Below are 72089 nucleotides of genomic sequence, written 5' to 3'. Positions count from 1 at the left end.
CAGTAACTGGGCTGGCATAGATCATATGTCCAGCACTGCACCGGTGGCTGTAGCCAAAGAGAAAGGTATATGCTGACTGAGCTAAGCCAATCCAGGCTTACCTCTTGGTGCTAATGATCTCATAAACAGGTGGATACCTGAGGGAATATCTTGGTAGTCTAAAGAAAAGGAAGAGATAAATGGATATTGAATAGACATCACACAGACTAAAATGTGCCATACTGATGCTATATAACTGTGCAGTACATACTGGGATACAGCTCATTAAGAGGGTTACAGAAAAGTGATAATGGACCTCATGGGGTGTTATGGACTCAGTTGTGTCCCCTTCCCCCAAAATTATATGTTGAAGCCTTAACCCTCCAGTAACTCAGAATGTGATTGTATTTGGAGATAGGGTCTTTAAAAAGGTAATTATGTGGGGCCATTAGGGCAGGTTCTGATCCAATATGACTGGTGTCCTTATAAGAAGAGGAGATTAGGACACAAACAACACAGACAGAGGGATAACCATGTGAGTTCACAGCAAGAAGCTGTCCGTCTGCAAACCAAGGAGAGCGATCTCAGAAGAAACAAACCCACTGACACCTTGAACTAGCCCCCAGAACTGTGAGAAAATATATTTCTGTCATTTCAGCCACCCAGTCTGTGGAATTTTGTTATAGCAGCCCTAGAAAACTAATACATAGAGATAACATAATTTCCAAATTAATTAGACAGCTATGTGGAACTTAATGGAAGTACAGTGATAACACAGGTAACACAGAACTCATTTAGGGGTATCACAGATTTACGTGGCTTTTCACTGGATTCCACTTTCCTCCATCACACACAGCTTCCTGTGATACTCTCATGCAAGTAAATTCCTGTCAGAATTTAAAAACATTCAAATTCCTGCTTTTTTATACTCTGGCTTTTATATTACTGCTCTTTTATAATCAGACTTACATCATCCTCCTAGAAGACTTAACATAAGGATCTATATGTTTCCATTTAAAAGATGTTTATAAATACTAGATATTTTGCCTCTTGAACAAAACTGAACGAGAGCATGTTCACAATACTTATGCAGCAAGAGGAAGTAAGGTCTGCCTAAGAAGGGCTCCCTAAAACATACACATGACTCAGCATCCCAGGGTTCTCGAAAGCCATTAGCCCCACAGTCTAACTCCAAGGACTGCTGTCATAAATCCTCTTCAGCAGATGTTCCCACTTCAACAACCTGACTGTTAGTAAATGTGAAGTGAATATTGACATTTTCCAACAGTTGGAGAATGACAGACAAATTCAGGGCCCTGCATCTACATAGACGCCAGGGGGGTTATTACAGAGGCCTCTAGATCAGAAGAGGAAGCAACTACAACATAAACCTACTAGCCCTTGAAAGAGTTGAAACCCAAATCCTCTGCTTTCCTTCTCTTAATTTAGGGTTCCTACCTCAGACATGAACATAGGGTCATAAACTCAGCTGTGCTAGAATTGCAGATTTGTGTATTTCTTTAGGGCTCATTTTAATTCCTGTAATGATCTTTCATTCCACTGCCATGCTGGTTATACTCCATCTGCCCCACCATACCCATTCTTACCTCTCCCCTGCTTGGTTCTGTGCCCCAGAAGGCTGACATCTACAGGCTGCCTATCCCATACTCCCTTGTTCTCGGGGCTTCCAGGTGGAATGAGAAAGCAGGCAGTAGCCAATTCCCCACCCTCACTTTTTTGCTGCTGGGCAAAGCCCTGAGCAGGATACAGGAAGCTTTTGCTTTGCCAGCTATGATTTCTGCCCTACTGGATTGTGGAGAAATCTAGGAATTTCCTAGATTCCAGGTAAGGTGATGTCAGGCAGGCTGGTGCAAGGCAGGTGGCAGAGTAGTATTTCCAAATGTTAACAATCATTTTAGCTAAATCGGTTCTTACTGGCTGAACATCAGCCCTCGTTCTTCTCTAATCCATGGCCCTCCTTGTGGGAGTGAGTGTGAGACTTCTGCTAGACTACCCTGTGGCTTAAACGAGGCACACTGACCTCACAGAATTATAACCCAATATTTTTAAAAAGAGAACTAGAACAAAATCTTGTTTCTGTAATTTCAACAAACATCTTAACTACTTTGAGCCCCAATTTCTTCAACCAAAAGTGAAGATGATACATACCTCATTGGACAACTCTAAAGGTAAATGAACTCAGCATGTGTAATATGCTCAGTAATGTGAATGACACCTAGTTTAAGGATGGTACTGGAGCAGCCAGTCTATGATCTAGATGAGGCAAAGTGACATACATACATATGTGTGTGTGGAGATATATATATATATATATATATATATATATATATATATATATATATATCACTGCTTTGAATTTGTAATAATATGAGCAAGTATATACTTTATATACCAATACAGAAATCATTACTTTTCAAAATAATTTGAAATACCTTCTCTCATTTTATTTTGTTTGAATTTACTTTTTCGATGGCAAAATCAGGATGGATTCATCCTCTCTTTGCTACAAGATAAAATTTTGTGAGGTTGTAATTTCAACCTTACCCCAACACAACCCTGCCCACTCTCAACAGTTGCACTTTTGCTGTGCTGGTTTTTCTCCTTCTAAATCAGAGAAGAAAATGCTTTCTTTTAGATTTTGAAAAGTCTTGAAATAGGCAAGAAAAATATTTTACATTGAAATCAACCATCTGGTCATTTTATCCTCTTCTACATCTAACATCCAGAGTTGCTACAATATTTATTTATTGGATTCTTTATTCATGAAAGTCATATTACAACTATAAATTGCCATGAGTAGTCAGCAACTGCTTTTAACTGTTTCTTTTCCTTTTTTAAGTAATAAAAATTATCTTTAAGAACTAAAATTAAGAAATGTCCACGAAAATTAGAGCATCAATTAAGAAATCTAGATAAAAACCTTAATTCTGCCACTAATAATTTTGTAATCACCAACAATTTACTCAGTTTCCTTACCAGCTAACGTAGGATTGGGATAGGTGATCCTTAAGGAACACTTCTAATTCAATTATTATATCATGGTATTCCTAAGACATTTTTAGCATAAAATAGCACCTAATATATATTCACCAATTCTACCTTGGGCCATATGCATTTAATAATCACAGCAACCCTATTTTGCAGATAAGAAACAAGACTGTGAGGTTAAGCCTATAACTCAAGATCTTACAGGTAGAAGAAGAGTCATAGCTTGAAATGGTCATTTTGAATTTGAATCCTATTGTTCTGTAAATATTGCCTTCTTTTTATTGTGATTTTTCTAAAATAAACTGAAAGCTTAACTGACTGAAAAAAAAAGTTTCACAAGCAATCAGTCAGCCAGTAAGTAGATAAGCAACAATTTTAGCAAATTTGAAAGACTGATAGGTATTCAAAATGTGTCAGTTAAGAAATGTGGAGATATTTTTAATCCATTTATAAATAAACTATAAATATAACTCTGCATTGCTAGAGAACAGAAAAATAACAGCTACAAGAAAGAACACCCCCCTTCTGCCTCAGTGGAACCAGGGATTGTTTTACGCTGAGCAAATGCCAAGGGTGTGGCACCTGCTGCCTATTTTACTGCTGTGCTTCTCTGGCAGGTGTTTCTTTGTTGAGTGTTTGTGGAATTCAATGGACAGTTGGCTCATCTTCTTGAACAACACAGGAGTTAGGGGTGCTGACCCCTGCAGTTCAAAATCCATGTATAACTTTACAGTCGGCCCTCTGTATCCACGGTTCTGCATCCTTGGATTCAACCAACCATGGATCGTGTAGTGCTATAGTATGCACTTAGTGAAAAAATTCCATGTATAAGTGGACCCTCACAGTTCAAACTCGTGTTGTTCAAGGGTCAACTGTAGTTCCTACCAACATTTAATAAGTTTCTCCTACAGCACTCACCTAGCCTAAGAAATATATTTTTAGAGCACTGATCTGAGGAAATGTACTTTCAAATGAAGACTGAATGACAATCACCTTCAGTCTCTACAGTAGAACCACAACACTCATGGTGATTATTTGACTGTCAGTACCACCAAAATTAATATTCAAGCTCATTTTCCATATAATTTCAGCCATCTTTAGAGAAAGAATATTTGAAGTGTGGCACATCTTTGTCTTTAAGAAAAAATATTTAAAAATTCAAATCTATATGAAGCGGCCACTACAAGTAAGGCTACTAATCTTATCCATGTTAGGTTTGCTTTTCACGTCATGACAAAAATAAGCCCCTCCTGCCTACAGGACCATTTTCCCAGGTCAGAAGACTCTACCTGCCAAATTGCCAGTAAACAAAATACTATACTTCCTGTCATTGAGCTATTTCATACTTTAGCTCTTTGGCCCCAAATTAGTGTACCAGTTTCTTGGAAGAAATTAGTGCAATTCAGGGTTCATTTCTTTTATTACAACCATAGGGATAAAATAAACTTCAGAAGCTTTTTTGCTGTTGTTAAAATAAATGCCTCTTAGCAACATTTTACGCAATGAAGAATTTTCTCTTGTTTTAAAAATATTGCTTATAAATGTGCATCTAACCTTTTATCCGTGGTAGAAATGTTGGAGTCATCCTCTTCCTTAGAAAAAATCACCATGATTTGCTCATTTCACCAAATAACATAAACAAATCTATTCTTTTTTACCAACAGCAAGTGTTGAGCTTGTTAAGAGTGTAGACTCTGGAACAACATATCCTGGGTTTACATCCAAGCTCATCCACCTCTTAACTCTGATCTTCAATAAAGTACTCAAACTTTCTCCACTACAGTTTCCTAAAAACACATATAATAATAATTTCTATTGATATGGTTGTTGTATTAAATAACTCATTATGTTAAAATTATGTATTTGGCACATACTGACTGCTAAATAATATTAGCTTTTATCAGTATTGTCTCTATTATCATTGTCATAGTTTCGAGTCCTGTGGTCTCATCACTGGAGAACTATAACAATCACTGAATTGGTCCACTTCAATTCCATTCTCCAAATACCCTCTAGAGTGACCAATCTAGAGTACAAAGCTGACCACATCACTCCTACACTTATAATCCATCCACAGCTTTCTGCCACTGACAAGACCAAAAGACAAAAGGTCCTCATATGGCAAAGAAGAGCCTCCATGATTGGATGCCATATTATCTCTTCAGTACTATCTCATGCCATGCAGCCTCTCACATTATACTTCCTATGATATGTCATGTTGTCTTGTGCCTTCATACAAGTGAAACCACGCTGTGTGCACCTGCATTTCTTTGAGAGCTTTCTCTGGCCATCAAGGCCCATTTTCTCACTTGTATATCAGGCAAAAATTGCTGGGGAATCAACACCTCCCAGGAGAAACCTATAATCAATGGCTAACAGAAGCTGGTGCATAAAAACTCACACTCCCATCATCCCTTAGTAATCACTTAGGAATAACTCTGAAGTGTATAGTCTATACTGTCCTTCAGAATTCCCCAGCAGGATGAAGCTCAAGTTACCCATAGCAACTGCTTGAAAACAAGTGTTTTATTCACCATCATCTCTTCACCATTTTACTTCCTCACTGGTGTGTCCTGGTGTCACCTCCCAAATAAACCACTCATTCTCAAATGCCAGTATTGGGGTCTGTTTTGGGTGGATCCCAAACTAAGACCTTACTGTATTAATCTAGGTAATTAACATTACCTGCAGCTATAGCCAGACATCTCATAACTAAACACAATTAATATTTTTTCTCACTTTTGTGAAGTCTAATGAAGACTGGTTAGTTCTTCTCCATATTGTTGCCATACCATCTGGAACACACAGGTCATGTCAGCAGGCAAAGCAGGATGAAAGAGGTACCCCCGCTCTTAACTGCCTTAGCTAAGAAGTGACTTATGCTACTTTCATGCATTGTCCATTGACCAGAACCTGTCATATAGCCTAACTTAACTGCAAAGCAGATTGTAAATTATACGTGGGATAATTGGTGAGCACCAACTGTTTCTTCCCTACTCATTTCTCCAATTGTTCTACATTGTGCATCATGGTTCAACATCTCATCCCTCTGATATTAGATCAGAGAGCTTTCCTATGTGATATCTTAATGCTTTTTATAAATCTCTATTCATTATACCAATATAACATGTTTTTGTTGGTTAGGCTGAACTAGCACACAGTGATTTCCTTGAATATAGAGATAATATCTCACTTTTCCTTTAATCCAAACTCTTAATAGAAAATAAGCTTCTCTTGTCAAGGAGCTTATAGTCAGTATTTTAAAAGATTCTGATTTTGATAATCAAATTCCAAAAGCTTTTAAGTATATATTCCATAGTTGTCAAAATGGAAATTAATGACTAGGGAGAAATCAGAAAGAAGTTCAGGATAGTGTTTTATCCATCTCTCTGTCACATCACTTGTCAATTTCCTAGTATTTTTGGAGATAGTGAGAAGAAACATAACATTAAAATAGAGGTTAAATTGACTGGTTTTTACCTCTAGTTTTCAGACTACCAATTTGGAAAATGGTTGTCCACACTTTATACTAATAACTATGGTTTACATTTTGCTGATTTCTAGTAGACATAGGTGATAGTATAATTGGATATTTTCCTGTGACATACTAAATTATTGTTCATCTCCAATTTTTACCAACAATTATCAAATTATCAGGTTTAGCTTATCATCACAGTTACCTCTTTCTTCACAGTATATAATCTTTTGGGAGAGGGTCAAAATGAAACAATATATTTCATATTTACATATGAAATACATAAAAGAGAAAAATAATATATATACATGTAAGGAAGGAGAGCATGTGTGAAGTGGCTTTTATTTGAAGCAGTATGGCAGACTTGAGACCTTGAACATCCCTTCTAAGGAAAATAAGAAAAATTTGCATAGAATATAAACATCTTTTTTTAATGTTACTACTGATGTGGCAAGAAATAAAGAACAGGTGAATAACAAAAAATAAAATGAAAATAGAAATCCCAAGATATAAGAGAAATAAAGGTAGGCTTTATCCTCAGGGCATCTGCTTGGTGACCTTGAACAGAGCATTGGTGACCTTGAACAGAGCATTCTCTGCTGCTTTGAAAGTCACAGGGACAGGAGCAGAGCCTAAGGCTTGCCCAAGGCTGGAGTCTAATACAACTCTCAGGTTAAAGCTAGAATCCAGAAGGGATAGACCTTCCATGTAATGGTAATGAGAAATAAACCTGGCCCACCATGGGGACAGCAAGTGAAATTGCCTGTTTTGACATTCACCTTGTATGGAAGGGGAGTACAATCTGCCCTGAGAATATTTAAACAAAAGCAGTTCTCACGTATGTCTGTAGCCCAAATTTACATAACCAGAAACTTCAAGAGAAGCATTTAAGATAAGTGCTCTGGACCCCTAGATGACTGGCAGAATCAAACAAACCCTTCTGGGGGAAACAGTTGCAACCCAGCCCTCAAATAATTCCCACAGATAACAATCTAAGGGACATGAGATCACAGAAAAAAAATACAAAAGCCACAGAAACCAGTTACCACAACTAAGAGGAAGACCCCAATGTGCAAAGAATTCCAATGTTGCAATCCTCAGAACCAGAACGTAAAATAACTATGGTTATATATTTCAAAACATGAAATAGAGGTTTAAATATTTAAACAAGAAATAACGAACAATAAAAAATAAGAATGCAGATCTAAAATAGAATCAAAAGAATTTGTAGAAACTAAAACCAAAATAATTAAAATGAAAATTTTGATGGTGGGTTAAACAGCAAATTAGACAGCTGAAGAGAGAAGAATAAATGAAAGATGGATCCATAAGAACTCTCCTGAAAGCAGCTCAGAGAGACAAAGATTTGGAAAATGTGACAGAGACTAAATAAAGTATGCATGTATGAATAGCTAGAATAAATACCAGAAGAAATAGAGTATAATATCTAAAATAACTTAATGGAAAATATAATAAAAAAGAAGAAAAACTAGCAATGGCAATGAAAGGGATAAACAGTACAAAATGAATGTCTGGAGATAGCAGAAATTAATTCTAATATATCCATAATCCTATAACAATGTAAATGGACTAAACTCTAGATTTGAAAGATAATGATTTTCCAGACTGTAAACAAAATAAAGAAAAATCTAGCCATATATTGTTTACATGAGACCTACCTAAATTATCAAAATTCAGAAAGATTGAAAGTCAAATGATGGAAAGATAAACCAGGCACACACTAATCAAAACAAAGGTGGTCTCAATGTATTTGAAAGCAAACCAAGTAGATTTTAAGACCAATGCATTACTGAAGATAAAGAGAGGCCTACATAGTGATCAAAAGTTTCAATTTGCCAGAAGATAATAATGATTTTTTTTTTGATGTGGACCATTTTTAAAGTTTTGATTGAATTTGTTACAATACTGCTTCTGTTTTGTTTTAGTTTTTTGGCCATGAGGCACGTGGGATCTTAGCTCCCCGACCAGGGATCCAACCTGCACCCCCTGTATTGGAAGACGAAGTGTTAACCACTGGACCGCCAGGGAAGTCCCAATAATAATGATTTTTAACTCACATGGGCTTAATAATATAGCCTCAAACTATATAAAGCACAAATTGACAGAATTAAATGGAAAATTACAAAACCTCTATCACATTGGGAGACTTTGACACATCTGTAGTAACTAATGGATTAAAGAGATAACAACTTAGCAAGAATACAGAAGATTTGCATATCACAATAAATAAGTTTGATCTAAAGAATGTATATGTAACATTGTATACAATGACTGAAAAATACATGTTTTCTGCAAGAACTTGAGGAACATTATGAAAATTGACCACATTCTAATATACGAAGTGAATGGCAATACATTTTTTTGTCTTCTTGCTTCCTTTTTGTTCCTATCCAATCTATTCTCAACTCTACCCCAATGATCCTTGTGAAAACCTAACCTGGATGAGTCATACCTCTGTTCAAATTTCTCCAGTGGCTTCACATCATGCTACAAGTGAAAGCTGAAATCCATAGTCATTACAGTAGTCCACAAGGCCTACACACCTACCCTTCCAAGCTGGCTTTGTTTCTCCAATCTCATCTCCTCCCCTCTCCCTCAGTGTGCTCCAGGTACACTGGCTGTTCCATTAATACAGTAAGCCTGATTCAACCTCTGAACTGTACACTGGTTGTTTCTTCTGTCAGGATCCTTCCTGAAGATCTCTGAACACTCACTCCTTCATCTCCTTTAGGTTATTTTACAGATATTACTTTTTTACTGAGGCCTCCAACACCCTATCCATAACTCATTCTTTTTCCCTCTTCCCTACTTTATTTTTCTCTAAATCATTTCATGCCATCTAAAACATTACTTATTTTTTTACCTGCCTCCCTTGACTAGAATGTAAATTCCTAGGGTGCATAGTTTTTATTCTGCTTTATTTATCGCTATATGACTAATGACTAGAGCAGTTCCTGGTATTTTTGTGACAAATACTGGTAGGATGAATAAAGAATGAAGGAATTTGGAGATTTAAAAGCACTTTTTTATGTAACCTTTGAGTCAGAAAAAAAATCATAATAAAATTATAAAATATTTCAACATAAATGACCAAAATCACACATATCAAAACTGTAGAATACAGCCAAAGTGGTACTTAGAGGAACTTTATAGCCTTCAGTATGTATATTCAAAAAGAAGAATCATTTAAAAATAATTAACCAGGCATCCAACCTAAGAATAAAAAAAGAACAACATAATAAACCTCCCCAAAATAGCAGGGAATAAAGATCATAAATAAATAAAATAGGAACAAAAGAGGCCAACAAAGCCCCACAAAACAATTATTTGAAAAGACTAATAACTTGCACAAATCTCTGATCATATTAACAAATAAAACAAAATAGAGAAGGCAAAATGGACAATATTAGGAGTGAAAGAGATGACACAACTACAGATACTACAGTGATTAAAAAGATAAAATCATGTTCTGAATAATTTTGTTAATAAATTTAAAATATTAGATGAAATGGGAAACAATTTTTAGAAATATGCAACCTACCTAAACTGGTACAACTAGACAAATAGAAAGCCATTAAAATACAAAATCAATAGTTTAAGTTATCCTACCAGAAAACACACTAGAATCAGATGGCTTTGCAGGGAAGTTCCAGAAAATGTGAAATAACAAAGAATTCCAACAATAAATCAAATTTTCCAGTAGAGAAAAAGAAGGAATATTTCCTCCAACTCATTTGGTGATGACATAATAACCTTTATAGCAATTTTTAAAATAGTGTATTAAAAACTTACAGAACTGGGATCCTTGGAGAAATGGCTGATTCTAGGACTGGGGCTTAAAATGTACACAATAAGCCTGGAGCAATTTTTAGTGCCAGAAAGAAAGCATTTAAAAAAACAAAATGAAACAAAACAAAATAGTTCAATGGTTTGGGTATGTCAAAGAAACATAGGAGGCAACATTTGAGTAACAAAATAAATAACATAGCATTGAGTTGTAACCCAAAATATAAAATAAGTATCCATGAGTCCATAGTGATATTAATAAATAAATAAATAAATAAATGAACAAATAATTAGGGAATTCCCTGGTGGTCCATTAGTTAGGACTCGGCACTTTCAATGCCATGGGCCCGGGTTCAGTCCCTGGTCGGGGAACTAATATCCTGCAAGCCTTGTGGTGTGGCCAAAAAAAAAAGTAAAGGGAGAAGAAACAAGTCTCTTGTGCAGAAGAATTCCAAATAATTTATGTAAATCCTCCTCCCTTAAGGAGAGAGAGCATAAGTCTCCACTCCTTAATTGTGAACTGTGCATAATAACTTTCTTCCAAAGAGTATACTATGAAAAGTTACAGGAACAAATCATGAATACAGATGCACTACTCATGAACAAACAACAACCTGAATATAGTCTTGTTGAAAAAAACCCCATCATTACCAAATTGGTATTATCCAGGAATTATTTTAATATTACTAAAAATACTAGTAAAATTTACTACATTAAGAGACTATAGGAGAGAAAAAACACATGATCATATTAATAGATCAATAAAACACATTTGATAGAATTCAACATCCTCTCCTAATAAGAATTTTTAGAGAACTAGAAATAATAGGAAATCATTAACCTCTATCATTAACTATGGAAGGCAGATCAGCAGTTGCCAAGGCCTAGGTGACAGGGGTTGGGGTGGGGTTGGGGTGAGGAGGGATTGACTGCAAAGGAACATGAAGGGACATACTGGGGTGATGGAAGTATTTTATATCATGATGATGGTGGAGGTTACACAACTATATGCATTAGTCAAAAATAAAATTAGTGTTTTCATGTTCTTTGGATAAATACTCAGAAGTGGGATAGTTGGAGATATATGCATGCCTATGTTCATGACAGCATTATTTACAATTGCCAAGGTATGGAAACAACCTAAGTGTCCATCAACAGGTGAATGGATAAAGAAGATGTAGTATATATACACAATGGAATACTTCTCAAGGATAAAAAAAGATGAAATCTTGCCATTTGCAACAACATGGATGGACCTTGAGGGTATTATACTATGTGAAATGTCAGACGGAGAAAGACAAATAGTGTATGATTTCACTCATATGTGAAATATAAAAACAAACAAACCAAAAAAATAAAATAAATGAACAAAGCAAACACATAGATACAGAGAACAGAGTAGTAGTTATCAGAGGGGAAGAGAGAGAGTATGAAATGGATAAAGGGGGTCATCTGTATGGTGAAGGATGGAAACTAAATTTTTGGTGGTGAGCACGCTGTAGTATATACAGAAGTAGAAATATAATGTTGTACACATGAAACATGTAATGTTATAAACCAATGTTACTTCAATAAAAAATGAATTTAAAAAATCATTAAGTTGCACACTTAAAATTGGTGAACTTACTTTATGTATATTTTACTTCAAAAAGCTGACAAAACTAGAAAAGGAACTATTAACTTGATACAGGACATCTACAAAAATGGAAACTGACAAAAATTATAAAACTTCTTGTGTGTTAACTCTTATTTTATCTCCTGCTGCAGCAACCACTACCATGCTGCCTTTAATGACTTTGTTTAACAGTTACTTTCAGGAGCTCCCTCTCCTGGGGCTGCATCCTCTACCTCTCCCTTCCTGGAACCCATGCTGTCCAGGGTTACCTGCATGAGCCCACTTGCACTTATGCATGCAAAACCTAAAAATACAGAGTAGTTAACACCCAATGTCCCATCTTGGACAACAGGGTAAAAAAAAAAAAAAGTATCAATCAGCGCTTCCCTCCTTCTTCCCACAGCTGAACAGTTTTGAGATGTTTTTCCTAGATCTCTTCAGAAATTTCAAGTGTTCATGAAGAGATGGAGCAACAGAAAATATATTTCATTTTCAGTTTGCAAACTGGCCCCTGTACACGAAGGGCAAGGAGAGACCAAAGGGGTTGACCACTCCATATTGTTAGGTGGCTTGTCTTGGGGGGATGCAAGATGAGCAGATCTCTGCACCCAACCACCAGAATCTTCAAAGTCTATATAGAAGCCTTAACAGGGTTTAGTCACATATACCATCCAGATGGTCTCAACAATACATTACTCTCTCAAGGCTGCGTCCTTGGAACAGCTCCTAGCGTGGGAATGGTGGGTGTAATTCCAAGGACAGGGGGGTGGGTGAGGAGCCTTTCATTAACCGGGTCCAGCTTGCAGGTCAACTGGTGATCATGTCCAGTTTTTAATGCAGACATTAACGCACTGCTGGTGGAAGTATAAATCCAATAACGGTAAACAAGTGCATACTTGATGACCCACAATTCCACTCCTTAGCACGTAACACTTGCACATAGGCCTTAAGCAATGCTTGCAGAATATTCTGAGCAGCACTGTTCTTAAAGGCATATGAATCAGTCCAAATGGTCTTCCACAGAAGAACAAACAAATATTCATTCATTGTATAAATATGCAGTGGAACATTATGCAAGAGAAAAAAATGAAAGTATAGTAGCTGCATGCATTGGCATTTATGAAGTTCAAAAAAGAGTCACAGAAAAAGACATGCTATAGGATTTTATTCATATAGCACTAAATGTGATAAAGCTAAATACTAAATTGCTTATGTGGTAAAAGTATAAAGTAAAAGCAAGAGAATAAATAAGAGAAATTTTTAGACCATGTGCACATCTAGGTTGAAGAAAGGAAGGGGAGATCAGTGAGGAGCATACACGGGGCTCTGAGCTGCTAATGTTCTATTCTAATATGGTTAACAATCACTCATTAATTTGTTATTGGTTAAATTGATATACCTCCCTTTTGTAAATACGCTGTATTTCATAATAAAAAATGTGATTGTGAAGAAAAACAGCTTTAGGGTTGGCGGTTTGCTCAGAGGTAGACTCTGTCAGATGTAGACTTGCTTCTCTAGAGTAGAGGAAATCATTAACAGTATTTATGGTCATTTGGACATAACCCCTTCTAGGGACCTAACTACACTGTGCTCCAATACCCATCACCGCCTCACCCATGCTCAGTAGTGTCTCCACAAAGTTAGAACAGTATACACCAGCCCAGTGGAAACTGAAAAATATGTTTTTAGCTGAGAAATAACCCACGGCCTTCAGGCCATGGGAGAGCCTGTGAAAGCTCCCTCCTAAACAGTGAGAGGCCTTGGATGCCTTGTACCTCTCCCCTCTCCATCGTGAACCTCCTAAATATCATCTTATTCCCTCCGTTCCACTGGCTGCCACATCCCTGGATTTTACTTCTTGGTCTGGCACTTTTAGGGTTGAAAATCTGTTTATGTGGTCTACCTGGCTTCTCCCCAGGATGCAGGTTCACATATTAATCCTTTATCTGCATTCCTTGCACGGCCCATGAACAAGTAATGCTCCAGCCCAGGGCCAGAACCTGCCCTGCTCTTTCATGAGGGAGAAAGGGGCATATGTATCGGCTTTAGCTTAGCTCTTTTAACTGCATATTCACATCATTTTTGTGATGCAAAAAACAACTAACCTGGATGGAGCTGAGTGCAAATATTGGTCCAACTGCAATATCAAAACTATAAAGTTAATATTAAAGCTATAAAGAATTTTTCTAGGATATGTACCTCTAAGTGAAATTATTGGATGAACCAAAAGCAAGAAAATAACTTTAAATTAAATGCGGAAATTATAATGCTTTTTTGTACAAATCAGAATTTCTCTAAATCTGTAGCTTTTTACATTTGGAAATAAATGGATATTAAATAAATGTATTTCTTGTCTTGAAAAGATAGCTAGATCATTTTATAGTCAATCTAACAATTTTTCCTAAAATGGGGTTTAATGTTTATGACCTTTTTCAATAGGTTGGGATGTAAACAAGGTCATATCTCTTTTATTTTTCAAATTGATTGCTTAAAACCTCACATGTTCTTACTAGCAGTATGTCCAATTTTTCCTTTTTGAGGGCTTTAGCTTGCATTAACCAAGGAAAAGAGAATTTACTTGGTCAATTCTTCTTCCGGAATCTATGCACACAGAGGGCTAGAGAGTCTGGTTCTAATACCATGGTGTTGTCATATGGAGTCACAGCTGGACCTTGGTTCTCTGAGGTCTGATGGTTCCTTGTCCACTGCTGAGGTGAGGCCTTTGGTGGCTTGGATCCTTTGTGGGACAAAGGAGTACCCTGGTCTAGGGTTCTAACTTTATCATTCTGTGTGTATGTATGTGTGTACACATGTGTATGTATCTTTAATGTTGCACTCACATTCTCAGCCCTTGTTCTTCCAAGTAAAATGGTACCTCCTCATAAAGGAGCACCTGTTTATGAATCTAGTGATATAGGTCAAAGACATTTCCTTTGAATAAGACTCCTTATTAGAAGTCTCCTAACATCTTTCATAAATAAATGCTTATCTGGGTTTTGTTTTTGCTTTTATTTTAAGTACAAAGAGAACTTAGACACTTAGGACTTATTCCAGAGTTGGACTGCAGCTAGATTTTTGTCTAATTATTTCAAACTTTTCACCATTGCTTCTCCCACAGTTAATTTGACAATTACTAAAACATGGGCAAGCACCATAAACAGATATCATAACAAACAAATAATTCCTAGTAAACACTCATCTCCACAGTGAGTGGGGCTACAATAGATTAGCCTAGTAGCCCTGAGTCTTGAGTATGCCCTGGGCATCAGTTGGCCTGCTTTACCCAGACAGTGGAGAGTGTTAGTTAATTTGGTTAGTTAGTTGGTTGTATAGAAATAGGTTTCTTACATGAGATCATGATACATTAAAATGACATACAGGGAATTCCCTGGTGGTCCAGTGGTTAGGACTCAGTGCTTTCACTGCCGAGGGCCAGGGTTTGATCCCTGGTCAGAGAACAAGATCCCACAAGCTGTGCAGGGTATGACCAAGAAAAAAAAGACATATAAAGTGTGACAGTACAAAAGATATCTGAACTAGGAGATACTGTGTCCCTATATAATATCTTTCACTTAAGATGACATCACTCATCCCTGGTTAACACAATAGTCTTACAAATTTTTGGTCTGTATTAGTATTCAGATCATGCTTTGCACAAAGTGACCTTGGTGTGTGTTTTTTACAAATACTGCTTAGTCTGAAAGACTAAATTTCAAGGTGGAGAAAAAGGTGACTAGCAATGCCAGAGGAAGAAAAAGGGTGGGGTGGGGGGATGTCAGTCCTGAGTCGAAGTCTTCTAGCAGGAATAGAACAAAAGGCAATTAGCAGTGCTTGTCAACTCTTGTTCCTTCAGTATACCATAGCTTTAGGCCTCCTTGTAAAAAAATCATTAGTTGGGAATAATGCAGCGATCTTGATGTTCTATCAATTTCATATGACAGAAGAGAAAAATTTCAGCTTTACTACTTAACTGCATGGCCTTAGGTAAGTAACTCAAACCTTACGCAACTCAGTTACCTCACCTGAAAAGCAGCACTGGCACCTTCCTCTTTGTGTGGCTGTATTCATTTAAGAAATTTAAAAAGCATGGGTAAAACACCTAGAAAATGCTAGAAGTTGATAGGTGCTCAAAAATTATAATTAATAATAATATTAATAAAATGATGTGCAATGAAATCTGATTTGGAGCTACTTACATTTCTCACACACCAGGTTATTAATACTCATGTGTCACAACTTTCAAGTCTCTGACAGTACTTGACCAGTCATCTGAGTGATGCCCACAGTATTTTCTCTCTTTCCCAACCTTCTAGCCAAACTTGACAGCACATCATAACAGGGTCTTATAATGGAACTCTCCTTCCCTCAAATTTAGATGAGATACCAAATAGAAAAGATATTGACATGCCAGAGTGAAGGTGACAGAGACTCCCTCTTCCCATTACTGAATTTACAAAGAAAAGAGTAGGGTCAGTTCCATCTCTTGAACCCCTCAGCCTGATCAGCAGCATAAAAATAGACCTAGAATAGAAGCAGCACCCCTTTATAGAAGAGTGGCTTTATATGTCCAACCTACAAAGAATTAATGCTAAATGAAGTTTGGAGCTTTGATTAATATATTGCAGCTGGACTTTCTTTTTTTTAGGCCACACTGTGCTGCATGTGGGATCTTAGTTCCCCAACCAGGGATCAAACCCATAGCCCCTGCACTGGGAGTCTTAACCACTGGATCGCCAGGGAAGTCCCACAGCTGGACATTCTAATCGCTGAATCAAGATTATATTTGCCACCTAAATTGACATGGGACTCCCTATTACATGAAAGTGAACAGACACCTATGAGCTCTATAAGAGTTTTCAACAAAGAGTGGAGGAAGATTACTTTGCACTAAAAATGTTTAAAGGGACGTTGGAGGAAAGAAAAAAAATGTTGCCTTTTATTCCTTCCAATGTTTTTATAGTGGTAAAATACACATAACATAAAATTTACCATTTTAACCATTTATGAGTGTATGGTTCAGTGGAATTAAATTCATTCATAATGATGTGCTACCATCACCACTATCAATCTCCAGAACTCTTGTAAAACTGAAACTCTAAATCCATTAAACAGTAACTCCCCATGCCTCCCTTCCTCCCAGCCCCTGGCAACCACTATTCTACTTTCTGTAAGTTGCCTTTTGAATCATATTTTTTTCAAACAGACTTAAATTGTGGAATCATTTTCAACTCTTCACTCTTTAGTATCACATACCTTGGTTGTTTCCAAACAGGCTTTGCATGTTTTTCTATATAATGCTTTTCCAAACTTTTTCTTCTTATGGAGTCGTTGTCAAATACATTATTGAAAGTATAGTCAACTCTAACTAAATCTAGAGAAATTTCTCTATTTCTGATCTCTTTCCATTTAAAGCACCATTAATGATTACCACCAACACTAACCTCGTTTATGTACACAATTTACTATCTTAACATTTGTTCTGATACTACCCAGAAGGGATGATGGGAAGGCAAGAAACCCCTTACAAGACCAAACATTGCAGCATTAGCGGATATGATGAGAAACTTGGACATAGTTGGAAAACCATTTGAAAGAGTGAAGGGAAAATGGAGTGGTGAAAAAGCCGCTTCAATAGTAAAGAAGTCTGGCTGAGAGCAGGGATCAAAGACAGAGTGAACATTTTGCACTACAGATTCAGCAATCCTATGTCTGGATTTTGCAGGGCACTCTTGATTTTTAATATTTTGCCTTGTTGTTCCTTTAGAACACTTAGTTGGTTAGACCTTGTGTCATAAATTTGGGTTTGATGACATGTTGATTGGCATGGATCTGGCTTGGTAATGGCAAAACCAGCCCCATATTCAGTAAAACAGCAGTAGGAATATTATCCCAAAATATGCAGACAGTTTTCAGTTTGGGGAAATTGCTCACACCCAAGTGAAATTTGACTGTACTTCAGCGAAAGAAGGTTCTACATATTTCCTGGGGAGAGACAAGGATATTCACCAGTATTTGATGTCATACAAATAATTCAGTATGGGCTGTGTGTGCTGTGTTGTGCTGTGTGTGTGTGTGTGTGTGTTTCAATTTGATTTACTGCTTGCTTATTAAAAAAAAAAAATAAAGCCAGAATGTGGATCATGTGATAGACTAAATATGACAACAGCAGAAAAAGAAATAAAAAGAGATAAGATTTTTAAAATGGGAAAAGGTAAATCATGTACACATACTTTAGAAATGCCTTTTGATTGTTTTAACCACTTTCTCTATTTTTCTCACTGGACTTAGGGAAAGGGAGTAAACACCAAAAAACATCGGGAAAACACCATGAGTTTAAAAGAATATGAAAAATGAAAGTAGAATTAAGAAGCATGGCATAACTGAAGGGATTTTGCAGCAAGTCTATCAATATTTAAAATCACACCCTTTAAAATAATTTCTATTTTAGTTTTGCTGACTCCAAAGAACAACTTTAATGTATTTACTTTTTCTTACATTATTTGATCCTGTACTCAGAAACTTGCACAAAGAATGAAAACCAGATTTGGGTTTTCTCCTAAAAAGAAGCCTGTTTCTAAGAGAGAAATGTACTCCAGGAAAGGCCTGAGAAACAGCAGCACACACTAATTCAGTCAATGAAAAAATGTGTTAAAAACGATTTAAAAACCCGAAGCACAGAAAACACACACAAAATATGTGCTCTCCCTCCTGACACACACAAAGCATTAAAATGTATGACCAAAGAAATGTCCAGAGATTGATATGAGAGTGACAGTGAATTGGTAAAAAGGTTCAAAACATGTTGAGAAGAATTGCAAAAGATATTGAATAGAATATATTAGAAAAATGTACTTCTCTGAATGTGTTTAAGAATCTGCTTTATCTGTCTGGCTTTATCAAAATTGGAGATATCTTGTCAAGAAATAATAAAGGGTTATCAGAAATCACAGCTTCACTTAGTTCACTGTAGGGTGATGGTGTCATAACATAGAATGGTGGCGTCAATCACCCCAATTCTATGCCAGCTATGAAAAATTGGTCCCTACAAGGGTTACTAGCCTGTCCTTTCCATCTTAATTGTCAACTCTAATAATCAATAACTTTTATTTATCTTCTATTTTTTCTCCTGACCTGCCAACTATTCATATATAATTGAGCTTTTATAATTTTTAAAGTAAATTTCATTTGTCTTTCACTTTAGTTTTCTCTTCATCATACTGAAAAATCCTGTATCCATTCACTCCACACATCATGTCTCCTGGATAAACTTTCCCAAATGACATCTTTAGCTTACTCTCGCCTCCACAGGCAGTTTATGTTCTCAACACTGTTCACTGGCACACCACTTTTTGTTTGTCAATTCAGCAATTAAGAATAGTATATGTGAGTTTCCCAAATCTAATAACTGGGTTGGCTAAAGATAAGGAATTTAAAAAGAGTCTGGAGATCAAATGTCAAAGTGGCCTGAGTTTGAAACCACAACAATGCAGCTTCATCCTCTTACTTTACCTACACATATCATTTCCAGGCCTGTGACTCTGTATTTGATGGTCTTTATCAGTGTCCTGCTGTATTTTGTTCTACGATGCTCTTTCAGATGACTAGGATAATTGAACTTTTGCCTTTTACTTCTTGATCCCTAGTAGTTTATTTATGTACTGTGAAGTTGCAATAAATGTCTCAAAGTGAATTCAGAAAAAGCCAGGGGTCACTCTTAGCGTTCCTCAGTCTTAAAAGTTGCTTTTTAATGTGCACTTGAAGAAGCATCATCATCTGTCTTCATCAGTCAGTTAACACATCTTCAGACTCTTGGGACTACACTGAGAATGACAGCTCTCAGAAGCAGGTGAAAAAACAACAAAAAAAGGTGGTTTAGAACTATTGAATCAAGAAAACCCTGATGACCCTTATGGAGTAATCATTGCCAATGGGATGAAAATCAGCGACAATTAGAGCCTGCTGAGAAGCGAACATGAAAGAAACTCCATTCTCCTGGTCACCACATAATGCATTGAAGAGTAAGGAAGAAAATGGTGATTTTTAAAAATTCTCTTAGCAGCTGCTTTCATGCAGCTACCTGCAGTAGAGGTTGAGCCCCAAGAGACCTGAGAAGATGATGTAGATCAGGCGCTTCCCAAACTTTAATTTGTACACTAATCACTATGGCTCCCACTAAACTACAGATTCTGATTCAGTTAGTCCAGGGAGAGGTCAGGAATCTGCATTTCTAGCAAACTCTGAGGTGACTCCAGTACTGCTGGCATCTGTGGACCACACTTCGAGTGGCAAGGATTTAGAGCCATAGGAATGAGCAGATGGAGAGAGAAGGAAGGGATGGGACTGAGAGTGAGAGAAGAGAGGACAGATGCGGGTTCTGATGAGACAAGCAAGATGTGGAAGGCTTTCCTCTTTACAGTGTAGCGCCCTTTCCTCATGACTCCTTAAGTCATCAGAAAAGTTTCATAAATTCAAAACTATATGGTGCTACTTGATGTGTTTTTTGTTTTTCCTGGAAATTTGGTGAGGGCTGACATTTGCACCTAGGTTGGTTAGAGGTAGAATTGAGCATTTGACTAGATGCAGAACCAGATACAGAGAAGAACAGAAGCAGCAAGGATTTGGGAAAGGATTTTGGATTCTGAAGGATCATGAAATTATAGAGTCAAACAAAGTTTACCTAAATCTCCTAGGGACCAGAAGGCCTTAGCTGACATCTGGCTTATGCTAATATAATAATTACGATTAGTGCTTACCATATGCCAAACATTACACATTATATAGATTACCTCATCAATCCTCACAACAACTCGATGACATAGGTATCACCCTATTTTATAAAGAAGGGATCTGAGGTTAATGGCAAGCCCAAATCCATATACTCAGTAGGTTCCAGAGTGATTATCTTAACATTGGTCTGGCTGAATCAAAATAATTCCCATTCTTGTTTACCAAAGACCAGAAAGCTTGAAAGGAAAGAGGGGAAAATGTGAAACAGGTAAAGGAAAAGTTGAAAAAAATGATTCAGGGAATGACAAAAAGCTCTGATCTTCATATTGCTCTGATATTTCTACCAATATCTGTTTGGACCTGAATGAACTGACATTTTGAATTTTGACAGACTACTGATGAATCATGCAGTACTCACTAACTTTACCGACAAATTTTAAAAGGTGAAATCTAGAGGTGAGAGTTACACTGGAATACAATTCCTAAGAGCATCTTTTTTCCACTAGCCTCAATCCCCCAGCATTGCTGACATTTAAGACCACCTTTTGGAAATTCCAGAGAGAAATAGCTTAGCTGCCTTCTTCTACCTGGAAGTATGAATATCAGTTGCTCCAGGTACCCTCCTTTCTACTTAATCCTTTTTTAATTTCAGTCTTTCCTTCAATTAACTTTGAGCCATTGCTATACTTGAGATGTATGAATTGGGGTTAATTTTTTTCCATCGTGAGTGTGAGTGTTTCAGGCCACAAAACAGAGAAGGGATCTACACTTACTAATGAAAGAGAACTTTCTTACACTACAGAGTCCCTATCAGGAGAGCGCTTGTAAGGGCTTCCAGTTACAACAATTTTGAGATCATCTATGTTACAAAAAATAAACACATGGGAGAGGATAAAACAGTGCCAACCATCATGGATGAAACTATTTTTGAGATGAAAAACTGACACTGTTGCAGTCTAATTTGGGAGGGGAGGTTCTAAGCAGGCACTTCTTAGAATTTTTCCATCAAGTCACAGCTGTCTTCATTTAAATGTCCAAGAGTAAAAGGTCTCTATGAAAACCCAGCAAGAAGTGCACAAAGATGGCTTTAGACTGAAATCTAAAGTCACAGAGAAAGCTTAGCTAATGGGCTCCAAAGAGAGCAATGGAAAATGTGAACAACTTCCCATGATGATTCCTAATGATGATGATCCATCTCTACTCTAACTTCCCTTGACTTGTGTTTAAGTCAAACCCAAGTCATGATTCAACACTAGTCCCCTTCGAGCTTCACCAAGCAAAATCTAAACCTGGTCATCCTACCCCATTATTTTTGAGGCTTCCATTGTTCCAATTTTGATTTAGTCCTCAAGCGTGGGGCACACCAGGAGAGATGTACAAATGATGTATCCTGATGATGATGGCCAAGGATAACTGAAATGCCACCAGGATGAGAATATGTGGGTAGGCATGCATTTGCTTCAGGGTAACCGAAAGTTTCAATTTATAGTTGTAGAAACAAAGAAACCAGAAGTTTAAAAATGCAGTCATATACTCCAATAAAATGTTTTTTAAAAATGCAGTCATGAAGTACTAGAAGTGCTTATACTTGGTCATTTCTCCACAAAGCTCTAAGTGAATACAAATAAAATATAAATATGGAGGAAAACTTGTGCCATAATTGATTTTGTTAAGAAAATAGAAGCTTGAAAAAGAGACGGAAGAGGCATTTAGAATTAATCCCACTGGGAATATTCTGATTTTCCCTGTATTTCTAATTCCCGGGCATCTGACATACTTCTTTCATTACAATAAACATATTTACTTTAAAACTAATCATCCTTCAACTCCAGTGGCCTCTTGTGTTTTCCCTTTCATGATTTATTTCCTTTCTCTGTGGGCAAGTAAATTATTATGGTCATCGGTGCTATTATGAAATAAGAAGTAACTTGAAGTCAAAACTCACACATAATGTGAAACAATGAATGTGCTCTTATTGACTTAAATCTAACAGATTCAATATTATACATTTTTAAATCATAAAAGACATTAGAAAATGATTGAATATAGTTATTTGGATGTGGAATTCTTCATTTTCATCAATATTCTTTTTTTAAAAGAGCAGAAGTTGTAATTATTAGTCACAATTATTTGTGATAACTCTAAGCCAAGAATTTTGCGACAACAGAAGAAATCTCAATAATGCAATACAGAACACACCATAACCTGGAACTCTCTTGGACCTTATTAATTATCATAAATAGCAGGCAGGACTTATTATATCGTGGTTTCACTCACATCAGAATCCTTCTAGCATGGACCTTGAGAATGGAATTATAATAAAGAGAGTAAACCACTGAAGTAGTCTTTGTTTCTAATTTCTAAACTATTTTGCCAACATTATTATCTGTTACACTGGACAAACAGCTGGTGGATATTTCTAATCTTTTAACGGTTGCTTCATAATTTTCCCCTCCATTCTATTTCTTCCTCTCTATAGCAAACTAGTGCCTGCTGTAGGAAGACCTTTCCAGCAGCTGGAAAGAGAAGCATGACTTAAAATTGCAGAGCCAAATTGCCTTGTCCCTGATGGATAAAGCTTACTTTATATGGATGGTGACCTGGATTCAGAAAAACTGGATGACCCCTCCCCACTTCCTACCTAAAGAAGGGGCACAGGATTGACATTGACCAGAGGCTGCTGTGACAGTGACAAGTTTGGTGACTTGAACAGTGTATGAGATTTGCTGGGCTCATTCCTGAAAACAGTACATCATTTCTCCCTTCCTAACTGATTACATCCCTTCTGAGTTATCCCAAAGGACTGAACCTTAGTAGTTGTACCTTTCAACTGCTAAGCAAATGTAGAGATGGTGCCCTTGCTGACAGGCTGTGAGCAATGTGACATTTACTCCTCTTTATTCTCTCAAGACACATTCAAAGTCTGGAACGTGCTCCCCCCCCCACCATCTCTTCCATATCCTCTACCTCCCACCATGACACTTCCCTACTTTTCTGAATAAACTTCCCAATCTCTTCCATCTGACTTCACCTCTCACATTGCTGCCCTGTTTTTTTGGCCTGACTGATGCAAGCCTGAGGCAGATCTCTTCCTTTACTTCAGAGTCTGGGAATGACTCCTTCCTGCCTTTCCCTGGCTATACAACTCAGGCAGAGTTCCACGTCAGAGTTCTATGACTCCAATTCTCACGGAGCTCCTATACCGTGGGATAGAATTTGGGCCCTTAGCCTTTGCCCCCGTGAGGTCCAGGGATAGGGGTGACCATGGTGATATGGTGCCCAGGCTAGGTTCAGGTGAAAGAGGGGGTGTCTGGCCTTTGTGTGGCACCATAATGAAGGGCCAAAAAGTCATCACTTCTAAGAGATCTCTAGTAAATTCGCCTAAGCAAGGGACTCTTTCTTCACAGTTCAATGTAGGCCCATATCATTTCTCAGTTATGGGTCTTTTTTTTTTTTTTAATTTATTTGGCTGCGCTGGTCTTAGTTGCGGCATGCAGGATCTTCATTGCCGTGTGTGGGATCTTCGTTGAGGCATGCGGAATCTAGTTCCCTGACCGGGGAACCAACCTGGGCCCCTTGCATTCGGGTGTGGAGTCTTAACCACTGGACCACCAGGGAAGTCCCTCAGATATGGGTCTTTTTCAATTCTTGTTTCTACTCCCCTCCTACACACACACACACACACACACACACACCCCTTAGCTGTCACCTCCCATCCTACTTCTGGCCAGATACCTTTTTTGTTTTTTGGTAGGTTTTCATTCAATGTTAACTATGGTTAGAATCTCTGCTCCACCGTTTCCCTTTTTAGAGTAAATGCAGGTCCACCATCCCTTATATGAAACCTCTGGGGCCAGCTGTATTGAGGAACTTTTTCAGATTGTTGAATGATGCTATGGTTCATATGTTGTAAATTAGACAACACCCAACAGGGTTTATGGCTCCATATTTATTCACACTAAGTGGGATAAACCAAAACCATAAATAGCCTCACATCAGTTTGTAATTGTTTTTTGTTTTTTTGTTTGTTTGTTTTTACCAAATGAGTTTGCTACAAACTTATGAAAAGAAAAACAACAAAAAAAAACCTTCTGTCTTGAGAGCTTTTTGTATTTTTAAAATGAGGATTAAGGATTGGTGATCTGTATTATGCTGTGCAAATTCTAGACATATTAAAAGAGGAATGGAGTATTTTAGGAGAATTTGGCTTTTTTTTTTTGTTAACAATGCCTTATTTTTCTAATTTTTGAGACAGTACAGAGACAATTTTATAGGTGGTACAATGAAGGATGGAGTTGTTCAAGTAAGCAGTTTAGTACAAGCCGGAAAAACGAAGCAAGGGGAGGGTGGGGCCGGAGGAGGAAGGAAGCCCAAACTAGACGGAACGAAGGTAAAGAAAATACTGGCAGACTGGGACTGGAACTTATTAAAGGGCAAGTGATAGAACTTGGAGAAAAAAAAAAAAGATAACTTTGAGGGCATAGTCAAGAAATATTCTTAAATATTATTTTCAAATGTACCTTATAAATCCACGAACACATATCCAGGTAAAAGAAAGATATCCCAAGCCTGGTCCTCCCTATTAATCGTCCTGGTTTATAACTTTGCAGTGTTCCATTAGGAACTGTTTTCAAGGATAAGCACGTAAGCTTCTTTCTCCTTGGAAGGTTGGGAGGCCAAGAATCCTGTTGGAAGTTAGAGGTTCCGGAGCTCAGAGTGCTCTAGCATTCTTTGTTAGGTGCGGTAAATATCACGATGGAGAGGTAGGGGAACAAATGTAAGAAAACCATGGGTTTTTATTTCACATTGGGTTGGTTCTTATTCTCGTCATTTGACACTAACTCAACTGTTTCTTGCATTCAAAATGTTGCTTCGGTCAAAATGTAGTCAGCCCTATGGAAAGATGTGATTAGAAGAAAAGAAACTGTTATCCGCAAAAAGTATGAACTCCTGCAGCGTTGAGGATGGTGTTTCATTAAAAGAGAGAAGGCATTTCCTCCATTCTTCAGATCTTAACCACTATTTCTGGGTTTCTCCCCAACTTTTTCAGACAGTGAAAGATCTGGGAACACCCCTACCCCCAATGAACCATCAATAAGTTGTTTCTTTTATAGGAAAAAGGGAAAGTAGTCAAAGAGATACAGGAGACAGATAACCTACCAATCACAAGCTGATCTATAGTCAGTTACAAATTGCAAATTCAATTTCAATGGGAGTTTATTCCTCATGTACAGGGGGAAAAAATAGAGCGTCTCCTTAAAAACAGAGACAAGGTCGAACTGGGCTTAATCCTTAGCCCCAAGCACACAGTAAATATGCGTAGATTCATTACTTAAAGATATGCCACTTTTCCTATGCCAGGCCCTGGGCTAGGTCTTCGGGGCACAGGAAAAGGTTAATGCCATGGAGGGATTCAGATCCCACTTGGCATAATGTAAAGCCGAATGAATAAAGGTTTTAAACAACGTGCAAAGAACACAGCAGCGGGGAAGCAAGTAAGGTTTACATCACATTTTGTGGGAGCTCTCATTCCCGTTTTAGCTCCTGCGTTCTTTCGTTTCACGCCGCCCTTCCTAGGGGGCGCGAAAGGAGGCGAGCCCAGAGAATAGAAGCCGCAGTAGGCCGGCGGGGAAAGTTAGGAAATAGGGAAAACTGGCGGGAGGGGGCGGGGGGGAAGAGATCGCGTCCAAGACTGGGTCCATCCTGAGTTTGAAGAGAACAAAATGCCTTTTGTCACTTTTCTCCACCTTCTTCCAAATCCCCCCGGGATGAGAAATTGGCGGGGCGGGAGGGGGTGTGTTACATCGCTGAGAGAGAACCTCTCTTTGCTCCAATGGCCACAGCCTAAGAAACCTAGGAATCTACAGCTGACGCCTTCTAGAAAAGGACCCACCCCAGCTCGCTAAGAAAAGGAAATCCACGTGACGGGAGGAGGTGGGGGCGGGAAGCCAGGCGACCCCGGAGCGAGCGCGGCCAGGGGCGGGGCCGGGGGCCGGGGACCCGGCAGCTTCGAGGAATTGCCCCGCGCAGCGGTTCGGGGGCGGAGGGCTCGCATGGGGTTCTGTGCGCGCAGAACACTAGGGTAGAGGATTCGCTGCGCGCGCACAGCGCACGCGGGGCAGAGAGAGAGCGGACCCATTCCTCGCGCACCGGGCAGGGGCGGGGCGGGCGCAAGCCTCTCGCGCCGGGAGCTTGGAGCCAGGAGCCGGAGCCTGACGTCGGCGCGGGTGCTGACCGCTGCCCCTCCCCGCTCGGCGCCGCCTCCCGCAGCGGGGGAGGGGCCGGGGCGGAGCGAGCGAGCGGGGCAGCGCCGGGGCGGAGCGGGCGCGGGCAGAGCGCTGCGCGGGGCCGGCGGCGAAGGTCTGCGGCGGGATCGGCGTCGCTGCGGCTGCCCACGACCCGGTCCCCGGCCGGCCGCCCCGCAGATCCACCTTCGTGGTGCGGCGGAAAGCGCGTGGATCCCCGAGGGAGCGAGTCCCCGCGCGCGGCGGCTCGGCTGCTTCCCTCCGTGGGAGGTCGGGCTCCCGGCTCTCCGGACCCGCCTGGCGTCCTCGTCTCCGGCGGGGCGGGCCGGCTGCGGCGCCCGGGACATGGCTTCGGCGGGCAGCGGCATGGAGGAGGTGCGCGTGTCGGTGCTGACCCCGCTGAAGCTGGTCGGGCTGGTGTGCATCTTCCTGGCACTGTGTCTGGACCTGGGGGCCGTGCTGAGCCCGGCCTGGGTCACGGCCGACCACCAGTACTACCTGTCCCTGTGGGAGTCCTGCCGGAAACCCGCCAGCTTGGACATCTGGCACTGCGAGTCCACACTCAGCAGCGGTGAGGGCCCGGCGCGCCGCGACCCCTGCCTCCCGCCCCGGACCGCCCCGCGCCCCGCTGCCTGGACAGCTACCGCCTCTACCCGCCTCCCCTTCTCCCTTGTGTGTCCCCCACCCTAGTTCGCCCCCTCCATCCTGGCCCTTCGCGGATCCTCGGGCTCCAGCCAACTCCCTGATCTCCACCCCTCACCTCTCCCCAGTCCCGGTCGCCAAACCCAGTGCAATGTCCCACGCCCTCTCTTCCCGTGGCCATTCCTCGGGCTCTGGAGTAACACGTATGCTATTTTGGGTAATTGTTATCATTTAAGGCTAGAACCATGTGGCTGGTTGAAAATGCAACGCCTTCCACACCCGCGTTAAAAAAGACACAAGCAAAAGCGCCCCAACTCCCACCAGGATGCTGTGGGTTCTCTCTGCCTTCCCCACTTCTCTCTCAAGAAGGAATTTGCCTGAGTTTACCTCTGAGTGCCCCCGTTTCTGCCTGTTCTACTCCACTTTACCTGGGTTTTCCCGTGAGTTTCGGTTTGGATTTTAGTTCCTTAAATTTTTGAGGGATGTGAAGAGTTGGGAGAGGGACAGGCTTTAATTTCCTTGCCTTTTTTGGTGACACCGTCCTTGGTTGAGAGTTGCTCTTCTTTCTTTCCCACTCCAAATGCCTCTTCAGTCCTCCAGATCTTTCTTGCTCTTCTGCATGAGGTACTCACAGATGCCTGGAAAGTTGTGGCTTATTCAGCCAGCACTGGAAACAGCAAAGGGATGGGGTGGAGGACGGAGAATAAGGTAGTCACGGAGGGCCTTTACCGTTTTACTCTCTCCTTGAGCCCGGGTTGCCTTCCCCTGCCCTCCCAATGTTACGCCCTTAACAGAAATTTGACAACTTCCGATTTCTTGCTGCAAACCCCTATTCCTCGCTAATCTTGATTCTTCAGCTGCTGGTGTCAGTGCAGAGAAAGGGGAATAAAAGGCAGAGGACCAGGCTGTGATTTTACACACTTACACGCGGACCCCTGAGAAACTCATTAAATTCCTTCGTGACAGTTTCCTGTCTTCTCTGGGACTATTTATAAAGCTTTACTGGAAACGTGTCAAGTTCCAGGCAAGTTGAAATAGGACAAAGAGCCACAAAAATCAGATTTGCTTTTGTCTTTGGTTTCTTGTTATAAGAGAAATTAGTGCACTTGGTTTAGTTTCTTCCATAAATTTGTCTGTTTACAAAAGGCTTTTTCTTTGATATTACCTCAAAATTTCCATTGAAGGATTTCGTCTTTGTTTCTTAATTTACTGTGGAGGGGACTGGTTGGCAGCGGGAGGTCAACATTTAGGTCTTTTAATTCTTTCAGGGTTGGTTGTTTACAACTAAAGATAAAATAAATTGGTAAAATGCCTTTCTTCAGTAACCAGGGGATCCAAATAAACTTTGGAGAAAATATGCTTTCTTTCCCCTCTCCAATAGAAATGGAAATTTATGTAGGAATGCCAGCTCCAGCATGTCTCCTTAGCAACGTGAATCTTTTGCCCCTTTCTCACTGTCTCCTGAAATAATAGCCCCCTGATTGCATAAAGACTTTTCAGATAGGTAGGAGAAACAAGCTTCAACTCCCATTTTCTTTTCAGGCCCGTATCCTTTTCTCTGGGCCAGGAATGTGGGGAATGGGGAGAAGCCAGCTCGAGTTTGTGGCGCGTCTGCAGTGTTTGCTAATCTTCCTTTCATTGCCTCCATACCCATTTATCTCTGCTGTTTTCCTCTCTAAGCAAGGAAATAGGGAGACAAAAGCTTAATGCAAATATAGTTGTAATAGGACTCTGCAAGGTAAAAATCGGAGGCTGGTACAGCTTCTAATTTTTTCCTCTAAACCCGTTATTCAACCCTCTTGCTGAAACTCATACTGCAGCATTTATTTCTTGTTGCGTTCCTGAAAATAAAATAGTTTTCATCCTAGAAAAAGTATACTTCAGAAGCAAATTGGGCTGGTGGAAATGGTTTTGTTGGAGGCTATCTGGAACAAGTTCTTCACTTTCTTTACGTAGTAGCAGTTCGTTTTTCCTCCCCAAGGTGGTGGTGGACGGGGAGGATGCAGGAGGAAAGGAAACAAAATCTGGAAAATCGCTCATCTCCCCACTTTACAAAGTCTATTTTCTTACAGTGTTCGGTGCACTTGAAGCAACTGTGCAGCAGTATTCTGAAACAAGGGGGAAGCTTGAAGTGAAACGAGCAATGTTTTCCTTGCCCGTTCCAAAGGGCAGGCAGCTTTTCTCAGTCTGTTTGCTGTGTTGAATAGCAGAAAGCAGGGAGGGAAATGTCTTCTCTGAAGATTTTAAGAGATCCACTTCTTTGTCTCTCGAAATGAATAACTTCAGGAGGAACCACCAAGGACAGTTTTACTGAAGGCCCTTTACCAGCATCTTCAGGGCTTAATTAAAAACCTTTGTCTTAATTAGAATTGAAACTGCCGTGAAGAGGCAAGCTTGTAAATACAGAAGGGAAATTTCAGGAATGTTTTCTACCGATGACGATATGTCCTACTTAGGCCCAGTTCCTACGGAAACTTTCCCCTCAGCCATTATTTTTAAAGCCGCATTTTAATTTTGGTACCAAATGTGCATCGTTTGCCGCTTATAACCTGTTTTATGGTTTTAAGCAAAAGCAGAACCATTCCTTTTGTGTCCTAGTGTATTGCAGGTTGCGTCAGCACTTCTAGTACGAACCAGTAATCCGGGTGTCAGTCAACCGTAATGCTTTTCTCCGGTGTCCCAATTCAGTGTATGGGGGACTATCCAGGCATTCATCTTTAAGCTGTAAATTTCCCAAAAAGACAAATGAGAAAATGGCTAATAGACTGTCATTCGCGGTGGAAACAGGAAAAAAAAAAAATAAATTAAGTATGCTTGTTAGGAAGTTTAGAATAGGTAGTACTCACATGGCTGCTGGCCACAGAATTTCTAAGGATGATTTTGGCAGCCTTTTAATACATCTTAAATATTATTTTTAAATGATAGTAATGTTTTAGACTTTTGCTTAGTCGCATTTAGTTTTGATAACTTTTTTCCTAGAATATAATTATAGGGTTTCACAGCCATAGCAATTATAAGAGAATCCTTAGTACAAATAGGATTACTCAAGTGTATACAGAAAGCTGACACCCTAAACTTGACTCAAACGTACTGTATAACCTCTAGGGTAATTTTATGCTTCTTCTTTAAAATTTATAAATATGTAGCTATTTCATATAAATCAGATTGCTTTTTTGACGTCTGTGTTATTTACTGACTAAGCAAAATGTAAGGGTGTGCAGATGGCCAAATGAACACAATTTACTGAGAGTAATTTTGGAATATAACAAGTGGCATTTATCCATCTTTCCATCCACAAAATACTTGATTAAATAGTTGGTTCCTTTTTCAAGGAATATTAACGCGCACTGTCCTAAAAATAGCTGCATTTGTAATGAGTCACTGGCAGTTTTGAAATGGCAGTGCGCTGTAGGCTAATAACAGGTGAATATTATTATTTTCAGTTGACAAGGGGTTCTTTTAAGAGTGCTTTGTATGTAGCTCATTTTTTAAAAACTGTGATATAAAAATCCACTTTAAAAGGCATTATAAGAAAACCTGTCTTGGGTGGTAGTTTAAGATAAACGGAACTGCCTAAACACCTGCAAATCTTAGAAAATCTGAGATACAGTGATTCTGAGTTCAGATGTGTATCATCTGTGCATATTTTGAATCCATATCTTAATTGGGAAACGTAATTTCATTGGAAAACTTTGCAATGTGATTTACTCCAGGGAAAGTTCAGCTTGTTGCTTGAAATTAGTTGATATTGATGCATGTTTACAAATAGCTCAGCAAGCCTGGAGGTCACAACAGTTATACTCTATTCTGGCTTCCTAAAAAAGAACAGAAGTAGAACAAGTGGAATTTTATTTAACCTATACAGCGTAGACTGGTAGAAAATTATTCAAAGAGCAGCACTTAGCACCAAAACTTTCTTGATTAATAATCCAGAGAAAACCCAGTATAACATTTCAAGATCTTGATGATGATTTCCTTTTAAGGTCTCCTAAGACTCTGAAGTTCCCCAGATTGACTTTTACAAAGGACATTTTAATTTGTGGGCAGATATAATTCCTCTTTTGTTCACATTTGTAGAATGATTGTAATCTCCAGGGAGCCATTTAGATCAATCTTTGTCAGCTAAGGGATTTGATGAGTATGTGAGAAGCCTGGCCTTTCATAAAACCTTTCAAAACAAAACCAAAACAAACAAAAGCATATCTCAAGCAATAGATTTTGCCCGCTGTCAGGAATAAATTTGAAGAATCACTTTCAGGTTTCTGTTTAATACTAAGCCCACTTAGTGAGACCGCAAAGTACTACTGGATATATTAGTGAAAAGGATTGTAGGTGCTCCAAAATAAGTCCCTGGATTATATTACCTAAATATCACAGTAAACTTCTTTATGAACTCTGATAAATTATAACATAATCTTCTAGGAGGGCAGAGTAGTGTTGTGAAGAATATATGAGGCTTTGGATTCAAACTGCCCTGAACTTGACCACTTACCAATCATATGACCTCATACAGTTACTCTTCGTCAGATGATTTGTCATGAAGATTAAATATGCAAACATACCTGCTCATTAGGGTTGCGTTTCTTCCTTATATATTCAGAGAAGCAAACCCAAAATGATAATTTTTTTCAATAATTGAGGGCTTTTTCCTCCTTAAGTGGTAAACTTTTTTTTGCATTGAATGAAGTATGTTGTTAGTCTCAAATTTAAATTTTGATATGTACTTCCCTGCATTTAACAGTGCTCTTGGTAAATCATGATCACAAAATTATTGTCTAATAGCTACCTTTTTTATTCAGTACTATTCCGGGCCAGACATCTCTATTATTCCCAGTGTTGAATAAACTTGCAGTTTAGCTAATGTTATCTCCATATATTATTGAGGAGACCAGGTATTTTTGTAAGTTTACCAAGTTCTCAATCAGTGGTAGGGACAGGTTTTCTCCAAGAGTGTTCCAGTTATTAATGCTGGAAAACAAACCACCCCCAAAGTTAGTGGTGTCAAATGACAGTTATTTTATTATGCTCATGACTTTTGTGGGTCAGGAATTCAGATAGGGCATAATGAGGATGGCTTGTCTCTGCTCCAGGATGTCTGGAGCTGGAGCTGAGGGTGATTTGAATGGCTGGAAACTAGAACATCTGGAACTGCAGGATCCTCTTCCAAATGGTTTCACGGGGTTTGACTTATTGTTGGGAATGGCTGGGAGGCTGGACTCAGCTGGGACTGGCCTTTCTCGCATGGTGGTCTCAGCGTAGTTGGACTTCTTACAGGATGAGTAGTTTTGCTGAGAGCAAGGGTTCAAAGAGAATCAGTCTCTGTCTGAACCAGCCTGGGAAATCACAGAGGAGCCATATGTATAGTCCAGATTCCAGGGGAGGAGAACTGGGCTTTGCTTCTTGATGGAGCAGTGGCAAGGTCACATTGTAGAAGAGCATGTAGGATAGGAAATGCTCTTGGGCCACATTTGCAAGTATAGTCTGACACTGGAGTCTAGCCAGAAATCTGCATTCTTTCTTTATTGCCTCTGAAGAACCAAGACAACTACATAGCTTCTTTCTTTAAGAACTTTGAATCAGCTGTATAAATAACATTTGGCTGGGGCAAAAACTGCCCTCAACCAGCACATGGCTTTAATGATTAGTTGCTTGTATGGGATTACTCTAGATTTGGAATCAAATGAGCTCAAAAACTTAACCTGTCTACAAATAGAGAACGTTTTTCTCTCTATATATTCAACCTTAGGTCATTTTTGGTTTATAGTCTCAAATGATCAAGGATCAAACTGATTAAGAATCTGAACTCTTAATTTGCTACTTCATGTTTCATGATAAAATTTTAGCCTTTCTTAGAAGGTTTTGTATGAGTCTGACGACATGGTTTGTACATGAACACTAAAATGTAACAATTCCATACAGGAGCCAAGTTTTGTAGTGCTAGAAAGGTATGAGAGTTGCAGGGATGTTTTTTGTTTGCTTGTATTTTCATTATTTTAATAACATGATTCTTCTCTTGATAATTGCCCATATGTTGAATCACAGAATCACAGCACATCTGGAGTAGAAAAGATTTTAAAAAATAATCCTGCCCGATTAAATTTATTGCATGGACAAGAAAAATAAGGCAAGACAGAATATTAAAGACTCAATAGAGAGATTGTACTTAGCCATGGTATTTTTGCAGGGCGGGTTTTCAGAATTTCCAGTAATATTGCAGATAACTATCTCTTGGTATTTGAAGGATTGTTGAATACTATCATGTATGGAACTTTGGATGAAGAAGTTAAGGACTACATGTGAAACAGCTGTCTACTTTTTAGAAGATTATTTATCATCCAAGATTTGATTTCCCATAGAATTTAAAGAGTCTTCAAATAGACTCATTTATGTTGATAAGTCCATTAAGTTTTAGATGTTTATTATCATCAAATTTTACATTGTTACCGTGGCTAGTCCTTAAAAATCAACAAAAACTTCTTTTTCTTTAAGTTTCTCTATGATAGGGTTCTTTAAAACAACTGCTTGATTTTAAGTTGAAAAACACTTCCAAAAGTCTGTGGAAGCCAGCCATGTAAGTTTCTTAAATTGATTATATGCATATAAATTTCACTGGATCAACTTATGACTGCATTCTGGCTTTATTTTTTTTAAAAAGATACATTTATTTATCAAGAGACTGAGTTTTCCTATCAACTTATTCCTGCATTCTGGGGGACTTCCCTGGTGACACAGTGGTTAAGAATCCGCCTGCCAATGCAGGGGACACAGGTTCAAGCCCTGGTCCAGGAAGATCCCACATGCCACGGAGCAACTAAGCCCGTGCACCACAACTACTGAGCCTGCGTGCCACAACTACTGAAGCCCATGCGCCCTAGAGCCCGCATGCCACAACTACTGAGCCCATGTGCTGCAACTACTGAAGCCTGCGCGCCTAGAGCCCGTGCTCCACAACAAGAGAAGCCACCACAATGAGAAGCCCGCACACTGCAATGAAGAGTAGCCCCCGCTCGCCGCAACTAGAGAAAGCCCACAAGCAACAATGGATTCCCAACACAGCCAAAAAATAAATAAAGATTAAAACAAAAACAAAAAAAACTTATTATTGCATTCTGGCTTTATTTTTTTTTTTTAAAGATACACTTATTTATCATGAGACAGATTTTTCCTTAAGCAGAATTTCATCCTCACATGTCAAAGGCATGGACAGTTAAATCTTACCAGTCTTTTCAAAGTATTGGATCATCTCCCTTGAAAATTAGACAAGGACACCTTCCTTACCCTTTTTTGCTCCTATATTTGTTTGGGATTTTGAGACATTAGTAGACCATCAATTTTCTGTTCTATTGTAGTCTTGCCTTTGGCACCAAAGACTCCCATTAATAAAACAAAACAAAACAAAACAAACAATAACCCCTACAAAAATGAAGCATCCATGGTTTCCAGAAAACCAGGAAAAAAATATCTAGATCATTTTTATCTCTACCAGCTTATTAACTGTTGTGAGATTTAAAATGATAGTTTTAATGAGCCATGTTTCAAGATAAGGTCACAAATATTGATTGTCTTTACAAAATATATGCGTATTAGGCAAAAAGATGTTAAAAAAATAGAAGTTGGGACTCCAATTCACATATTCTCTATGCATGAAAAGGCACCCCCTCAAAAGGACTCAAATTTCCATCAGAAGGAGTTTTATTTCTGTCATGTTTTATGGTCCTGAAACCAAATGTTCATCATAATGCATAGTGCTTTGTGAAGGCAACCTGGAGTCTTTTCCTAGCACTAGTAGGTGACTTAAAAGAGAGATAGAAATGTCCCGGGAGGGTCTTTTCTATCTTCTCCTATGTATCCAAGTAGTTAACTTCATTGAAACATATTCATTGATTTCCTAGCAGGGAGTAAGCATTGTCCTGGTACAAAGTCAGCTAGTCATTCTGGTGGTGAGAGCAAGGTGATGAAGGAAAGTTTCTTTTAAACAAATTAATGAAATAATACAAATGTACGAAGTACTATAAAAGAGGAAATAATTATAAATTCACCTTCTGCAGGGGGGTAGAAGAAGGGCTCTCATCTAAAGAAGCTTGCTAACAGGGAACTGGTGGGGGCACTAGCTTGCCAAATTTATCCCTCCATATTTACTGGGGGGTGTTTTAATTCTGATCGTGGGTGACTGGCTGGCTGTCTTCCATCTGCTCTTTGATTATTATTAGCTACGCTAAACCCATCACAAAAGCTTTTTAGTTGCTTAGAGGCAGGTCACCCACTCCTAGTCTTGGCATGGGTTTTCTTCTTCTCGTTTTTCCAAATAACCAAGATTTCCAAATTGTAACCTTCTTAGGTTTTTTCCAAAGAGTGGAGAAGGAACAATGTTTGATGTAACAAACACATCACAAATTTATATATGTACTATGATTAGGAATTACTATTGAGAAATACCAGTACCCATTAGATAATACTAGTTACCATCAAATGCTAACGAAATCTTTCTAACAGAATACTTGGTAAGAAACAGCAGCCATTAGCAGCGATGGTGTCTTTCTTTTTTGTCTAAATACTGAAACATACTTTAATAGTAGGGCTTTGGCTAAGCAGTGTATACAATGGTTTTATTTGGGAAAAAAAACACTGTATGTTATGGTGTTTAGATGATAAATTACATTTCCACCAAATTTTCTGTGATAGAATTCTGTGAAGCAGCTAAAGTGCCCCTTTATTTGTAAAGAAAAAAGTATGTGTATTCTTCAAACATCAACACAAAACAACTCAAAAGTCTTGAACAAAATTGTCATGGCTTGAAAATTAATAACCTGTTCGGCACTCTTGGACCACCAGAATTTTCCAAAATTTTGGTAAAATTGACCTGCACTTTGGTCATTAAAATTGTTGCATTTTGTATTTGGATGGTTACCTGAGGTCATTTATGTGCTTAAAATCGGGTTGGCGCTGTATTTCTGACACATTTTTTATCCATAAATGGTCCTAAAGAGTGAGACTTAAATCATATTGTTGCCAACTTAACATGGGTTTTAAAGTAGGTGCTTCTCTGACATTCCACTTGACTTTGTGCAGCTCGGTGCACACAGTGTCTATACTGTTTGTCATTTTATGAAAGACGTAGTTGTTTGCCATAGATATTTGTTTGCATGTGAATGTTAGTTTTGATATTAGTTGTTTGAAAAAAGAGATGGTCATTTTAATTATTGAAGTTAGAATCCGGATTCTTCTTTTGGCTGCCTTTGTTTGTGTCTGTATCCCATGGAACAGTGGAGAATTAACGCAATGCTGATGGATTTAGGTCAGGATGCAACTTAGCCAAGAAAACAAAGTTTAAACTCACTCAGAAATGGTTCCGATTTTCCATTTCATCTGCCACATGCAGAGTAACTTTAAGGAGAACTTGTGGATGGCTTGTGAGATAGCGTCAAGATGACAGAAAAGATTACTCTTCTAGGTTGAGTAGTGAATGATTTTGATTGCAGTTATGGATATCATTTTGGTTAATATTCTTTTGGAGAATTCAAAGGTAAAAATATAAGTGCCTGTCTGGCACATTTCAGTGTGATTATAAAAGTTATTAAAATCAATATTTTACTTTCTGATGAGAATTATAGGAATAGTGAGAATCGTGCATTAAAATATTAGAATACACTCGGGGAAGTACCACCCACTCCTGCTGTGGGAGTTGAATTTATAAGGTTAAAAATGTGTTTCTTCATTGCTTTTTAATTATATCTAATTTCCTAGAAGAAGTGACAATTGTGTGCTCAAGGATTTACATACAGTAGAACTAATCTCAGCGTATAAACAATACCTACAGAGGTAAATAAATTAGCCAGTGTCTGATGAGTTAAAGGTTTTGAAATGAGACGGGTGGAGGAAAGCTTTAGGCACTGGTGTGGTACACTGAGCTTGGCTCAAAAGTGTGGAAAATGTATCATCATTTAGATTTTGCTTTTCCTGAAAATCGGAAGTAAATTTTGACCGTGAATTCCCCAAGGGAATGTGAATTCTCCAATTTGGCAGTTATAATGTGGCCCATAGAATTTTCATAATGCAGTAGCAATCTCAGGCCAGTCTCATGTATTAGATTGTAAAGTAAGTCAGCACAGTTCTGCAGAATACTAAAGCATTTATGGACATTGGAAACTCTGGCACCCGCTAATAAAAATACTTTGAAAGAGGATTTGAATTTAGTTCCTGAGTTGCACATTAATGTTGGACTTGATGTTTTGACGTATGGACTGCCCAATTGTTGTTCTGTAGCTGCGGGAGAAAGCATAACATTGTGTGTTTGTCTTTTATATATATATATATTTTTTTTTTAATTATTTTTTTCCTTTTTTCTTTTATCTTTTTTCTGTTAGAGAAAGCTGTCATAGGGAAGCACATACTTATCTTTAGGCTTGGCTTTTGTAGGTGCAGTTCCAATGCATCTGGTGTGTCACTGTGTCAGTTTTGCTAAAATACTCTTAAGTGGAACCTGACATATACTATGCCAGCCTCATTTCAGGTTTCATTTCCGGATCCAAAACATCCCTCCCAGCCCATTTGAGACCTAACCAGTTTATGGACTAAGGTTGTACATTATTTCCTCCAAACCTATTATCACTTGTTCTCTCAGGTCTTAGAAACCAAACTCAGATTTCAAATCAGGTGGCCCAACATTGAACAATGACCAATTTTAATTGTGCAGAGCACTGCAATGTGTAAAACAGAACCATGGCCACTGATGTTCTGCAGAGCTGGTTTACGTTCACTGCTCCACTACTGTATCAGTATATCATTTATAGAAATGTATAAAACTAATGCCGAGTAATAAATCTCTAAGGACTCTTAACACTTCATCTGATTAAATACTGTGAGGGCTATAAAATAGGGGAACTAAGATTGATATAGAAATTAACCAATTATGAGAACTTAAAATAAATGATTTTTTTTTGAAGAAATGGAGCTGAAAATTGAGAATTTTATGACATTTTGTTTTGCAAACACTGAATATGGGATAGCAAGTATTTGTGGCATGCAAACCTTCTAATGGAAAAAACGATTCGTGTATAGTTTTCCAGTCATTTATTATAGTATTAATGTAAAATTGCCCGAGTCCTGTAGTATATAACAAAATATTTTATATGTATATATTCTTCTTAAATCTACATTTGGTAGATAAGTAAATACATATCCTTGTAAACATGTATCCCAGCCTATTATTTTAATGGCCATTAGTGGGTATCTGTAAAAGTATTTTTGACTTGTTTATTCCCCCATCTCCTAGTCTTGTTCAGTAAGAAAGAGGAAAATGGTATCAGACCTATCTACATAGTCCCTGACTTTAACTCATCTGTGAGGCAGGTCCTAATATTTGGACAGTGGATTCTGTTGCTGTTTACTGAAAGAGACACAATGCCACGTGCACTGTTCTCAGCTCCAATATGCCTAGTGCTGAACCTTGAAAACTACCCTGAGCCTCCTTGACTATGGTAGCCATTTCAAACCGCTTTTTCAGCTTACTGATTGATGTTCAACTGGTCAGCGAGTTAAAGCTTTGGTCCTGGGCAACCTGCCCAAGTGAATCATTCCAAATGGGTATAATGACAACAATCCCCAAACTTGGCACCATCCACCAGAGATATAGCCTCAATACTTCAGTCTAAGCCCCAGCTTCTGGCCAGGACAGTGGCAGACATATGTGGCCCAATTCTAGTCTCTTGGAAAATAAAATGGCTTTTCTGTTTGAGCAGGCATAGCTATGGTTGTGGACCAAAGGGAAGGGTAGCAATATCATAACTGTGGAGATGCTGGTGATTGGTGCTCCTTTTTGACTTTATGTCTAAAGTGACTTTCTCATTAGCCACAGCCTCAATACTTAAAATTAAATATAGGACATATAGAAGAAAGTCAGAACTGGTTGTATTCATCTACTTTTTAGAACTATTTCCTTTGCTACAAGAGGTTCCCCTCCTAATTAGGTTCTAGTCCCTTTTAATACTTGTTATTCTCCTGTAGCTTCTATTGCATTTTATTGGTTTTCGGTATGAAATAAAGTATTACTATTTTAAGGAGATTCAACATGTGAAATTAGGATTTTTTTGCAGTTTTCCGTTGTTATGCTGGATATGCATCACTTTGCACTCCTGTATTACTCATTAATCAAATTGACTTCATTATGAAATTATTATTGTCTGAGAGGCCTTTACCTAAACGAAAGTTCAACATTTTAAAATGGTACATGAGGACTTCCTTGCAGGGCACAGTATTTAAGAATCCTCCTGCCAATGCAGGGGACACGGGTTTGATCCCTGGTCTGGGAAGATCCCACATGCCTCAGAGTAACTAAGCCCGTGCGCCACAACTACTGAGCCTGCGTGCCACAACTACTGAGGCCCATGCGCCTAGAGCCCGTGCTCCACAACAAGAGAAGCCACTGCAATGAGAAGCCTGCACACTGCAACGAAGAGTAGCCCCCACTCACAGCAACGAAGACCCAATGCAGCCAAAAATAAATCAATCAATAAATTTTTAAAAACACATTCAATAAGTAAATAAATAAATAAAAATGGTACATGAGGTATAGACCAGGGGTCAGCAAGCTATTGCCTGACAGCCCACCACTTGTTTTTGTAGATAAAGTTTTATTGGGATACAACCATGCTCCTTTTATTTACATACTGCCTAGGGCTGTTTTCACACAACACGGCAGAGTTGAGTAGTTGCAACAGAGACCATGACCCACAAAGCCGAAAATATTTTAATATCTGGCCCTTTAGAGAGAAAGTTTGCCAATTTTTTTCTTAGTCTTGTTCTTTACAAAATGCAAATAAATACATATATTTTAGCTATTCTTTGAGGATATTTAAAGTAGAGAAAAGTGATCAAAATTCCTGTTTTATTTTGGATTGAAAAGTAGAAATAGTCCAATGTATGGCATTTTATGCCTTTTGGGCTATGTGAAAGAGCTTATTGGAAAAAAGCAATCTATTGTGCTTTTATTTTTAAGATATTTTTAAAGTGAGTGAATAAGTTGTATCTTGATTTAAACAGAATTGATACTTTCAAAATTCTTATTTATTTAAAATAAATTGCAGTAAGTTGCTAAAAGCAATAATCATTTTATGAAAGTAATACTCCAAAAAGAAAATGTTCAGCATTGGCTCTTAAAGCCTCCAGGAATTTGATTGATGTCTGGATGGATTGATTTTATTATTATTATTTTTTGTACCTCAAACATTTAGATATAATGAAAATTTGATTTATTATTCAGAAATTTCAACTTATAACTTTTCAGAAGGATTTTTATTACGTTAAAGTGTAATAAAATTGTGCTATGCATAAACTTTTTCACAAAAATTTAGAGACTTCCAAATGTAAGGATTGTTCTTTTGTTTTTTTAATTCAAAGCTACATGCTTTTATGGAACAACAACAACAACAACAAAACCCATAGTATGGCTATCCTTTTAAACTCTAGTTGAAAGCCAGATATACTTTTGTTTGAAGTTATATTGCTTTGTTACAAATAGATGGCATAAAAAAATGCTCTCCACTTTTTTGTGATTCATCTTTATATTTTAAGGAGTATGGATTTGTTCTGTTTTCTCCCTTGTTTGTTTGTTTCTTGAATGCTGTGTGAGTTCTAGTTCAGTGCCAGCTGTATTTCCAGAATTTATTAGGAGGATAGGATGTGGAAGAGGATGCTTGAGGCAGGGTTATACAAGTGTAAATAAAAGAAGAAAATCTTAGGGCATTGTAGGTTCCTCTACTTGTCCCTTATCCTGCAGTGGTAAAGAGTGCACTTTGGGAGCTCTCTGGAGGGATAATTTCAGAGTGCAGCATCAAAATATCATGAGTTCTTTTTTTTTTTTTTTTTTTTTCATGAGTTCTTGACTTTGGATAGACTGCATTGCAATTTAACCATGGGTTAAAGTCTATTTTTATTTCTTGCACATACATTAAAGTGAGGACCAGAAGAGGCAGCCTGGGACTTCCAAACAAAACCCACGAAAGAATGTTCTCCACAGTATCATTTTCTGTGATGCTTCCTAAGCTGGACAGTGCTTTTATATATTCACTTTACTTCTTAGAGAACATTCTACTCTTGTAAAATGGAAAATGGGCCAGTTTTGTGTCATACTCTTTCTAAATCTTTATTTTATAAGAAATAACAAATACATTTCAGCGAGGTTTCGGTTTCATTCAGGGCATGGGAGACTCAAAGTATCTGTACAGAGGCCTGCACATAGTAAGTGGTCAGTATATGCTTACTGTTAACGTGTGTGAATGAAGAAAGGAGCCAAGGAGCCACTTAGAGTCCATTCTGGCACCCTGGGAATACTTACTTTCAGAAACCATCCCTATGGTGGTAAATACAACAGTAAGATTAGAATGAAAGGAAAGAGAAGAGGAAAAAACAAACAACAAATCTTCCTGATGCTAATTTGCTGGGGGAGTTGTTTTAGTTGGGGGGGGGAGGGAGAGAAAGGCAATTAAAAAAGTTGAGGTTTTTGTGTGTGTGTGTGCAAAGGAAGGCTTTCTAAGAAAGCACAGCAATTAAAAAACGAAGTATGTACTAAAGCCACATGCAACAACATGGTTGAATATCAGAGACATAAAAGCCAGACAGAAAATAAATACAGACTTAAAAGCCAGACATCAAAGAATTGATACCATTTATATAAAGTTTAAGAAAAGGCAAATCGAATACATAAATAATGTTGGTTCGTAGCCTGGGTAGGAGGGTAATTATTGACTGGGGAGGGGCACGAGGGAACTTTCTGGGTGATAGAAATGTTCCCTATCTTAATCTGGGCGGTAGTTACGTGGGTGTGTAAATATACATGAAATTCATCAAGTTCTCTACTTTCTATACTTATGATTTGTGAACTTTATAGCTCAATAGAAAATTAAATAATAATAATAATGACAGTAGGTTGTGCAGGGGGCACCAATTTAGCATGAATGCTTAATAGAGTCTTTGGAAGAAAAGCATGGCAAACCTGTGGTCTAAAAACTGTGCTTAGCGAAGATTTCAAGGTGGGTCTGGAAGGATAAGTGAGAGTTGGGTACATGGAAAAAAAAGATTAAAAAAAAAACCCAACTGTGTTTAGCTTAATGTAGGAGACTTTTCTGAATAAGGACATTTATAGTAATTTTTGTTGCAGAACATCTCAAATCCCAAAGGATGCTTGGTATGCAGTAAAATCACATCTATTTAGCTGCAGCAAGGTGACTGCTGCTGAGCATAGTTTACTGCTTGAAAAAAGCAATGCCTTTCTTTTTTCCTTCCAGACTGGCAGATTGCTACTCTGGCTTTACTCTTGGGCGGTGCTGCCATCATTCTCATTGCATTCCTGGTGGGTTTGATTTCCATCTGCGTGGGATCTCGAAGGCGCTTCTACAGACCTGTTGCTGTCATGCTTTTTGCAGCAGGTAAATATATTCATTACTTTCAAACCAGTATTAAAGTTTCATGAACCTTTCTACCATCCTCCCTTCTCATGCAGAAACAGTAATGTGGTTGCTGTATTACCTACAGATCAAGAGGCATGTGTTATATTTTAAGGTAAATTGGCTACAGGTTTATCATAGTATCAGTTTTCAGTGTGTTAAGCATTTCACAGAGCACAGTGGCAATTTCTAAACTTCGAACTAAAACACGAATAAATAATGGCTCTTGACAAGGGCTGTTGCCTTAGGAATTGCAGCAGATGTGTTTACCAAGTCTTTCTTCACATCCAGTACTTTTTTCCTCCTTTTACTGCCCCCTTGGTGATCTTAAGGCAAAATTGTTTTTTTCTGACATAAAACTGAAAAAAAATTACAATATGTGTACCCTTAAAGGTATAAATCTGTTTTGAAATAAACATGCTTATACTGAAAAATCATAACGTTTAACATGACCCGTCAGACAATTCAATCGTGTGAGTTCAATGGCATATTCATTAATTTAGCAACCCATCTTTCTATGAAGCACAGCTTGGATTAAAATATCAACCCAGGTAAAATGGAAGTTTTACTAAAAGTCAGGGAGCTATTTAGAAAAGGGGCTTATAAGACTAAAAGCCCAGTACATTATTTGATATGAGTTTAATCTTCATTTATAAGGATCTCCTTAAATATTCTTATAAATGACCGAAACTGAAATATTCTTGTTGGTGCCTTCAATTTACCCTGTCAGTCATATCTGATTTGAAGACTGCAAAATAAGCCCCTGTGACTGTCAACAATGAAGACACTGACAGAACCATCTAGCCTGTTAGATGGATTTTTTAAAGCTGTTTAAAGATGGGAATAGATGAAATTTCTCAGGATTTGAAGGGTCATTTGGTCTAAAAATATAAAATCAGAAGTGTCCTGCTGCCCCCTGCTGTTTGTGTTCATCTTCTTATACCCATGAAGACTGGTCAGAATGCAAGGGTCATAAAAACAACGGTCCACAGGGTTGAAAGAATGTAGAAATAGATCTAATTAAAATCTCTTAAGTGATGTGCTCAAGATCACATAGTAGTTACTGGTGGACCTGGGGCTAGGAGGCTACTGAATCCTAAACGGGTGGTTCATTCACTACTGAATCCCTCATTCATTCATTCACTCTTTATTGGGTACCTATTATGGACTGGTCATTGTATTGAGACACCTATAAAACTGGCTAAATAGCATGACAGATACTTTCTAATAGAGTAGAAAACACTACTACAAAAAATATTTTGAAGTCTTAGGCGGTGACCACAATATCATTATATTGTTGATCTCGTGTAATAAAGGTCTCTATTGTGAATCATTTAGTATAACATGAAGATTCTCCTAAAGATTCCATCATTCTCCAGTTTATTTCTCAGTTCATGGATTTGCCACGGCTCTTTTCCTATTTTTACAATGAAATAACTTAGCTATTTTAATTATAGTATAAGTTTATCTTTGCAGCTAGGATTTATTAACATAGTGATTAGAGAGTCAATTATAATAGAATTTCTTGATAAATTGTTCTGAAATGATATACAGTTCTTTAAAACTGGAATTATGTTTTGAATAATTTTTAGAATACTCATATTTCTGATTTATGAAGATATAGAGACAGTCTAGACATTCTCTTATAAATATCCAGTATTATTGTGCTACCTAGTTACTATCCCATTTAGCCTTTAACTTACTCTATAATGGCATATGCAGAATCTATACAGAAATCTGTTGTTTAAAGCACCTATTATAAACATTCTTAAGAAATAACTGGAAGTTCCAGTTTTTTCTTAAAAAGTTCTATAGTTTTTCCCAAGTATAGCAAAATTTGTGAAAATGTGAAAATAAGCACTGGTTGTAACAGAAAACATATTGTAAATGAGTATAAGTTAAAGGTAATGGATTTGGTCAAAAAAAGATTTTGATTTAACTCTCGCTGCCACAAATATTAGTAAATTATAAAATAACGAGACGAATCCCTAAAGCAACATTCATACAGTATTATTCTACCTGCCAAGACCGAAAATGAGCATTATACTGCTACATTTTAAAACTGTACACGTGCTGAGATTTAATTTTACTCATTCTCTTTTGAGACTGTGCTTATGGAAGCTTTTTTTGAAATAACCATTAGTTTAGCGTTCACTTTGCATATAAGCAAGGTAAAACTTACTGGTTATTTGAAACATGTCATGAAAAAGTTTGTCTCTCCCATCTGCAAAAAGCCATTAAAGAGTTGCCTGTAGCTGACTTCTGGAAAAGATATTTATTAAACATAATAATCCATTTATGATTTGGGTGTAAGATTAACAAAGTTGGAAAATCTGCCTACTTGAAACAATGCTAGCTAAAAATCATGGTTGTTTTATCTTGCTTGCTTCTTAGGAAACATACTTATTCTAGTGGTTGGCTTGTCTCACCAGTTTAGTGATTCTTTGTAAATGTGTATTTGGGACTATTTTCCCTTTTTACTCATCCTGGTCTGCTTGAAAATGGTCTGTATTTCTCCGCTTTTCTCACAATATTTTCTTCTCCAAATAATATTAAGCTTTATCTTGGTATTCACACACATAGGGAATGATACTTATCTCAACTAAGAAATATTCTTTTTTTTTTTTTGCTTCTGCTGAAACTTGCAGTACATAAAATCAAAACAGACATAGCACTACCACTTGGAAACATCTCTACACAGAACTACATCATTAATTCAGTACCATATGCAGTTCCTGGTACTCTGGGGCACTCAGTAAATAGCTGAATGAATGATGGAAAGAAGACTGAGGAATGTGGCTTATAATCTGATAGGGAAAAACAGGCATGAAAACAACTAGCTAACTGTAATTTGGTTTTTCTTAAACCATTTCTCTGTTGGCAATTTATGAAGCAGCAAGTTCCCTGTGACCACAAATCTAAGACCAAAACAGCTCAAAAAAGTAACAGTTGTAAAGATTATTTTTCATATATCCATATTTTCATTCATTTATTTAACAAATATATGTTGGGTGCCTATAGTATGCAACTACACTATCTTGGTGTTAGATAATATACTCTTAAAGGGTTTTTACTAAAAGCTGATGATTAAGTCTTATAAACACCGCCAAACAAATTTTAAAGGTTTTCTTGTCTTCTCTTTTTCTCTGAGGTCCTTGATTTAGGGTGGGTTTGCTACCTGCTTGAATAATTGCTAGAAGATCTAAGAGCTAGCCATCGCTGCAACCCATCTAAAACATTGTCCTATGTTCCACAACTCTTCTACCTTCAGTCCTACAAATTTAGACTTCAGAATAAGATGTTCTCTATAATGATACTGTTGATGATAATAATAATTAACTGAGCACCTACCATGTGTCATACTGCTAGACCTGTAGCACACTGCTATCTCTGCTATAACAGTCTTAAGATTAGGTATTTATTTTCCTCATATTATCAGTGAAGAAGAAGCCTCAGAAAGGTTAAGTAATTGTCCGGTGTTGTCCAGCTAGTAAGTTGCAGAGCCAGGGTTTCAATTCAAGGCAGCCATCTAATTTGAGAGCCCAAGTGAGGTTTCACGAGTTACCTGTACTTGGGTACATATAACACAGAAAAATAAGAGCCGAATCAGCCTTGAATTTTTAATTCAGCTGCCAACTGTGTACTACAGTTGGAGTCCATCCTGTAACTCCAGTTACCCCATCTCTTGGGAGCAACACCTGAAGGATGGCAGCAACTCAAGGTGTCATAAAGACCACAAGCTGATCAGTACAGCATGACCGAAACATAGCACATCATGAAAACTGTGCACATGTCCAGTACAGTTGACTATAGCATGTTTTTTATTGTGTAACTGACAATGACAGATAATGCATGAGGAGATTCTGTTACCTGACATCTAGTTCTCACTAAAGACTTGGTGAAATTAGAGGGGTTGCCTTTTTCTGGGTCCTTTTCTTTTATTGTCTGGTTTTTCAGATCTTTTTATGCCCCACTGGGACTTAGGATGATTGCTTCCTTTTTTTCCCCCATGGCCTTTAAGACAAGTTGCAGAAAATTCTGAGTCTTTCATAATTCAGATTTTAAATGACAGAATCCCCACTAATTGTATTATTGAGGATGTTCCTTTCTGTTATATCTGCAGAAAGCCTCCTCTAAATGATTGTTAATGCAGAATGGGGATATTTTGGGAGGGGGTCCTGCACCTGCTTTCCATCTCTGATTAGAGGCTTGTGTATTGTAGCCCTCCTCTCCATCCTGTCAGGCACAAGGAGAAGGCTGGAGGTATTTCAAGTCTAGATTTTGACAGAAAAGTCAGTGTCCAGCTTATATTTCAAACTAAAAAGTTCTATTCACAGATCTTTATCCATATCAAACTACCCTTTGGTTAGAACAGTTTACAGTATCACCATCAAGAATTCATTTCATATGTACTGCTTAATTTTAAGTAGTTATAGATTAAATTAAAAAGGAGAGAAATTGATAGCTTCATGTTAACCTTTCATGGGCAAATGTTTTTTATTCTACAAATATTGTTTCCTTTATGTGAATTTGATATTTAGGGGACTTGGCTGGATAGTCCTATCAATTTTGTCTTTAAATTATCTTCTAAGTCTGTAGCTTCTTTTTATACACCACCATTACTGAGTTAGTTGAGGGTATAATTCTTCCTCAAGTGGAACATCTCAGTTCCCAAATTTGAACTTCCCCCTAATTTATTTTTCTGTGGTAACGTCTGAGTTAAACTATGTGACTCCTTCCTTTCCCTTTCCTGGAATCCAGTTACTCAGTTTTTCTTTTATAGTCTTTACTTTCCCTGACCTTTCCCACTGATGTTACCTTAGTCATCACTGTGCACAGGTATCCATGCACTGACTAACCTCCTAGGGGCCTGTCCTCCTCCAGTCTCCTCCCTTTTAGGCTGTCTTGCATACAAACACATGAGATGTAGTTCTGAAATACAAATCTGGTCTTGTCACGTGTTCCTTTGGTTTCCCCAGAGGCAGAATCTGAAGCAAGGAATCAAGTGCAAGTACTTAATCTGGGAGGTAAAAGAAGGGATATGGAAAGAACGTGAGGCAGGGAAGAGAAGGCAGCCAATAAAGAGTACATTATCAAACCAGTAGTCACTGTAAGCACCTGGAGCTTAATCTGCCTGGAAAAATTTTGGAAACCAGTGCAGAACACACCCCTCAGAGTTACCTCACTGGAAGGACTAGGGAATTGGAGTATTTATAAACCAAATGCTGATAGTCATTGGTAAGGGCTGTTGGTGATGATGGGGAAACAGCAATGGTAATTTCCCAGAACACTGTACCTGCCTCAGAGTCAGGCAAAGTAGCTTTTGTGGCCAGAGGAAAAGTCAGGCAAAGAAGTGCAGGTGCTGACAATTGAAAGTCAGGCTGACATATACTGGAATTATGAGGATGAGAGCATAGGGTACCAACAGCATCTACAATTCAAATAACCTCTGAAATGTCTCCCTATAGAAACCAGTCTGTATTTTTATGACATGCTAGTAAGTATTTTATAGTCTAAACCAAACATTTCCATGTGACTGTGCCCTTCATTCTACCCATGTGAATTTTCTATGGGCACAGCCTCTTATATCTCTAAGCTTTATGGAAACTGCTTCTTCTTCCTAGAGGTCTTTTCATGTTTCTCTTCTGACCGAGTACTGTCCATCCTTCAAGAACCAGTTCAAATAGTGCTTCGTCTCTGAAGCCCTCCCTTCTTTCTGCAGGCAGAAGTGGTACTTGGAATACCATTAGAGCTCAATAAACATGATGAATGGATTATAAGTGAACATGCCTCTACTATTACTGTTGAACACATTTGTTTGTATCGGTGTGTCTGTCTCCACGATAGAGTATGAAATATCAAAGGGCAAGGGCTGTGTCCTATCTGTCTTACCTCTTTCACCTAGAATGCAGTGGGCATCCAATAAATGTTTGTTGAAATATTGAAATATCCCCATTTAGAAAATATTGACTATTTGAATATTGAATATTTCAATATTGAAAACATTGAAAAATATCCCCTTAAAGAAAACTAGAAATAACACAAGAACCTCTAAGTTCTTGTCATGTTTCTGTCTGCACAATTTCATGGCTGGTAGTTTTTTTTTTTTAATTAGTTTATTTATTTATCTATTTTTAGCTGTGTTGGGTCTTCGTTTCTGTGCGAGGGCCCTCTCCAGTTGCGGCGAGCGTGGGCCACTCTTCATCGCGGTGCGCAGGCCTCTCGCTATCTCGGCCTCTCCCGTTGCGGAGCACAGGCTCCAGACGCGCAGGCTCAGCAGTTGTGGCTCACGGGCCCAGTCGCTCCGCAGCATGTGGGATCCTCCCAGACCAGGGCTCGAACCCGTGTCCCCTGCACTGGCAGGCAGACTCTCAACCACTGCGCCACCAGGGAAGCTCCGGCTGGTAGTTTTGTTGCCTCTTTTCCAAAAAGTAGGGAGGGGGAATAAAATGAACCTCAAATTCCCTTCAAATTCTAAAATGCTATACAACTTGACTTATGCCTCTGAGATAGAGCATAGACAATACCACAGCCAATGCCTATTATGTTTCATTGATTGGTGGTAAAGTAGAAACATAGTATGGTGTTATTTTCTTGAGTTCTGGACTCTAGGTGTGTTTGTTAGTTTCCTTTGCAGCATCTGTGAAAGGCAAGGAGGCATTTTAACCTGCATCTCTATATTATATTAAATGAAGAAAATTATTTACAAATGCAGGATTATATTTTTTTCTCAATTTTGCTATTACATGCATTTTTCTCCGTGATTCCAAAGAGAGTAAAATAATTCAGAAGCATAAAGCGTTTTAGGGTCATTTCATCTGGCAAACAACACAATAAAGTTCCATCTCTAAGAAAGCCGCTCAAGAGAGAGAAGGAAGCCAGTGGAGCCTAAAGGAGTTGTATTTCTACTTTTCCCACTAGAGGGAAACTATATCATTATATTATACCATGAAGACCAAATATTTGCTAAATAAAACACATTGAAATGAATATTAAAAGCAGGCTAAGGGGGCTTCCCTGGTGGCACAGTGGTTGAGAATCTGCCTGCCAATGCAGGGGACACGGGTTCGAGCCCTGGTCTGGGAAGATCCCACATGCTGCAGAGCCACAACTAGGCCTGTGAGCCACAACTACTGAACCTGCACATCTGGAGCCTGTGCTCCGCAACAAGAGAGGCTGCAATAGTGAGAGGCCCGCGCACCGCGATGAAGAGTGGCCCCCGCTTGCCGCAACTAGAGAAATCCCTCGCACAGAAACGAAGACCCAACACAGCCATAAATAAATAAATAAATAAATACAATTAATTTAAAAAAAAAAAGCAGGCTAGGTGAACACCTCACTCCAGGAACTGGCTGATTCACAAAAGAAGCAGTATAATCCTTTTAGAATATAATTCAGATCAGTTTTTACTTCTCTGCTCGCATTCCTCTTGCAGTTGCTCATCACACTTAGAATGAAATCCAGACCCCTGACCATGGTTCACAAGGCTATTCCTGAATGAGCCTCTGGCTGTCTTTTCTATCTCATCTCATGCTGTTCCCTTCCTTGCTCTCTGTACCGCTGTACTGCATCCATAGCATCCTTACTGATGTTCCACTGTACCCAGTGTGCTCCTGCATCAGGAGTTTTGCACTGCCTGTGCCCTCTACCCAAGATCGCTCACTTCCCACTATATTGACCTGCACCCCTCAGTTCATTCAGGTCTGTGCTTTAATGACTCCTCCCCAGAGAGGCCTTCTTCAGCTCTCATTTAAAAGAGCAGCCTGCATCCCTCTGTCTTGTTTTCTTGCTTTCTTGTGTTTTCACGTCTCTTAGCAATACCTGCCGTATTCTGTATTTATTTACTGATAATGGTGTGCCTAGCCATGAGGGTAGCAACTTGTGTTACCAGTGCCTTAAACTGTGTCACTTTAGAAACATTCAAGTATTTGTTGAATGAGTAAATGAATTTTACTGTTTCTAATTCTCATTCATATTTCAATCATATCCTGGCAGGATCAGTCATGATTTGACTAGTGACCAGAGTATAGAAACCAAAGGAGAAAAATGCCTTTCTTTCTTTTTAACTTACTTAGTAACTGGATTTTTTTTTTTCTGTAGTTCATGGTTGATAGTAATTGACTTCTTATTAGTTTTAAGACATTTAAAACATGAAAGCACCTTTTCCATCACAAAGGCACAGAGCCAGCCAGTTTTTAAATTAATACACATTTAGCACTTACTGGCTGGAAATAGAAGTGTGGATTATATAATATGCTGTTAGTTGTTCTAACAACGACTTAAAACTTTTTCTGAGATTTTTAAACTATAAACAAGGTGTGATTTCTGTTTTGAATGTTGAGAGATTCTCCTGTTATATGGACCTACTTATCCATCCACTGTCAGTAGTAATGTGGAAGTATGGTAGGCTAGTGCTGGCCCAGAGCAGTGTTGAGCTACATGGCAAAAATGTTTGGAATTCTTATATCTGCTTCCAGAAAGGTCATTTCACCCCTAGTCTGAGCGTTATCGAAAGTAATAATTTTGAGGAATCATGCCCCCTCATGAGTTTTCTGTAGTTCATCAGTCTTATGCCAGATATAGATGACTGTTATGTAGACTTTCTAGGAACATTAGCCATATTGGTACTAATGATATTTTACAGGTACTGAGAATAGATGAGAGTAGATTTTAAAGCACGAAATTCCAGTTTAATTAAACACACTATCTATTCTCTTGCTGTTTTAAAAAAATGTAATAAGCTGTATTATTTTTACTGTGTCAAAGTTTATTCTTGTCTCTTACACCTTAATTATTCACATTTTTGTTGTTGCATTTTTGGAATTTACAGTATTTTTAAGATGAGTTAAATAATAATTATTTTAACCCAAAATTTACGTTATATATCAGGCGTTGGTAAACTTTTTTTTATAAAAGGCCAGATAGTAAATACTTCTGGCTTTGTGGGCCACATGGTTTCTGTTGCAGCTACTCAACTGTGCCATGGTAGTGTGAACAGTACATAAATGAATGAGCCTGGCTGTGTTCCAGTATAACTTTTTTTCAAAAACAAAAAGCAGGCCAGATTTGGTAGTTTGCCAATCCCTGTCACATATTACTATATCTCAGATTTTTCAGGGTGAAGATTGTCTCTTGAGGGTGGAAGCCATCATATAGTAGAGAACAAGGCAGATAAGGCAGAACAAGGCAGAACAAGGCATCCCATAAATTCTCATTAAATTGATTTAAATAAAATAGAAGGGAATTCCCTGGTGGTCCAGTGGTTAGGACTCTGTGCTCCACTGCAGGAGGCATGGGTTCAATCCCTGGTCGGGGATCCCACAAACCGTGTGGCGTGGCCAAAAAAAAAATAGAAATTATATAATAGTTGATCCAATAGAAAGTTATGATTTTGAATGGAAGACATCACCTCATGTATAATCCGGTGTCTCCCATATAAAAATATCCACTGGATAAATACCAACTGCATTTTAGATATTTTTTTAAAAAGCACCTCCCCCTTCCTGATTAACTGGTTTCTTTTATTTTATTAAGTATGACTCATCACATTTCCCCTTTAGCCCTGCCTAAGAACTAAGATTTAACTAAGAAGTAAGAGCCAAGTTTTGTGCCCTATTGTGGTAGACATCATTAACTTAGGTTTTCTAGTACGATTATCTCCCATGCCTTCATAGACTTAATTCTTTTTTGAAAGTAGGTGAGGAATAAATATATAAATGTCATCTGTTATATCTAATAGGGTGTAAGTTGGTGTGGCTTCTTGACAAAGATGACTTTTGAACCCATTTTAAAAGATGAGAGGTATGGACTGGATGAAAAGAAAAGAATAAAAATAGTTTTTGATCAGAGTAAGGACATCAAGGTAGGACTTGGAATATTGGGCTGAGTTAGATGATATTGAGAAGTGACAGCAACAAAAGCACATCTTGAATCACAGGTACACCAGTTTCATCAGTACAAATGAATTCAAAGTCCCCAATTTCTCAAGAGTATAAATAAATAACAAGGGTTTTTAGCTGCTATTTGGGGTCACTATTCTTGGAAAGCTATTTACAGGTGTTGTATAGTGAAACAGTTTAGCTAAACTAGTACTACTTGCCATAATAGTGATAATTATATATGTGTTTGTAAAGTGAGAACCATTACTTTGTATGCTCATATAAATTATATTACACTAATTATTTCATCAAATACTATTATAGTGATTTGCTGATTATTAATAGAGTAATTCTTACTGTACTGTGAAATAGTGTTAAACAGAAAAAGTTGTCCATATTTTAAAGTGTACCATCTAGAATAAGCAATGCTTCAAATTTTTTGGCTTTTTTGTTTATTTGATTAAAGTGTAATTCTCATACATATGTATATTTGTATATCATTTTATTTCCTGTAAATAACATTTTCCTAATTTTGATTTGCTTTTTTTTTTAGTTGTTTTACAGGTTTGCAGCCTGGTCCTTTACCCAATCAAGTTCATTGAAACTGTGAGCTTGAAAATTTACCATGAGTTCAATTGGGGTTATGGCCTGGCCTGGGGTGCAACTATATTTTCGTTTGGGGGTGCCATCCTTTATTGCCTGAACCCTAAGAACTACGAAGACTACTACTAGAACCAATAGTCTCAAATTAAAAAAAAATCAACCATCCAACAAAAGGATTACATCTGCATCTTTTCTAACTCACTATTTTCTAAAACACTTGTGGAGCATCAAGCAATTTGCTCAGTTGATTTAATATCTTTTGCCTTTTGGCTGTCAACATCATAACCAGCTTTTACATCCATTTTAGGGACCTGCACAAATTAAGAGAGCTGATTAGACATAGGCAAATGCTGCAAACTTCCAATATGTTCATGTCACTTTTCTTGACAAGCGAAGGGTCTATATGACAGCAACCATTGTGAGAAACTAGTTGGAATGAGAAATGCCTGAATCTCCTATTGCCTGCAGGGGAGCAGCTGGCATAAGCAACGTTTAGAAGCTCCTTTGTGCTGACAAGGATTCCACTGTTAGAGTCCTTATCGCCTGCTTATCCCACCCAGTGACTACATTGACCGTTGGTTATTTGCTTGAGTGAACTCTTGAAAAGTGAACTTCCCTTCAGCATCTAATGGGGGTTCTGAATGTAACTGGTTAATGATACATGTTCCACCTTCAAGAATACTTGTTTTAAAGGGAGGTTATGCTTTGGCAATCAGCATCTCCCTGGGAAGGAAGTCAAGACTTGGAGACATGTGCTTTTCATTATGTGGTTAGAAATTTTGCCTCAGCCATATCTAGAATGAGGAAAAATTGAGTCTCTACTTTCCTTGGGGCAACTAGAAAGAAATATGCATGAGTTGCTTTTGTCCTAAGTACCCTTTAAATCACTTACCAAACATTACGGCAAACAGTTGTGCATATGTAACAAGCTTAAATATTTTTATAGAAGGTGAACCATTAGTATAAATGGTAATAAGTTGTTTCCTAGGCCTACACATGCATTTGCCTTTTGCACATAAAATAAATGTTTGCTCTAGTGAAGTGATTTGAACACTAACCTTGTACACATTTTTAAGAGGCTTAGATCGGTATTCACACTTATTTACCGTACAAAAGTGCATATACCCTAAAGCTTTTGCTCTATGTTCTCTACTGTTTCACTGGAAAGTGTTAATAGAATTGTGTAAGATGAAAAATTGAAATGGTGTTAATCTGAAAATTAATGATTCTTCTGTAAGCCCTGTAGTTCAAAAGAGAGTAGCAATTAGGATGATCATTTTGTTTAAAATTCATTAAAATAGAAGGCTGCTTTTTTTCCAAGTATTTTAAATGTCTTCATTAAAAAATAAAGGAATAGTGATAGATTTATATAAACGTCTAAATGTCAATAGAGGAGTAGAATTCATCTGGTTATCACCTGGTCCTCTGAAGTTAACTAATGGGCTAACTGATTTGTGCACACAATTATGATGGATTTACGGTAAGGGAATCATTTATTGACTGGTCAAATGGAAGGAAGTATCAATAATAGGGAATAAGCTTGCAACGAGTCTTACACTGCAAACTTGTGTTAATCCTGTTTAATATACAAATTTGGTTAGTTTAATTGTAAACATATTTTTATATCAAATATACAGCTCTAATATAAAAATTATAAATAATTATTTTTGTTAACAAAGACACTATTTGGCCCTCTTGCAGAAAGAAGCATTGGAGAAATCATTTAAAATGTACCTGTGTTCTGTTATATTGCAAAATCTGTTAAGAGCAGGACCACATCAATAGTATTTAATAATTTGCTTTACCTCCCAAAGCAGAGTTCTGCTTTCAGCTTGTCTTAAGAACTGTTGCCAAAACAACAGGAAAAAAACAAAACTATTTTATTATTCAAAGGCTTAAAGAAACCCCTCTTATCTTGTGACTTTTCTATGGAATCACAAAGTAAATTTGAAGAACCAGGCTTATTCTTATTTTAGCAATGACAGACAAAAATGATTAAATGCATCCTGGAGAGAAACCTTTATAAAAGTATATAATTCTGTATAGAATCATAAGAAACTATGAGTGGAAATTTTCCAGAAAGATATTACTATTATAGAATCTTTTGAAGCAATTTTCTTGAGAAATAGTAAAATCTGGGCCAGACTATCTTGCAGTTAATTGCATATTATCAGAGCAGCCTGAGAAATAACGGTATTTGTTGGAAAGGGATTTCAGCTACTAAACACTCTTTATTGGGAGAGAATCTCTTTATTCCTGAATAATGGAAGAACAGTACTTTGGTGCTGACATCAATGAGGCACTTTTCTTAGTCCTAGTAGAGGATGCAGTGTGCTGTTAGACCAATATCATATCTTGAGTCTTAACAAAGTTTTCATTCTCTGTCAATATGAAAAGCTGGAAAGTGACAGAATATAGTATAGGCTAAGGCACACATATTTGCAGTTTACTGAGAAGTAGATTTCTTATATAACTTTTTTCCCCTTCCCAGTGAAGAGCCCTATGCTATATTTCTACCATCACTAATATTTGAAAGTGTTTCATTACTAACAAGTTCAATATAACATGAAAGTTGTCATTGCTCATCCAAAATACTGTTTTGTCTATCAGAATCAACACAAGTGAATTTTTCACCCACAATAACATTATGTCTTTGCAGCTTCAGGTTTGTTTAATGTTTTCTTACAAGCCAAACTATTAACTACAATCCCATTGTTTATCTTAGACAGAGATATACATACATACATATAGCATAAAGTACTCAGCAGGGCTAGTTATTTGGATTTCTTGCACAACAATTTAGCTTTTTGTAAGTTCAACATGTAAATTTTAAAGACATAAATATAGAGAGACCTATGTGTTTGAAATATAAATGATATATATGGATTAGCATGTACCTGTATATTATTAAACATGCAATGAACTGACTGGTAAGTGACGTCTAATTGTATGGCTAGCAATGTAATTTATTCAGACTGTATTTTTGTACAGAGCAGCGCACACTAACCTATGCCTCTGTGTCCTCTTTAATGCCTAAAACTGTGCCTAGAAATTTCATCTGTCTTAAAAAATAAAATATACTCCATGCTGTTTATGCTATTAGTTTCTCTACTGCTGTTATGTATTTATTATTTTAAAATATATGACATGTTTAATACTTAAATATGAATTCATGCTATTCTGGTTATTTTTTTTTTAACAGTCCTCTGGGGGGAACCTGTTTATCACTCCAGTGGTTTTGAGTTTGCAGTTTCACGATCAGTTCTTCATTTCATGATTTTTGTAGCTGACATGAAGTTATCTATGTGGAAAAAATAAAAATAAAAGTGGCTTCACTGATGTGGTTTGACTTTGTGTCTTCTCTACTGTGTGGACTCTTTAACAGGTTTCTAAATTACATGTCTTCAGTTCATTTTCTCTTTTATACAGTATATGTTATTTAGAAAACATAGCTTGATATGACATGTTCATTTTGTGTAAAAAAATTTTTAACTATATTTTGTTTCAAATTATCTCCCAAATCCTTTCTATCTTCTGCAGCTGAGTTATATGAACAATAAAAGAAAGAATATTAAGTGTCTTTTTTAACTTTCTATCTTAAAAGGCACAGAGAGGAGATATAGTGTAGGCTCTCCTTTTTCCTATTGTCTAATCACACAAGTAGAAAGAGGAGTAGTGAAGGGTGTGATACTCTGTTTTGGTTTTTGTTTAGTTTTCAGTAGTTGCAAGGTATGTTAAAGCAGGCTTTCCTGCATTATTTCTATTTTTTAATTAGACACTAAATTTTCAATGTGCGTATGTGTATGTGTAGAAATTCATAAAGTCCAAATTTCCCATCACCCTTTGTGTATTAGATAAATGTTAAGTATACTTGGAAAGAAATTTATATTAGAGCAAAAAATTCACTTGTATGATTGTCAGAAAATTTTCTGGAAGGTAGAAATAGAACCATATATAATTGAGCAAACTTTCTTGTGTTGATAAAATCAGTTTGAATATAAAATATATATTTTTTGTCATGCCTTTCATTTCTCATGAACGCTCAAATCTTGACAGGTTCACAGTATATTTTTCTGCTAAAAAAATATTGTAAATCATTCATAAATCTATGAGGTATTTAATATCAAACGTTCAAAAGTATGCACATTTATGTTATGAATTCTAACATTTTCACAAATTTTCTGTCGTAGAAATTTTCCTTCTCAATGACCTTATTCTAATTTGTTGGAGCAGCATCATTCATTTGATGTATTATATTTTCAGTATAAGGTACTTTCATTTTCATACAGAATTCTCACGGGCAAAACACCTTTACAGTCATGTCCTGCCTGGTAATTATCCATGACCCAGATTCTCTGAATTTGGAAGACATGGAGAGATAACTTCACTAGCATTAGACAAGGGAAAATCCATTGCCTTCAGAGATTTCACTGTGAACAGGAAACAGGAAGACAATTTTAATTTGCTTTGCCATAGTGGCCATATAGTCAGTTTGTGGTTTGTTTTATTAAGTCAGGCCCATGCTTTGTCAACACAATGTTCCATTTTGGTGGTCTTTAAGTCATTTTGGTTAGAAAATTAACTGATAGCGAAATTATTTTGTATTCTGTAGAATAATCCACTGAATACCTGGATTTTTAATTTATTCGTCAAATTTTCATGTTACGACCTTCTGTTAATAGCTTTTCAGAAGTGCAACCTTAAATGAGATAAGATTAAAGGAGCAAATAAAAGTGAGAATTAAGCGCTTAGTATTTTCACAGGAAGCACTAATTTATTTGAATAATTTAACTTGAATAACTTCTGTGTCAAGTATTGGGAACACAATGTCATAGATACTTAATGTCAAAGTTAAAATCAGACTAACAAAACTCTATCAAATAAAATGCCAACAATTTTTCTGATATAAGGCAGGTTTGCAGACTGGGAAGTCCTCACATTTTTAACAACTACTAGATGTTGCCACGAGCAGAGGGTCCATATATCCATACTTGGAAAATCTGTTTTCAAAGACTCACCAGCTAGGTGACACACATTTATATTCCAGCCGTAAGTCTAATGGTTCCAAAGTATAACTAAGAGAACAGGAGCTGAACTGTTCAAGTGGGAAGGATAATATGTGGTGTTTGTAAGCCAAGATTAACAGCATACAAAGAATGGTGTTCTTTGTAAAACTAAAGCTGTGTTGAGTGGTTCACCAGAGAAACTCAGTTTTGGCAAGCAATTATTTCCAAGTTGAATGACTTCATAGAAATAATGATTATAAAAGAAGCTTGGAACAAATACTGGAAAATCATGTCATCAAACCAGCAAAAACCTTGAATACTTCAATTTCTGCATGTGACATGGATTAATGAAGAAAATAGTATCTAAACTATATATATAATTTATATACTAATTTTGGCATGGGTGAGGATGTTCTGTGTGACCGGAAGGCATTTCTTACACACAGAAGAGAGACAGGCATAGACTTGAACTTCAAACACTGCATATACATGATGGTACTGAAGACGGCCCCTTGATTGCTTTGAATTTATCATCAGAAAGGTAAAATAAGAAATTAATATCATACAACCTATTTAGTTTTTTGATTAAAATGTAGTTCACAAGGAAGAGTTCAAAGAAATTGTTTTAAAACTGAACAGAAGACATTTCTCTTAAGATTATTAAGGAAGGATAAGCTGGGACGAAGTGAGAGAGTGGCATGGACATATATACACTACCAAGCGTAAAATAGATAGCTAGTGGGAAGCAGCCGCATAGCACAGGGAGATCAGCTCGGTGCTCTGTGACCACCTAGAGGGGTGGGATAGGGAGGGTGGGAGGGAGGGAGACGGAAGAGGGAGAAGATATGGGGATATATGTATATGTATAACTGATTCACTTTGTTATACAGCAGAAACTAACACAACATTGTAAAGCAATTATACTCCAATAAAGATGTTAAAAAAAAAACCCAACAACAACAACAAAAGATGATTATGAATGGGGAATTAAATTATTAAGGGTTAAATGGAGGAGAAACACTGCTTCGCTGGCCTTTGATACTGTGTGTTAACTGAAAATACAGATAATGCTATCATGCTTGGCAGCCTCTCTCTGGGAAACTTGTGGATCAAAACATTTTTGGAGAGTAAGTTCCCCTTTGTGGCCATTTCACTGCTCAGTGGTAATGTGGCAATTCCTGACATCAAGAACTAGTTTTAGCATTTTTAACTTTTAGGTGATTCTTCTTCTTAAACATTATCTAGCCATTATGGTTGTGTTACTTATTTGAGCCATGGTGTGTCTGAAAGAAGCAAAATGAGATATTGTAATAAAACATTTAACACTAATGATCATGAAAAGTATGTTTTTTTAAAAATTTACTGAAGTATAGTTGATTTATAATGTGTTAATTTCTACTGTACAGCAAAGTGATTCAGTTATACATATATATACATTCTTTTTCATATTCTTTTCCATTATGATTTATCACAGGATATTGAATATAGTTCCCTGTGCTATACAGTAGGAATGAAAAGTATGTTTCTCATTCAACTCCAAGCTATGGGTGCTGTTCACTATTGGAACAAATTTGGCATAAATTTGATTTAATACAGAAATCCATATGGAGGCATAATGTTTCATATAAAATTTCCAGTTATATTTTCTGAAGACCTTGATATTTTTAAGTGCTTCTTAATGAAGCAGAATTCTGGAAAATCCATTCTTGGAATATTTCTTTGCAAACCTCAATATTTAGCACATCTTTCCAGACAACTTTAAAGACATGGAATGCTCTGAGTTTGTTTCCCGCATTCTTTTCAGGCATGGATAAAATTATTTTTCCCCATTTGTATCAGAAAGTCAATAAATATTAGTACACATTTGGGCAGGTATTTGAACTTTAGGAAGTTCAAGTATGAGCCTAAACACAGCAACCTCCTCCTGCTGCTGCTGATTGCATGACATGTTTGAATCACAAATGCTCTAAAAGCTGAGGCAACAATTAAGATTTCTTATGCCCATTCAAATCAAAAGCACTGTTTGACATCAGTTAGGCTTGTTGGACTATTGTGCTCTTTGGATGGGGAAAACACATGTGACATGCTCTTTTCCTAAAGTTAGGCTCGTTTTGATTTACGAGTATAAATATGTACAAATTTTGTGCATTTTTATATTTAGAATGGTTTGCGTATATGTTTTTTATTTTGGAACCAGAGCATTTTTAGAATTATTTACAATCTATGGAATACAAAGTTAAAGTGAGCATAAAGATTGGAGAAAAATATATACAGAACAAGGAGATCTAACAGTTGGATCTTTCAAGTTTTATCATTTAGTCATAACTATGTGGTATAAGACTGTGCAGTTATGAGAGTAGAAACCTGACAGGTTGATGTAATTGATTAGCTTTGGAGTCTAGGCTTCACCCATAATGATTTTTCTGAGAACAATAGAGGACTTGGCAGGTAGCCATATTTGCACCACATGACCCTGCACCCCTGGTCAGAGGTGATTACATACAACAGAGATGGTTCCTGCCTTAAGCTAGTCCCCTCTGTTTCTCTTGCCCATTGATTTGGAATTGGTCTCTGCATGTAGCTAGTAATAAAATGCATAAACTATGGAGTTTTGGGGTATGTGCAGGGAGGCAAAGAAAAACTGCAGAGAATAAAGGATTGAAATAGATATGCAGAGAGAAGCAGTCAGGAGGGACCCTGTAAGACGAAGAGAGAATAAGAGTGGGTGGTCCCAGTTCTTAGTAAGGTCAAGCTGCCTTGTGTTCCCTGAAATATTCCTGTGTCCTTCCAATAATTTCCTGTTTTGATTAAACTAGTTTTAGTTGGAGCCAATAGAACCTTTTGTTAGACAAAGCACCCTTTGTTAGAGGATTCAATATTCAGGTTGTGCTAAATCTCCAAAAAAGAATTGGGAAGTACATGAAGATTTCTTGACATACTTCCCATCCCACCCCAGCGTGCCTAACACTCTTATTTCCCCATCAGAATTTCTCCCAGTTCTCTCATTCACAGTAAAATATAACGAAGTGAAAATATTTTAGTGTAAACACTCCCTTCTGTGTTTATATTTTTCCCAGGATCAAAGTCATATGCTAAGGGAGAAAGATCAATAATTACCTGATGGCATGAAAACTGTCCTGGAATCTCTGAAGCCACTCATGGTCATTTCTCCCCCATCTTACATCACAAATGCACTGGCAATCTACCTTAGCCCATAAGAGCTGTCTTGCTGCACAACTCCAGAGAGCACCATTCACATGCATTCTCCAAGAATGCTGGTCCTGCTGATTTTGCCTGTTTCTTTGCACTTAACGGCTTCTCTTGAGCATTTCAGAGTAATATCTCACACACACAATACTATCAACCAAGGTTTCTATTGCCTCCACTCTGGTGCTTTTTTCGCTCAGGTGAATCAGGACCAATTAGAATCAAGCATGCTGGAGTGTACGCATTAATTGTATTTGGTAAAAGAGTACTCATCCAACTCTTCTGGAGACCTGATCTGTATGGCTGCTTAAGCAAGTCAACCTAACAGTTCCAGTTATTTCTGGATCATCCTTTGGCTAAAATGGTGGCTCCACACATGAAAAAGCAGTTATACACAAGCACAGAGAACTGAGCCCAAGGTCAAGGACTTAATCTCCTCCACATTTGTGTTCCAACTCAACCTAGGATTAAACAAGAGATGGGAAGAAACCCTGCTGCTTCTTGCTATTGTATCCTCCTAAAGGCAAATGCGTGTGTGTGTGTGTGTGTGCGCGTGTGTGTCTGTGCGTGTGTGTGTGTGTTTTAAGAAAAGATCATTGCTTGTTCATGAAAATTCACTGATGTAATATGTATTTCAATATCAGATGCACTGTGACAGATAAATACCTTCAAAAAGAGGATTATTCTTTCTTGTGATGAGACCAAAATATTTAGGTGTTTAAATAATATGCTAGCATAATTTTTTTTTAGTTCTTAGAGCAAAGCGTTATAGGCAGTCAAATTATCTGTCATCTCCACAGCTTTCATCCAGGGGCTAAGTCATCCACTTTCAGAGGTTTTTTTTTTTCCTATTTAATTTCAAAACAAAGTTCTATTTATTGATGTGGATTTTAGCTTTCACATTTTTCTGTGATTCTGTATGACAGCAGGTGGCCTCGAGCCCTTAAGACAAACTGATTCATCACCAGAAGCATCCACTGGTATAACGCAGGATCCTTGCTTTTTGTGAACAATACCTTCAAATTGTCCAGAGAAGCCACATGCACACAGAACATAAAACAGAAGAGTGGTTCTGACAACTGCTACTACTGAAAGAAAGGTCACTTAAGACTTAATTGATAGAACACTCCAGAGATATGGTGTGACTTCTGGGCCATTTGAGTTGTTTTAGTATTTGATATCACTAAATATTCTGCATCATTATTTTCTCACTTATTTAAATTTCTCAGGCCTTTAAAGACCCTTAAACACATTTAACAAAAAGTCCAGTCCTTTAGCACATTCTTTTTTCCTGTGGCCTGAGCAGCAAAAGCCATTTGTTTTTGAAATACCAGGCAACTGTCACATATCCTGGGTCAAGGGAAAGTGCATGCCTTGTTATTTCCATTCTTATTTGGGTCTAACAGTGCAATGCAAAATAATTTTGCATTCCTGACTCCTTCATCAGGAAAATGACATACGAATCCGCAGAACAAACATAGCATGAGGCATTTAGGAGTGCTGTATTTTACACACTATATTTAAATGCTGCAGGAATAAGAATAGAGTCTTAAAAATACATCCGGTCAGGACTTGCTTCCTCCTTTCTCCATTCTTTAAATGCAAACGCATGCATATTGACAGCTCTCAGAAAAATAGCCCTAATGAGAATTTCTCCCTTTCCCAAGGGGTGCCCTCTGCCACGATCTATTTATGGAATAATAGCGGGCTCCCTACTTCATTCTCACATTGTACGTTTAAAAGAGCAATTTCCATTTTTGAAGTATTGCTAAAAGGAAAGAAGTCATCTTTTATCACAGTCAGGAAAGGTCGGCAAGTCAGTAATCCTCCATTCACTTACTGACAGAAATATCCTCTTTCCTTCCACAGCAGACCAGAAAAGTGATTTATTTGAGATTGGCATTAATACATAAAATGGCCAGTGCACCTAGCTATGCCTGGGCAATCCCTTACATGGTCCAGAGGCAAAGTTCTTTTATTACCTGCTAAGGCTGTGAATTGAATCTGTTGGAGCAAGTATTGTAGATAGGAGTCCCAATCCCCTCCCAAGCACTCTTCCATAATATCTAATCCTGACAAAGCTGAAATATTTTCATAATGAAGACCAACAAAGAAGCTTTCTTTGATTCTGTGCCCAGATGTTTACTTTTACTTTGCATTCAGGTGCACACAGACACACACACATATACACACAGACACATGGACACAGACACACACACATCCCCTATTTATGGAAGTTTTGTTTGTTTCTTGCTAACCTCATGTTGTTTTTCAGCCCCCCAAACTAAGTTTTATTGCATCTTTAATATGGGCCCAATAACGTGCAAGGCAATAGGACATTACTAAAGGTATAATTTGAGACTTCATGGGTCTTAAAATTCAAGTAGGGAACACAAAGTGTACACATAGAAACAATAATTCTGCCTCACATGGTGATATGATTTACAGTTTTCAAAGTAAGTTCATTAATTTTAATTGCAACCTAATATTTTACTAACAATATAGAGTATGTAGCAAGATTGTGACCAAAATTAAAATGTGGTTAAACAGAATGATACATGGAAGAATCAGTCTGGGTTTTTCTATGTACTTGTAGACTAAATATTTTCTTTTGGAAAAAAAGAAAATCTCTACCTGTATAATCTAAGATACCAGGGATTGTAAGAATTTACGTACTTTAATAAGAAAGGAAAAAACACAACCAAGTTTGGGTGGAGGCATGGTCTAACAGGAGTCCTTTGAATAAAACTGGGTCACCAAAGGCTATATTAGTTTCAGTTTAAAACTAGGCTACTCAATAGAGTGGCCACAGAGAAAAGAACAGCAAGGGAAGCTTAATATTTCAATCTTGGCACTGGGTGGAGAATTTGAACAACTAGTTGGTACTCATGCAAGTTTGAGGTCTGAATTCACAATTCCAGTGTGGTCCAAAAAACTTCAAGCAGAGAATTTAATTTAAAATTGTCTCAGGTGGGTAGTGCTGGAAGTTGGCTGGCAAAAGTAAGTGAAAATTCTCTCTGGAAGACCTTAACTTTGATCTAGGCTGACAAAGATTGAGGATGCAGTTGATTATAAGATGGACCTTGATTTCATAGGTGTGAAAAAATATGTTTTAGGATTAAGGAAATATGGTTATTGCTTATTTGTAAGTGATTAAAAGACTTTCACTTCAGAATCAGCTCTTAGTTATGATTAAAATATCTGAGATTTAAGAAGAGTTACTTGTCATATGTCATAGTCATTATTTTTCAGTTTCTTTAATTTTTGGAGACTTATCTATATATCTTCTGAAATATGTTTCCAGCCTAGCAATTCCAGGCTAATACGTCACTTATTTACAAAATAATAATGGTGACAAATATTAGAGAAGACTTTAAGCAGTTTATTTGAAAGATTTGCTCTATAAAAAAGCACCCATTAAAAAAAGTATGATGCTTAATGGCAGCTTAGGCTAAAGGAATGGAAATGAACCAGAAGATGATCTTATAGGGGTGCGTCCAAACATGACATTCTAATTATAATTGCTTGTTTGTTTGCTTAACTTTTTTATTGTCAAATAAAACACACACAAAAATGTACAAATACGTATGTAGAGCTCAGTAATTTATCACGGAGAGAACAACCATATAATCATAACCAAGATCAAAAAACAGAATTGCCAGCATTTCAGAGGTCTTTCATGCTCCTCTCATCACTGTCCCCCGAGTTCCTCCACCCTAGAGACAATCATTTCCTTGTGCCCTTTTTTTTAAAGTAGCTTGACCACCTAATGACTCACTCCTATATAGTTTTATTTAGTCTGATGTTTGAACTCAGGAAAGTGAACTTATACAGTATTTGCTTTGTTTCTGTCTTATTTTGCTCAACACTGTGTTCTTGATATTTGTTCAAATTGTTGCATATAAGCTGTACTTTGTTCAACTCATTGCTGTATAATATTCCATTATATGAAGATGCCACAATTTATTTATCCATTATACATAAATGGATATATAGCTGGACATACAGTTTGCTCTCAGTTTGGACAATTACAAATATTTTGGTATGATTATTCTTGTACAGGCCTCTTGATAAAACTGTGCACATAATTCTGTTGTGTATTTATAACTTGGAACATAATTGATGGGTTATAGGGAATTCACATGTTCAACTTAGTAAGTACTTCCAAGCAGTTTTCCAAAGCAGTGGTATCAATTTCCATGCCCAGCTGCCACGTAATAGAGTGCCAATTTTTTTTTCAGATTTTTTTTTAGTCACCTGGCCTGTAGAAAACTTTTTCAATGACTTTTAAGAATACATAAAAATGTGCAAATAGCATTGTAGGATTATGGTGTCAGGATTCAAAACTATTGACAGGCTAGGACAATGAAGCAGTGACAATAAGGTAAAATTAAGCAGGAACTATACAAAGCTACATCTTCTGAGCAAGCACAGTATAAAGAGACTAAGTATTACAGAATTTTATATGAAAAAGATGGTGGGATCTTATGAAGGTGTAGTTGTCAGGAAAAAATAAGTGCTATCCAAATCTACATCAAGCGCAATCAGTTTTCTCTTAGCAGAATTGTGTATGTCCTAACAAGGAGTCATCATTTTTCTCCCTAGATGTTTGTCAGTTAATGAATAAGTGAATAAATGAATGAATGAATGGTTTGTTTTCAAAGCTGAATCCTAGAGAAAGTAAACACACTCAAGAGCAAAACTCTTCTTAGTGTTCTTTCTCTTTTCCCTCTAAATTTCCTTTTTATTCAAAAAAGGACCAAGAAAATTAGATGATAATCATCAAAGGAGAAGCAAATGATTAAAATAAGAGCCAGTTAAATCAAACCTAGGATTTTGGGGAGATATTTATGAAACAACAGGTTTTGTATAAATCATTTAAGTCTTAGTTATGCTTTCTAAAGCAGAACTCTTTTCCTATTCTGTTTAATCCATTTCTTTGGGGTTTCTTTTTATTTTTCTTCTCTTTTCTTCTATTAAGTTCATTTTTTTTCTTTCTCTTTTTTTAAAAGTGTCATCTCTGTGTTTTATAAAAAGAGGAATCCAGGGCTTCCCTGGTGGCGCAGTGGTTGAGAATCTGCCTGCCAATGCAGGGAACACGGGTTCGAGCCCTGGTCTGGGAAGATCCCATATGCCGCGGAGCAGCTAGGCCCGTGAGCCACAATTACTGAGCCTGCGCATCTGGAGCCTGTGCTCCGCAACAAGAGAAGCCGCGATAGTGAGAGGCCCGCGCACCGCGATGAAGAGTGGCCCCCGCTTGCCGCAACTAGAGAAAGCCCTTGCACAGAAACGAAGACCCAACACAGCCATAAATAAATAAAAAAAAAAAAAAAAAAAAAAAAGAGGAATCCTGCAGACAAAAGCTTTCCAAATCAAGAAGTCCCTCTTCGGGTCATGAGTTACTCAGCTTAGGTGCACACTTCTACGCAGAGTCCTGTTTCCATTCAATTCTCCCCATTATTCATTTCACCCAGTGCAGCATCTAGTTTTATTTTATTTTTGAAGAAAATAAGAACTTTGGGGGGTTCAATATATGTAAAAATGAAAAATTAATGGAATTCTAAAAATTCATGCCCATAGAAAATATTCCATGTAAATAAAGTCACACCCCATGAACTTAATGCCTATTAACATCTCCAGACTTTTCTTTTTTATGTTTATTCCAATTTCTAGGCATAATCATCTTCTTGTTTTGCACCATTTATACTTACATGCATCCTCGAAGCTGAGGAATAAATGCCCTGTTTCATTGCTATTTCCTTAGGTTTTTTGGTTCAGTGGTCTGATGTGTATAATGCTTCATAAAATTAAGAAATATCTTATTAATGCCTTCATTTCCCCTTCAGGTTTTTTGTCTGTGTGATCTATGCTACAGGTTACATTTACTGTAAACTTAATCTATTATTAATGACACTTGCCACGAAAACGGTGGCTTTATTTTTCTGTTTACTTGGTGGTTGCCTAGCAAATAGCAGCAGTCTATCACTGATTCAGAAAGAAGGTGGCATGTTAAATTTCACCATTTATCAGTTTTTTCCTATGTAACTGGCATATCAAAGAACAGTGCATTTTAAATCAGCTAGTGCTTGCCTGGGGTTTTTACAATTTTTTTATGAGACAAAGGAAAACTTAGCTGGAATTTTACAGCATCTTTTGCAGTTTCATAATAATGACTTATATTTTTAGTGTGCTTTAACACTGACAAAGCACTTTCAAAAAATAATCTCATTTCATCTTTACAAGAACAAAGCTGTTCTGTGTACTGGTTGGAATATGTCCTCTGGAGTGAGGCTCCCTAATTTCAAATGCTTCTTCTGTCATTTACTGTCTGTTAATATGACCCAAGACAGTTTACTGAACTTTTCTCTGGGTCACAGTGTCTTCTTTTGTTCAGTGAGATGATAATAGTGCCTATAGATCTGTTGTGTGAATGAAATGAGATCATCGTTTGTATCTGTTAGTTATTGCCACAGTAATATGTGCACTGATAAATCCTCAGTGGTATACAAGTGTAAGTTTATAGCTGCAGGTTGGCTAGAGTTTGGTTATACTAATCATACCTGGCCTCCTGAGCAAGTCTGGGAGTTGGCTGGATGTCAGTTGATCTAGGATAGTCTAGACTGGAATAACTGGGTGACCTTGACTCTGTTCTAGATATGTCTCATTCGCCAGGAGTCTGTCCTGGACATGTTCTCACGGCATAAGAGGGAAGCCCTGTTGCTAAAGTTAATTGCAAGCCTCTGTTTGCTCACCCATGCTGACATCCCACTGGCAAAATAAGTAAAGTTGTTGGACCCAGACTCAAGAGACAGGGAAGGTCAGCCCACTTGTGATAGGAGGATACTAAAGATGTATATTACAAAGGGCACAAATACAGGGAAGGGTAAAAAATTGAAGCCATCATTATAATCTACTATAACGTGTAAAACATAGCAAAGAGCATATAAGACAGAGGATTCAATAAATGTGAAGCTATTACTATTAGGTTGATCTAAATGCAATTATCATTTTTGTAGATAAAAATGATCGATATCAGCAATTTTATATGATTCAACCTCAAATTACTATTACAACATCCTGTAAAAGGGAATTATCATCTATAATTTTCAGTGGAAGAAACTGAAGCCTAATTAATTTTCAAAGTTAATCAGCTAGTAAATTTTAGCTTTTTATTTCAATGTAGTCTTCCGAATTTAGTTGTCTTCTTTTATATTACAGCTGCATTTTGAGATGCTTGGTGATAGATAAACAATTCTGTGACACGACTTTATATATAACACAGAGACATAATTTCCCAACTCTTTATCCTCATAAACCTCATGCACTGCCAGTGAGTACTGATATCTGAAACACCTGGTCTTCTGCCAACAATAACCCCGTAGCATTCCATCTCCTGGTTACTAGCTCCTAGAAATAGAAATGAAGCTGGTAGTAGCTAAATGCTATATTAGTACTCTCAGAAAAGCCATCTCAAAAGCACTTTAGAATTTCTGAGTTATAGCAAAATACATTATTTCATGCTCATCTTGCTTGTATTTTCCTAAACACAGTGGCCATGGTATTTTTTCACATATATTTTGTACTTATATATCATTATATTTGAGCCAGTTAAACAGATATATTATGTACAAATATACATTTGGATTATTTTTACATATTTAACACTAAACTGTGCATCACAATGTTTCTAGAGATGTTCCATGTATTGTCTTTCAGATGGCCTCTACTCAATCTACTGACTAGATTAGTAAATAGCCATATGGTTACAATACAACTGATTTCCCTATGTGTGTTCAGATGAGTCAGTTAAATGAACATTGAAATGAAATTATTTCTCCAATTACAAATAATGTTTCATATAGCTCAGAAGGTGAGAATATTTATAAAGAGCAATAAACTATTGAAGCTGCTCATTATCATATATTGCTGCTAAATTAAGTATCCTTACCTGTTAGCTAGTATCTTATTTACAGTAGACCCAATTCCGTCCCCCCTACCTATTTCCACTAAGGTCAGGAGTATCAAAGGACTCTTCGTTCTCCGAAAAACTGATCATTTTGAGACTGCAGAACTCTGTTACTTAATGCTTTTGAAACTGAATGATTGCATTTTGTTGGTGCTGTCAAATCAGGAAGGACATACGTTTATTAGTAATGCAAAAAGCCTTAGCACCTTATCAACACCAGCAACACCCTAAGGACTCGCATTTCTTAAGCATCCTGTTTCTGCTCTGAACCTGAAAGCTGTGTGTACATGGAACACTTGCCGTATGCCATCTAAAGGAAGAGTGAGGAGAAGGGGACATGACACCACGGATTCCAGAGTTGATTCCTATTTCTGTCATGTACTAGTTGGATGACTTTGGGGAAGATATTTAAGTTCAGTGTCCTTGTCTTTAATATTTGTATAAGCCCTAACACACTATTACTTGTCATCAAATGAGATCTGTGTACACTGAAACTCCGCAGAGTTGTTGCTCAAGCTCTGATTTGCAGAAAGAATCCAGAGAACCATCTGAGAGATATCTGCTTATATATCTAGTGAAACAAAAAATGAAAAATAGCCCACACAGCCTCTAAAGCTGAGGAAGTTACCAATCACATCTCCCAATTATAGTACTTTATTTTAGGGTTTTCCTTTTTTGCATATTATAATTGCCAAAGATTATTTTGGGTCGAGAGTACAGACCTCATTAGTTTTCAAACTTTTTTTTTCTGTCATAAAGTAAGAAACTCATTTTAATTTTAGCTTATTATACACATGCTGCACACATACACACACACCTGAAAGAAAAGTTTCGTGAACTGTTGTTACCTCTGTTGCTGTCTAATATTTTCTACTCTGCTTTGTTCTATTGTAATTTATTTTATTTTTTAAAAAGTTTGATCAGTATCCCAGCAATAATGTGTCACAACATACGTTTTAAAATACTTTGGAGTAAAACAGATCTGAATTTAAATCCCAAATCATCCACTTACTAGCATAGTGACTGTGAACAAATTAAAATCTCAGTTTCCTCATAAGTAAAATGGGAATTATAATAGAAGTAAACCTTATTTCATAGAGACATAGTGAGGATTCTATCAGATAATTAATCGTAAAGCACAAAGTACAGTAGATGCTCATTATTTGGGGGTTTCAAATCACTATCTTTAGTTGCATTAGAGAGGAAGTTTGAAAAACATATTGACTGTATTCCATCAAATTCAGAAAAGTTAGATAATAATCTGGACAATCCAGATTCTTAAATTTATTTCTCCCTTGACTATTTCATGTAGAGAGAAATAAAAGATTATTTTAGGATGTTTAATATCTATGAAAAAACAAACTTAATGTCCAAACACCACTGACCTAGTTTTGTAAGAAAGGCCATGAATGCTTTGGAAGCATCATTCTGGAACTTGACAAGTGCCTGACTGCACAAAGCCATTCAGGGAACTGGCCTGGTATAATTTAACTCTGTTCCCGAAAGCTCTAAATCCAGGCCAACATTTGTAAACACCAATGCACAATTGATTGCAAAGTCACCTTGTTTGTTCTCTTTTTTCCCTACTCACCCTACTTCATTTCCCTATCATGACTCAAAGTTTAAATTTATCTGAACCTTCCAAGTATGTCTAAGAAAATTGTATCACTGTTAGTCCCTTACTTCCCTTTGGGCTTAGGATACTTGGCCAAAATCAAATCTCATATTTCAAACCAGACCTCCTTTTGTTTACTACTAGTGTGAGGAGCAGAAATTTAGCTTAATTTAATTTGTATTTTCTCCCTAATTCAGTAATGCAAATTATTATCTTTTGCACTGTAGAGGCTACAATGCACAATGCAACTGGGACCCTGTTGGCTAGCAACCCAGATAAGTGAATCGTGGAGATGTTTACAGGGAGGAAAATAACATGCTTACTTAAAATTTATTTCTTTTTGATGCTAAGAAAATTTCTTTTCAAATTGCAATCTACAGGTGTTTGCTAAAAGACCTTTTCAGTCATTACTGCTTTTCTTCTCCTCCATCCTATTTTGCCATGCCTAGTTAATATTGTTGACAATGGGTTTCAAAACATTCTGCTGGTATGTAATATTTCTATGTCCTGTGGATTGCTTATCATGTCCTCTTAATATCATCTGAAACATGGTGTGATTTTATGAGGAAACTTGATGATTACCTAATTGCAGTGTTTCTGTTTTCACTGGATATGCTGCTGAATAGAAATGAGAGGAATATGGTCTCCTAAATAAAATTCCCCAGCTAAAGTAGAAATCTGGTTTTCATATCTCATTCATCAGGTGAATCTAAGCCCCCCCAAATCCTCCTTCTGAATGGAAATATTTCATGCCTAGTCTCTGATGGAAGGTGAAGTTTATTTGATCTAACCTATTTCGGTCACTTTTCCACTAAGGAATCTTTAAAAAAATATTTTTGTGACCTATAAATGTTCAGGCAGTCTTAAAAATGGAA

The 72089-nt window shown here is 37.4% G+C and overlaps 1 protein-coding gene across 1 annotated transcript; it reads left to right on the top strand.

Moving 5' to 3' along the window:
* The first annotated feature begins 26773 nt into the window (after positions 1 to 26773).
* On the top strand, positions 26774 to 56759 carry TMEM47 (transmembrane protein 47). Its single transcript, XM_082446698.1, has 3 exons — positions 26774 to 27428; positions 42781 to 42921; positions 53371 to 56759. Exons 1-3 carry the CDS (start codon positions 27203 to 27205, stop codon positions 53547 to 53549), a joined length of 546 nt encoding a protein of 181 aa, XP_082302824.1. The 5' UTR covers positions 26774 to 27202; the 3' UTR covers positions 53550 to 56759.
* The last annotated feature ends 15330 nt before the right edge of the window (positions 56760 to 72089 follow it).

This window comes from Balaenoptera physalus, assembly GCF_965194825.1.
Source record: "Balaenoptera physalus genome assembly, chromosome: X".
In the NCBI taxonomy this organism is placed as follows: domain Eukaryota; kingdom Metazoa; phylum Chordata; class Mammalia; order Artiodactyla; family Balaenopteridae; genus Balaenoptera; species Balaenoptera physalus.
This window is presented reverse-complemented; position numbering and strand designations above follow the sequence as displayed.

What these genes read in the sequence shown, in the direction of transcription:
- TMEM47 (XM_082446698.1), top strand. Translation starts at nt 27,203, where the DNA reads ATGGCTTCGGCGGGCAGCGGCATGGAGGAGGTGCGCGTGTCGGTGCTG. An exon ending in CGAGTCCACACTCAGCAGCG is followed by an intron (nt 27,429 to 42,780) that starts GTGAGGGCCCGG and finishes TTTTCCTTCCAG; the next exon opens with ACTGGCAGATTGCTACTCTG. An exon ending in TGTCATGCTTTTTGCAGCAG is followed by an intron (nt 42,922 to 53,370) that starts GTAAATATATTC and finishes TTTTTTTTTTAG; the next exon opens with TTGTTTTACAGGTTTGCAGC.